The sequence below is a fragment of the Salmo salar genome, chromosome 02 (genome assembly GCF_965601325.2).
Source record: "Salmo salar chromosome 02, fSalSal1, whole genome shotgun sequence".
NCBI lineage: Eukaryota > Metazoa > Chordata > Actinopteri > Salmoniformes > Salmonidae > Salmo > Salmo salar.
This window is the reverse complement of record NC_138292.1, coordinates 49,993,094-50,054,453: the sequence shown is the minus strand read 5'-3', so window position 1 is coordinate 50,054,453 and position 61,360 is coordinate 49,993,094. Positions and strand designations below refer to the sequence as shown.

General features: G+C 42.5%; 1 protein-coding gene across 5 annotated transcripts; it reads left to right on the top strand.

Moving 5' to 3' along the window:
* The first annotated feature begins 14,901 nt into the window (after nucleotides 1-14,901).
* Nucleotides 14,902-55,283, top strand: LOC106584914 (ribosome-binding protein 1). Of its 5 annotated transcripts, XM_082963948.1 has the most exons (19): nucleotides 14,903-15,244; nucleotides 17,930-19,359; nucleotides 19,522-19,657; nucleotides 21,702-21,824; nucleotides 22,375-22,523; nucleotides 22,861-22,979; nucleotides 28,553-28,679; nucleotides 28,879-28,919; nucleotides 29,141-29,228; nucleotides 29,333-29,425; nucleotides 29,760-29,849; nucleotides 30,214-30,312; nucleotides 30,587-30,751; nucleotides 30,991-31,083; nucleotides 31,195-31,266; nucleotides 31,416-31,508; nucleotides 35,821-35,904; nucleotides 53,252-53,748; nucleotides 54,037-55,283. In XM_082963948.1, the coding sequence occupies exons 14-18, from the start codon at nucleotides 30,997-30,999 to the stop codon at nucleotides 53,459-53,461; spliced, it is 546 nt and encodes a 181-aa protein (XP_082820074.1). In that variant the 5' UTR covers nucleotides 14,903-15,244; nucleotides 17,930-19,359; nucleotides 19,522-19,657; nucleotides 21,702-21,824; nucleotides 22,375-22,523; nucleotides 22,861-22,979; nucleotides 28,553-28,679; nucleotides 28,879-28,919; nucleotides 29,141-29,228; nucleotides 29,333-29,425; nucleotides 29,760-29,849; nucleotides 30,214-30,312; nucleotides 30,587-30,751; nucleotides 30,991-30,996; the 3' UTR covers nucleotides 53,462-53,748; nucleotides 54,037-55,283. The 5 variants fall into 5 exon arrangements, with proteins under 5 accessions (XP_082820071.1, XP_082820074.1, XP_082820094.1 ...); XM_082963945.1 differs by having other exon boundaries at nucleotides 14,902-15,244; nucleotides 17,930-19,657; XM_082963946.1 differs by lacking the exon at nucleotides 14,903-15,244 and adding an exon at nucleotides 15,263-16,036 and having other exon boundaries at nucleotides 17,930-19,657.
* The last annotated feature ends 6,077 nt before the right edge of the window (nucleotides 55,284-61,360 follow it).

Sequence of the window (61,360 nt, the reverse complement as noted above, 5' to 3'; positions counted from 1 at the left end):
ACTCCAATTTGCATACCGCCCAAACAGATCCACAGATGATGCAGTCTCTATTACACTCCACACTTCCCTTTCCCACCTGGACAAGAGGAACACTTATGTGAGAATGCTATTCATTGACTATAGCTCAGCGTTCAACACCATAGTACCCTCAAAGCTCCTCACTAAGCTAAGGACCCTGGGACTAAACACCCCCCTCTGCAACTGGATCCTGGTCTTCCTGACAGGCCGCCCCCAGGTGGTGAGGGTAGGTAGCAACACATCCGCCACGCTGATCGTCAACACTGGAGCTCCCCAGGGGTGCGTGCTCAGTCCCCTCCTGTACTCGCTGTTCACCCATGACTGCATGGCCAGGCACGACTCCAACACCATCATTAAGTTTGCAGATTTCAAATGTGATCCACACTGGACACTGATGTATATACAAAATATTTTATTCAAGGAAAATGCTCTCAACCATTTTACTTTGTAGTCTTTGTAGTTGTAAATATTTGATGCAAGGCAAATTGTTAATATTTGTTCATTGTGCTGTTTGACACTTTCAGGGTACAGAAGGTGATAAGGCAGATACCTTTCATCTGTGTTATCGTTCTATCACTTAAAAATAAACTGAGAAACACATCCTGAGATGTAGTTGAAATCTGCTAAAATTATATTGCCTGTTTTGGTTAATTGTTTTTGCTATGATAGTCATGGCATGCAACTGCCAACCCACTCATTTGTCAATGACAAATGGTGGCATCCCGACTGGCGTCACTACAGTCCCTGGTTCGAATCCAGGCTGTATCACACCCTACACCATGATTGGGAGTCCCATAGGGCCGCGCACAATTGCCCTAACGTTAACTGACTTGCCTAGTTAAATGTAAAAAGAAAATCCTGGTCTGTTTGTGATATTGGGATCTCAAACATTTGTTTGCTCATTCATACAACCCAACAACATACAAAGCCAGGGACAGGCAGCATTCAGTAAGTTAAACTCAGTTCAACTTGCAGAATAACTACTGTAAGCAGGTAGTAGAAAGCCTTGTAAAGCTTTGAATAGTCATCCATTGAAACTAAAGACATGTCTTGCTCCTCTGGGACTGCCGTGCAGAGGAAATACCATGCTGCGCAAATACGCAATAGATTGTACTTCACCGAGTTCGCACTATATAGATCAACTAGATTTTCTGTGATAGAATCAACATTATATCAGACCCTTTTCAATGCAACAAACCAAAACAAATCTAACTTTCCATGATTGAGTCTGTGATTTTGATGTAGGCGGAGCCAGAGCGCAAAATAGAAGCATTATATTGGCTGTGTAGCCCACGTCCTTCAATCACCCGGAAGTGAATGCTCTTTTTAGATCAGAGCACACAAGCCGCCTGTGTGCACATTTGTTGATATTCTTTGCTAGTTAGCGAGTTTTATTAGCCCAGTTATAGATACATATTGGTCAGCAATGGGGAGTTACTGCTTCCTACAAGAGCACCAAACTTATAGGCTATATTTCAAGCTGTCTATGAAAAGCCAGTCAGATAATCGTCTTCTTCTGAAGTTTAACGGCAGTTGGCATCCAATTTGTTGCATTACCTCCACCTACTAGAGTGGATTACAACTCCCTTATACTTTGCTTGAAAAATAAAAATGGTATAAATAAATACCTTACCATTTAACACTACACTCACTAATTTCTAAATTATATAAAATAGAATTAACACCACCCTACTCCACTAATTAAATGTATTTATTCCTACCTCATGCAATCATCCTGAAAGGATGGGTCATCACCACTTAACACACCCTGTAACTCTTGATGTCAAGTCTCGAACTCCCAAATAGCTCTCTGCAGCTGCCACCACAACCTAAATTTTTTGCGACTTCCATTCCATCCCTGTAATACAGTTGATAACCATTTCTATAAATCCAATCTTACTGAAACGTATCACTTTTTGGCCTATCCCTCTGTACTGGTATATCTCTACTACTCTCACCACTTCTCCCCCTTAACCCATTTTCCTCTATTTTCTTCACTGCCTCAGCATATGACAACTTCTGCACTACTCTAACCCTGGAAACCTCAACCTGCCTCTCTCACACGGGACATTTCCGATCCCCAGCTTCACAGGCACCCCTACAATTAACACATTCCACTACTTTCCCCAATACTACACATTCCTTTATCTCACGCCCTTCTGCACACCTTGGACCCTCCCTCCTACACATTGCTGCCACATGCCCATAAGCTTGACACCTGTAACATCGTAAAGTATTCAGGACATACATTCCTACAGGATAACTTATATATCGTAACTTCACTTTGTCGGGTAAAGACAACTTCAAAACTCAAAAGAACAGACAATGACTCTTCTGTTTCCCCCCTCTCGCCACCCTGTCTGCGTCGCACCAAACGACGAGCATCACATACACCGGGAATCTTTCCCCTCAGCTGGTCAACTTGTATATTTACTGCTACCTCAGTTATCACTCCTTTCATTGGTGCCCTTTTCTTGCGAGCGAAACAATGAACTTTTCTTGCCCCCATTTATTTTACTCTGAGAATCTTCTCTCTCTGGCCAACAGAAACACAAACAGTTATCACTAGACCACTTTTAATTACCCTCACCGATTCCACATTACCCAACTCTTTTTTTCACCCACCGTGAAACCACAAATGCATCAGCCAAAATAATTCCTTTTTTCCATAAACTTCACTCCTACTGTCACAGACTCATCTTTTTCCTGACCCTTGGTGCACACCTCAGTCTCCGATAACTTCACCCTCATTCACTTCCATTTCTCCTCCTGTCTTCAGATCCCTCTGCTTACACTTTCTACCATTCTTCTTTAACAAATCATCTCCCTTTTTTCCACCATTTTGTATCCGATTCAAGCTCACCCTCTCCTTCCCTCTCTGACCTCCTCTCCTTTTACCTCCATTTTCCAAGTATACAGTCGTGCCCAAAAGTTTTGAGAATGACACAAGTATTAATTTTCACAAAGTCTGCTGCCTCAGTTTGTATGATGGCAATTTGCATATACTCCAGAATGTTATGAAGAGTGATCAGATGAATTGCAATTAATTGCAAAGTCCCCCTTTGCCATGCAAATGAACTGAATCCCCAAAAAACATTTCCACTGCATTCCAGCACTGCCACAAAAGGACCAGCTGACATCATGTCAGTGATTCTCTCGTTAACACAGGTGTAAGTGTTGACAAGGACAAGGCTGGAGATCACTCTGTCATGCTGATTGTGTTCGAATAACAGACTGGAAGCTTCAAAAGGAGGGTGGTGCTTGGAATCATTGTTCTTCCTCTGTCAATCATGGTTACCTGCAAGGATACACGTGCCGTCATCATTGCTTTGCACAAAAAGGGCTTCACAGGCAAGGATATTGCTGCCAGTAAGATTGCACCTAAATCAACCATTTATCGGATCAAGAACTTCAAGGAGAGCGGTTCAATTGTTGTGAAGAAGGCTTCAGGGCACCCAAGAAAGTCCAGCAAGCGCCAGGACCGTCTCCTAAAGTTGATTCAGCTGCGGGATCGGGGCACCAGCAGTACAGAGCTTGCTCAGGAATGGCAGCCGGCAGGGCATCTCCGGCGCGGCTCACTCTTGGTTTGCGTCCTACCTGACAGGTCGCTCCTACCAGGTGGTGTGGCGAGAATCCGTCTCCGCACCACGTGCTCTCACCACTGGTGTCCCCCAAGGCTCAGTTGTAGGCCCTCTCCTATTCTCGCTATGCACCAAGTCACTTGGCTCTGTCATATCCTCACATGGTCTCTCCTATCATTGCTATGCAGACGACACACAATTAATCTTCTCCTTTCCCCCTTCTGATAACCAGGTGGCAAATCGCATCTCTGCATGTCTGGCAGACATATCAGTGTGGATGACGGATCACCACCTCAAGCTGAACCTCGGCAAGACGGAGCTGCTCCTCCTTCCAGGAAAGGACTGCCCATTCCATGATCTCGCCATCACGGTTGACAACTCCATGGTGTCCTCCTCCCAGAGTGCTAAAAGCCTTGGCGTGACCCTGGACAACACCCTGTCGTTCTCCGCTAACATCACGGCGGTGACCCGATCCTGTAGGTTCATGCTCCACAACATTCGCAGAGTATGACCCTGCCTCACACAGGAAGCGGTGCAGGTCCTAATCCAGGCACTTGTCATCTCCCGTCTGGATTACTGCAACTCGCTGTTGCCGGGGCTCCCAACCTGTGCCATTAAACCCCTACAACTCATCCAGAACGCCGCAGCCCGTCTGGTGTTCAACCTTCCCAAGTTCGCTCACGTCATCCCGCTCCTCCGCACACTCCACTGGCTTCCAGTTGAAGCTCGCATCTGCTACAAGACCATGGTGCTTGCCTACGGAGCTGTGAGGGGAACGGCACCTCCGTACCTTCAGGCTCTGATCAGTCCCTACACCCAAAGAAGGGCACTGCGTTCATCCACCTCTGGCCTGCTCGCCTCCCTACCTCTGCGGAAGCACAGTTCCCGCTCAGCCCAGTCAAAACTGTCCTTATGCCTTGCCATAAGGCAAAAGTGATAACTAATTGGCTCGGGGAACAAAGCATCGATATTTTGGTTCCATGGCCAGGAAACTCCCCAGACCTTAATCCCATTGAGAACTTGTGATCAATCCTCAAGAGGTGGGTGGACAAACAAAAACCCACAAATTCTGACAAACTCCAAGCATTGATTATGCAAGAATGGGCTGCCATCAGTCAGGATGTAGCCCAGAAGTTTATTGACAGCATGCCAGGGCGGATTGCAGAGGTCTTGAAAAAGAAGGGTCAACACTGCAAATATTGACTCTTTGCATCAACTTCATGTAATTGTCAATAAAAGCCTTTGACACTTATGAAATGCTTGTAATTATACTTCAGTATTCCATATGACAAAAATATCTAAAGACACTGAAGCAGCAAACTTTGAAAATGTATATTTGTGTCATTCGCTGTACTCTCTGCCACGACTGTACGTCTCCTTATGATAATACTGCACTACTCCTGACAAACATATTGGTCTTGCTTTCTCTAGGGACTCCATTTCCCGTCTCGCCAGTCAGGTAAAAAGCTTATGTCTTAATTAAAGGGGCAGTGTTGTATTTTGAGACAGGCTTGAAAATGCAAATAAGCCAATAGGCAGAGGGGTAGCCTACATTGTCTAATTCTCTGTATGGTAATAATCATTATTTTTTTCTTGTTTGTAAAGTGTTTTTTTACATCATACAATGCAATACAATGTACAGGCACCTATTTGGCCCATGGTGTTACAGACCAAGTAATAAATAATTAATTCATGTCAAGCCCTTCATAATGTAAACTTTTATAAAAGCTATTTCCATGTGAAAATGTTATGGGATTTGCTCCATTGGTTTTGTTGGTAGGCCTACATTATGCTCAAATAACCACAATAGCCTATTGGCTACTGTCTAAAACTGTGAGGGTACAGCCTCAGTGTTCACTGTAAACGAGCGCTGGAAGTTGCACAAAGTTCTCCCAATGTTCCAGTTTCCTCTCACAAGACCTAAAATTAGCTCGGTGCCCCAAATAAATTGAGGGAACATGGCTCTTTTCTATCACTGCCCCTATCCCATGAGCTTCTATTGGTACATGTAACCACAGGAGCTCCCCTTTGTGGACATTAAGTAACATTACATAAAATGCAGCCATGGCAACTCACTTTCAGGGGAAAAGCTGAAGAATGTACAGCACCTCCCGTCTCCTATCTAATAATGTGCATTCATGCACTCAGCCGTCCACAATATCCAACATTGCTCTGACTGAATTTTGAAAGGATAGGTCTGAGGTGCAGTTTTTGTTTACCCCATTTTACCTAGAATTCAGTTTACTGCTTGAATGTGTCTACTCTGTAATGTATCCCACATCCCCCTCCATCCCATCAATGCGTCTTGAGCTAAAAACCTAAGCAGACTTCTCAGCAGAGTACCAGTTCCAAATCACACTACTTAAGGAACTCAGCATTTTCCTGAAAGAGTATACTTTTTGCTTGCAAAGATTGATGTGTTGCAGCATCTAAGAATTATTTATCAGAAATTGATGTTTGATGTTTTTTCGCTTCCGGGTGACTTTCGTAAATATTGTTTTTAGAATTTTGGATGTAGCCCAATTGAAAGATGGAATCACACTTTGAGTGTACTACTTAAGTTCATAACAAATAAGAAAGCTTCTCAGAAATAGGAACTGATCATTGCTAAAGTGCTTCATACAGAAACTAAATTAACCGTTCTCTCTGCCATTGTTGTTGTTGAAATATTTAGTTTGATATGATATTCAAAATGGATCGCAAAGCAGTCACTAAGTTCACACTTTACTAAGATGACACCAGACCTTAAACTTTCTCTTGTCTTGACAAGCCGTTGGCATGTTAGGGCCATTTATGTACCAGAGGTTTGCTCACCTTTGCCTTTGCTTTGTGTGCAGGGGGGTAACTTTTCCCTGGAATTATCCACGCCTGTGACAGCTAAAGCAAACAGTCAGACTGCCACCCCAACAATGCCCCTCTAACTTCCTAAAAGTGCAGTTAACAGATGTCACATTTCCCATGAGCCTCAGGGATTTGTGTCATGTTTATGAGGGCATGTACTGAAATGCTCTTAAAACGTTTTACAACAGAAAATGAGAATGAGCATTTCTTATTGGACAAGGGCAGGTATTCCCTCCTGGTTTGGGTCCATTTTCTTCCATTTGGTGCATAATGAACATGACTCAGGTCTGCATGCCATGTAGTGTACTGTATACAGAGTCAAAATCCTGCCTCATAATTGGGATTTCTGGCAGATGTTTCACCGGTTTATCAGCATGGTCATTGTGTTCTTGGCACACGTTTGCACTGTGCAAACTTCTGCTCTTTTGGCAGGATATCAATTAGGAGTGGGCAAACTTGATTACAAACAAACTTACTAAAAATTTCAACTGTTGCATATCTTTTTTTTAATAATGACACACTACAAAATAGGCCAACTTCTTTTCTCGTGATTCCATTCAATACTAACCCGCAATAGCAATTTCTATGTGTATCTTTGGCATCCATCTGCACCCACCAAAAATTATAGAAACTAGCAAGCGTGCTGAGCAAACATTTAATGTCCCATGGTGTAGCCTCTGGGCAAATAAAAAAAAGTCCTTTGTCCTCCCCAGAACTCCAATAGAAATGATCTTCCCAATGGTCCGTTTTCCCAGGTTCTATCAGAGAAATGTGGAGTGTTGGGTCTATTTCTGAGTATGTGAGGTCTATGTGCCGAATCAGTTCATAATTATTGCATAAACATTTCGATTGACTGTAGACCACACTTGTTCAGGACAGAACTGTTTTCATCAAGTTTTCCCCCTGGATGTTTACTGTAAAACACATATTGAAAACCTTTTGATGACCCACAGTCTCTTATACAGTGTATTTCTCCTTCTGCCTCTCTCCTCTAGGTTCATTTTAACAACAATGAAAATCTACCTCTTTATCAGTGTAAAATATAAAGTGGAATGACAGTCTGAGGTACAAAGGTTTACCAGTTCTGCAGGGAGGAGAAAAGAGAGAGCATGAGAGAGGGAGGCGGGAAAAGGTTCCACAAACATGTTTGATTTTTCACCCCAATGACCATCACATCTACCCCAGTAGGGCACTAGCACGCCATCCACAGTATGGACCCGGGGAGGCCCGGGGAGGGAGCTAGGCTGTGTCAATGTACTCAGCACAAAGGTAGGTCTGTATGCCGGGTCTGCTGCCTGTACACTAAGGGCCTCTTTACACTACACTACTTTGACGACACAAACTAGATCCAGGAGAGACAGATCTAGATTTTGAACAGAAAAGTTGCAAATCTGATGTTGAAGAGAGATAGTCTCTTCATCATCACAGGTGTAAAATTGCCTGTTTTAATTTAGTTTCACCTTCAATTTAACTATTTAAAAATGTTAACTTCTTACACACAACTTTACCTTACATACATATACAACATGACCAAAAGTATGTCGACACCTGCTTGTCGTACATCTCATTCCAAAATCATGGGCGTTAATATGAAGTTGGTCCTCCCTTTGCTGCAATAATAGCCTCCACTCTTCTGGGAAGGCTTTCTACTAAATGTTGGAACATTGCTGCTGGGACTTGCCTCCATTCAGCCACAAGAGCTCTAGTGAGGTCGGGCACTGATGTTGGGCGATTATGCCTGGCTTGCAGTCGGTGTTCTAATTCATCCCAAAGGTGTACGATGGGGTTGAGGTCAGGGCTCTGAGCAGGCCAATCAAGTTTTTCCACACCGATCTCGACAAACCATTTCTGTGTGGACCTCGCTTTGTGGACAGGGGCATTGTCATGCTGAAACAGGAAAGGGCCTTCCCCAAACTGTTGCCACAAAGTTGGAAGCACAGAATTGTCTAGAATGTCATAGTATGCTGTAGCGTCCCTTCATTGGAACTAAGGGCCCTAGCCCGAATCATGAAAAACAGTCCCAGACCATTATTCCTCCTCCACCAAACTTTACAGTTGGCACTATGCACTGGGGCAGCAAGCGTTCTCCTAGCATCCGCCAAGCTCAGATTTGTCCGTCGGACTGCCAGATGGTGAAGCGTGACTCATCACTCCAGAGTACGCATTTCCACTGCTCCAGAGTCCAATGGCGGCGAGCTTTACACCGCTCCAGCCAACGCTTGGCATTGCTCATGGGGATCTTAGGCTTATGTGCGGCTGTTCAGCCATGGAAACCCATTTCACAAAGCTCCCAATGAACAGTTCTTGTGCTGACGTTGCTTCCAGAGGCAGTTTGGCACTCGGTAGTGAGTGTTGCAACAGAGGACAGACAATTATTATGCGCTACGCGCTTCAGCCCTTGGCGATCCCCTTCTGTGAGCTTGTGTTGCCTACCACTTCGAGGCTGATCCGTTGTTGCTCCTAGACGTTTCCACTTCACAATAACAGCACTTACAGTTGTCAGGGCAGCTCTAGCAGGGCAGACATTTTATGAACTGACTTGTTGGAAAGGTGGCATCCTATGACGGTGCCACGTTGAAAGTCACTGAGCTCTTCAAGTAATGCCATTCTACTGCCAGTTTTTGTCTATGGAGATTGCATGGCTGTTTGCTCAATTTTATAAACCTGTCAGCAAAAGGTGTGGCTGAAATAGCCGAATCTACTAATTTGAAGGGGTATCCACATACTTTTGTATATGTAGTGTACAGTGGGGGAAACAAGTATTTGATCCCCTGCTGATTTTGTACGTTTGCCCACTTACAAAGAAATGATCAGTCTATAATTTTAATGGTAGGTTTATATGAACAGTGAGAGACAGAGTAACAACAAAAAAATCCAGAAAAACGCATGTCAAAAATGTTATAAATTGATTTGCATTTTAATGAGGGAAATAAGTATTTGACCCCTCTGCAAAACATGACTTAGTACTTGGTGGCAAAACCCTTGTTGGCAATCACACAGGTCAGATGTTTCTTGTAGCTGGCCACCGGGTTTGCACACATCTCAGGAGGGATTTTGTCCCACTCCTCTTTGCAGATCTTCTCCAAGTCATTAAGGTTGAGGCTGACGTTTGGCAAATCGAACCTTCAGCTCCTTCCACAGATTTTCTATGGGATTAAGGTCTGGAGACTGGCTAGGCCACTCCAGGACCTTAATGTGCTTCTTCTTGAGCCACTCCTTTGTTGCCTTGGCCCTGTGTTTTGGGTCATTGTCATGCTGGAATACCCATCCACGACCCATTTTCAATGCCCTGGCTGAGGGAAGGAGGTTCTCACCCAAGATTTGACAGTACATGGCCCCGTCAAATGATGCGGTGAAGTTGTCCTGTCCCCTTAGCAGAAAAACACCCCCAAAGCATAATGTTTCCACCTCCATGTTTGACGGTGGAGATGGTGTTCTTGGGGTCATAGGCAGCATTCCTCCTCCTCCAAACACAGCGAGTTGAGTTGATGCCAAAGAGCTCCATTTTGGTCTCATCTGACCACAACACTTTCACCAGTTGTCCTCTGAATCATTCAGATGTTCAATGGCAAACTTCAGACGGGCATGTATATGTATTCTTGAGCAGGGGGACCTTGCGGGCGCTGCAGGATTTCAGTCCTTCACGGCGTAGTGTGTTACCAATTGTTTTCTTGGTGACTATGGTCCCAGCTGCCTTGAGATCATTGACAAGATCCTCCCGTGTAGTTCTGGGCTGATTCCTCACCGTTCTCATGATCATTGCAACTCCACGAGGTGAGATCTTGCATTGAGCCCCAGGCCGACGGATATCGACAGTTCTTTTGTGTTTCTTCCATTTGCGAATAATTGCACCAAATGTTGTCACCTTCTCACCAAGCTGCTTGGCGATGGTCTTGTAGCCCATTCCAGCCTTGTGTAGGTCTACAATCTTGTCCCTGACATCCTTGGAGAGCTCTTTGGTCTTGGCCATGGTGGAGAGTTTGGAATCTGATTGACTGATTGCTTCTGTGGACAGGTGTCTTTTATATAGGTAACAAGCTGCGGTTAGGAGCACTCCCTTTAAGAGTGTGCTCCTAACCTCAGCTCGTTACCTGTATAAAATACACCTGGGAGCCAGAAATCTTTCTGATTGAGAGGGGGTCAAATACTTATTTCCCTCATTAAAATGCTAATAAATTCATAACATTTTTGACATGCGTTTTTCTCGATATTTTAGTTGTTAGGCGGAGGATATATGGCTCCCTCGGGAACAGGCCCCAACCCCAGTGATCTGCGTGAAGAGGAGGCGGAGAAAGAGAGGCCGGAGGGCGGGCTGCCTTCTGAGGAGTAGGAGGTGATCGAATAAACCCCCACTCCCCTCAATTCTGCTCGCAAACATGCAATCTTTGGACAAGAAAATGGACGAGTTATTGGGAAAATTAAACTACCAACGGGACATTAAAAACTGTATTATCTTATGCTTCACGAAGTCGTGGCTGAACAACGACAATATCAACATACAGTTGGCTGGTTATACGATGCACCGGTAGGATATAACAGCGGCGTCTGGTAAGACAAGGAGCGGCGTTCTATATATTTTTTGCCTATGTAACAGCTGGTGCACGATATCTAAGGAAGTCTTGAGCTACTGCTCGCCTGAGGTAGAGTTTCTCAAGATAAGCTGCAGACCACATTACCTACCGAGAGAGTTTTCATCTATATTCTTTTTAGCTGCCACATACCACCACAGTCAGAGGCTGGCACTAAGATAGCATTGAATGAGCTGTATTTCGCCATAAGCAAACAAGAGAACACTCACCCAGAGGCGGCGCTCCTAGTAGCCGGGGACTTTAATGCAGGGAAACTTAAATCAGTTTTACCTCATTTCTATCAACATGTTAAATGTGCAACCAGAGGGAAAAGAACTCTGGACCACCTATACTACACACACAGAGATGCATACAAAGCTCTCCCTCACTCTCCATTTGGCAAATCTGACCATAATTCTATCCTCCTGATTCCTGCCTACAAGCAAAAGTTAAAGTAGGAAGCATCAGTGACTAGATCAATAAAAAAATGGTCAGATGAAGCAGATGCTAAGCTACAGGACTGTTTTGCTTGCACAGACTGGAATATGTTCTGGGATTCCTCCAATGGCATTGAGGAGTACACCACATCTGTCATTGGCTTCATCAAAAAGCGCATCGATGACATCGTCCCCACAGTGACCATACGTATATACCCCAACCAGAAACCATGGATTACAGGCAGCATCCGCACTGAGCTAAAGGCTAGAGCTGCTGCATTCAAGGTGCGGGACTCTAACCCGGAAGCTGATAAGAAATCCTGCTATGCCCTCCGACGAACCATCAAACAGGCAAAGCGTCAATACAGGACTATGATTGAGTCGTAATACACCGGCTCTGACACTCGTCAGATGTGGCAAGGCCTGCAAACCATTACAGACAACAAAGGGAAGCACGTCCGAGAGCTGCCCAGTGACACGGGCCTACCGGATGAGCTAAACTACTTCTAGACTCGCTTTGAGGCAAATAACATTGAAACATGCATGAGCACACCAGCTGTACCGGAAGACTGTGATCACGCTCTCCACAGCCGATGTGAGTAAGACCTTTAGACAGGTCAACATTCACAAGGCCGCAGGGCCAGACGGATTACCAGGACGTGTACTGCGAGCATGTGCTGACCAACTAGCAAGTGTCTTCACTGACATTTTCAACCTCTCCCAACAGAAGGTATAGGCAGATGAGAAAGCAGACCTCTGGATAAGAGCGTCTGCTAAATGACTAAAATGTAAAATGTAGAAAGCATACAGACAACAAGCACAATGCAGCTATTAGTATTCTGAAAGCTTGTAGGCCAACTTGGTCTCAGAGCATTTTGTATTATTCTGTACGTAAACCGAGACACTTTTTATTTGTATTTATTTATTAAACCTTTATTTAACTAGGCAAGTCAGTTAAGAACAAATTATTATGTACAGTGATGGCCTACCAGAAGGCAAAAGGCCTCCTGCGGGGACTGGGATAAAAAAAAAAAATATATATATATATATATAGAGAGAGAGAGAGAGAGAACAAAACACATCACGACAAGAGAGACACCATAACACTACATAAAGACTAAGACAACAACATAGCATGGCAGCAACACATGAAAACACAGCATGGTAGCAACACAACATGGCAGCAACACAACAAAATAGCAGCACAAAACATGGTACAAACATTATTGGGCACAGACAGCAGCACAAATGGCAAAACGGTAGAGACAACAATACATCACATGAAGCAGCCACAACTGTCAGTAAGAGTGTCCATGATTGAGTCTTTGAATGAAGAGATGGAGATAAAACGGTCCAATTTGAGTGTTTTTTGCAGCTCGTTCCAGTCGCTAGCTGCAGCAAACTGAAAAGAGGAGCGACCCAGGGATGTGTGTGCCTTGGGACCTTTAACAGAATGTGACTGGCAAAACGGGTGTTGTATGTGGAGGATGAGGGCTGCAGTTGGTATCTCAGATAGGGGGGAGTGAGGTCTAAGAGGGTTTTATAAACAAGCATCAAACAGTGGGTCTTGCAATGTGTATACAGAGATGACCAGTTTACAGAGGAGTATAGAGTGCAGTGATGTGTCCTATAAGGAGCATTGGTGGCCAATCTGATGGCCGAATGGTAAAGAACATCTAGCCGCTCGAGAGCACTCTTACCTGCCGATCTATAAATGACGTCTCCGTAATCTAGCATGGGTAGGATGGTCATCTGAATCAGAGTGAGTTTGGCTGCTGTGGTGAAAGAGGAGCAATTACGATAGAGGAAACCAAGTCTAGAATTAAGCTTAGCCTGCAGCTTTGATATGTGCTGAGAGAAGGACAGTGCACCGTCCAGCCATACTCCCAAGTACTTTAGTGTGATATGTTACATTTCTTATGGTATGTATTCCTTTGTGGATGTCCATCACCCATTTCGTATGTTATGTTACGAATTCTTATTATATGTTACAAATTAAAAAAATGTACTATATGTTACGATTCAGCAAAACGTACAATATGTTACGAATTCTAGCTAGGTGGCTAACATTAGCTAGGCTAAACAGTTAAGGTTAGGGCTAGGGAAAGGGTTAGCTAAAAGGGCTACGATTAGGGGAAGGGTTAGCTAACACACTAAGTAGTTGCAAAGTATCTAAAAAGTAGTAGAAGTTGAAAGTTGCTAGTAGCTAAAATGATAAAGTTGTCCATGATGAGATTCGAACTTGCAACTTTTAGGTTCGCTAGACATTAGCATTATACGCCTACCCATCCACCCCTACCAACCACCATACTTTTATTTTTGCCTTAAGTAATTAAGTCTTATGTAACCATACTAAATGAAGTATCCGGATTTAGCTCCATTATGTTACGTTTAGTCTATGAGACCAGGCTGTGTAAGCACAGGACAATGTCTTTAAATCCAGTTTAATCAATCCCAGACTTCAGACTGGACTGCTATTAAAGAACTACAATATTTGAGCAACTGTAGCAACACAACCATATCCAGTTCTCGGATGTAATTGTACTGGATTTCAAAGTTAATTTGGTCCCACTTCCTTTGGATAGTGCTCCACAAATGATTTGTGAATGCCCAAAACTGACTATCAACAGACTTGCAGATTTACTGTATGTGGTGATAACCGATGGCTTAAGGTGCAATGGGCCAAAATTGGTAAAGTAAATGCTAACTGCAAGTCTGATGACATGCAGGTATTTATGTCACAGACATCTAGGAGATATTTTACCACTCAAAAAAGTAGTTGTTGTGTTGTCTTTTGTTGGGTTATGTTGTTGTTTTGTGTTTGTTTAGTAGGCCTACAGTACTCTCTCTCGCCTGACTAAGGTAGAATGCGACATTGAGTATGGCTTGCATGATAACATGTTTAGCTGACTCTGAATCTGTGGATATAGTATTATGTCTGTAGATAGTCTATTCAAGTAAAGTGTTGCCTTATTTCTTTCTTAATACAACTCTACTTTCTTCCCTGCAAGAAAGGTCCAATGCCAGTACTCCTTGTTGTGTTTGGAAAGTGATGATAATGATTAATGGGCCAAGAACCAACGGTTCTACCTGGCCTGCTTGCCTAACTGTGTTTGCCTTACAATTGGGAACAAACACATGTCAAGGATGTGTGCTGTGCTTTGAAGGTGTGTGTCTGCAATTGGGTGTGGGTGAGGTGTGTCTGTTTGTATGAGTGTGTATTGCAATGTGTATATTGTTACAGGCGTCTTTGCATGTGTGCTATGTGGATATGCATAGTACTTGGGAATTCAGGTTCACTTAAATGGGAGGGAATAAAGTGAAGTGTGTGGGGGAGGGAGAGATAAATAGATACTGCTGGAACAGTCCAACAGAAATAGATATGGAGACCTAGATATGAGACTACAAATCCCAAAAGTCGGGCTTTATTGGACAGTCACACCTCTGTCTCGTGCAGCCTAAAACTGTGTCTTCATTACTTACCACAGCCACAAAGTCGTAAACCCTTTACCACTACCATTTATCTTTTTAAAATCAGATTTTAAACCTAACCCTAACCTAATGTTTTCATATATATATATTTTAACGATATATTGACTTTGTGGCTGTGGTAACTAGTTGAAACCTTAAAAATGACGTGGTTAGTTTAAATGCCTTTGACTGATCTCCCTCTACTCAATGAAATCGCTCTTTGAATTTAGTTTTTTGGGCAACGGGATGGCTTTTCGCCAGCTCAGAGAAAGTGCCACGACTCCACACTCAGCGGCTATTCAGAAAGAGTGAATATTGGTGGTCGGGGGTAAGAGTTTCTTTGTAAAACAATTTATGAGTCATTAAAAAAGGAATAGGAAATTGTCTTAACTGAGCGTAGTGTAAGGAAGTTGTAACTCAGCCTCGTACAAATAGACATGCATGTCGGGAAATGAACTGATTATTTTTCACGTTGAGAAAAATAGATATTCTTAACTTTGGTTTCGGAACTGTCAATGATACAATGTTGCTTGATCTTTTTATTTATATATACCAAGTGACGATAAATTGATGGTATCGGGAAAGCCTTATTTCCTCGCTCATATACTTGAGTTAATTAAAGGACTCAACAACAAACAAATTGAGATGCTGCGGTCAATGCGTGATCAATCAACGGGCTCTAATGATTGGAGGACGCGTACCTAAGGGTACTGTACACTGGAGTTAAGTTTTCTTAGCTAGAGGCAACGAAAACAAATTTCCCAGTTAAATGTATTTCGTGTGGAGGAGATGCCAGATGTTTTAAAATGTAAAACTTTACAGAATGAGACTAAGGACCAGTAACGTTATATAAAGTAGGCCTGCCTGTGGTGAAACACCACATAAACCTATTCTCAATAATATTCTCTAAAACGCTTCTAAATGTATTAATTGTCTAACTGTAATGGGTAGCATATTTGAGCTACTGTAAGTTGTAAAGTTGTTGTATGATGCCAATAAACTTTGTGAAACTGGCAAGTGGTCAAGTAGGCTATGTGTAGAAACGTGAAGGAAACTACTCTGTCTGTAGACACGTAGCCCCTTCAACACACTCTGGAATTCAGCATTATCTACAGTTAAGGTGAGTGTCTGTAACGTTAGTGTATTTTGATACATTAGGCATTTTTACATTTAGAGATGTTAGCTACAGATTGTTACACCAGAATGTGATTTATCCAACAATAATGTTGGTATCGATTACTGGGAGTTCCAGGTTAGGTACTGTTTGGTGTAGTACAGATCATTTTCGACCATTGATTGAAACAGGTGGGTCCACTCCCTAAGTGTCATGAGACTCAATTGTCTTGATCTAAGGGAAGAATTGAAGTAGAAAATATGGCGGCGTACGTATTGTTGGATTACTTCATGGAGTCACATTTTTATTTTAGTAACGGAGCATTGTTCTAAATTAAACCCGACCATATGCAACTGGACACGGACATTTTAGAAGATGCATGTTTGGCCGTATCGAGAACGAAAATAAGTATCGGCAAGTTAAGGTTGGTCGAAAATTCTCTGTTTTACACCAAACAGTACCTAAGCTGTAGCTCCCAGTAATGGATACCAATAATATTTGGTTAAATCGCATTATCTGGTGTAACAATCTGTAGCTAGAGAACGATGTGAAAGCTATGGATACTTTTATTTAGTTTTTTAGTTTTCATTTTATCTCATCAATATGGGCTGCTACTGCATAATCACTGCACACCCACGTTTTTGTTTTGTTTTAAAGCATCATTGGAAGAGTAGTTGTTGCCCATTGCAAAACCTGATTGTTCGGTGACCATATTTATCTATAAAGTTACATGCTGAACTCTCGGTCCTCTGTGAGAAGAGCTTTTCTCAGACATCTGTTTTTCTTTAATTAACCCTACTAGAAGTTCAGGAGCTGGTAGTATGGCAATGGAGAGATTGTTGTTTTTACGGAATGTGTGAGACGCATAGGCCCTATCCCTATTTTTGCCCATAAACATTATTCCCCCAAAAATGTTTCCCTTTCCTCAGACTCCGACCGAAGCTGGGCCACTAAAACAAGAAAGCCTAACCCTAAACTATAAGAATCTTGTTATTGTTAGAAAATCCCAATAAATTAATCTTTTTTAAAACATTTTTAGCAGACACTCTTATCCAGAGCGACTTACAGTAGTGAATGCATACATGTCATAATTTTTTTCCCGTACTGGTCCCCTGTGGGAATCGAACCCACAACCCTGGTGTTGCAAACACCATGCTCTACCAACTGAGCCACACGGGACCAGTAATCAGTACAGTAATCAATGGATAGATGACCATTAGTTTAGGTTGATAATCAATTACTTAATTTTCAATAGTACGCAAAGGGTTACAGATTCAGTAAAATGTATGAATGTTGTGATTAGTGCCTTTCGTGTGTCAGTCTTCTCCTGTACCGCAGGGGACGAATAGCCTACTGGTATGAACTTCTCAAGACCTGCGAGACACTCATCGTGCCATCTCTACCCCTGCTTGTAATTTTCCTATTTGACTGATCATTGTAATATATTACATCAGTGAGCCAGCCAACACATTTTTCTAAATAAAGGCTTTTAAACATTATTACACATGAGTGAGCACATTTTTGGAAGTTTTGCTACCAGCATCAACTTAATTTTGCTTGTCACTTTTCTAAATATTCTGAAACCACAAATGTTTTCTTAATTTATATCTCCAAGAAAAACTGTAAACTGTAATGGCATAGATCAGCATTCTTGATAAAACCAGAAATATAGGAATTATATTTTAGAGGTTACCAAAGTTAGCTGGCTAACTACTTGATCCTCCTTTGTGAAATGTCACCCTGGTGATTGATAAATATATTGAGAGGGGGGAAAAACTCAACTGTGATGGCGCCTGTATTGAACCCATTTACTAAAACATTATGTTGTGACTTTTTTGATGATTATGGCTCGCATCCTTTGACACCTAGCTAATCGTGACCTCTGCTTTTTTGTGCTAGGCTTTGCGAAGGGACAAGATTGAAAAAGAGACATGGAGGTTTACGACTCCCAAACCCTCGGTTTCATGGTCTTTGGTGGATTCATGGCAGTCTCCGCCATCGGCATTGCTCTGGTCTCCACACTCTCCATGAAAGAGACATTGTACGAGGAGGCCCTGGCTAAGCACCGCCGCTTCTCAATGAAGAAGAAGCAGAAGGCGTTGGAGAACAAGAGCAAAGGCAAGAAGAAAGAAGAGCGGCCCAACGGGAATTTCCCAGAACCGGTTGCAGAGTCTGCTAGCGAGCCCGAACCTGAGCCTCTCGCCGCCCCCGAGCTTGAACCAGAGTCCGTCATTGCTGCCCCAGCGCCTGTCATGGTCGCTTGTGCTGCTCGTGGCCGTGGAGGCCGTTGCCCCCTCCCCGAAGAAGAAGGCGGCCTATGTGGCGCCTGCCGTAGTCAGGAAGTTCATTGAATATAACATTTAGGAATTAAAAACTTAACATAAATAACTTCTCCTTTTATGTTTACCAAGAAATCATTGAAAATAAATGAAATGTTAAATTTACCCCAACCCTGCTAACAACCGCTGCATTCCTAGAGGAAGTTGTTCGCTCGGCTTCTCTCTAGTGAAGTGTTGGTATTATGATGAAAGGCCAATTGAAGCAATGGGTTCTGGTTGTGGATTAGACCCTATATCTATGCTGAACAAAAAATATAAACGCAACATGTAAAGTGTCAGCCCGATGTTTCATGAGCTGAAAGAAAAGGTCCCAGAAATGTTCCATATGCACAAAAAGCTTTTTTCTTTCAAATCTTGTGCACAAATTTGTTGACAACACTGATAGTGAAGAATATTTCCTTTGCCAAGGTAATCCATATCAAGAAGCTGATTTAAACAGCCTTATCGTTACACAGGTGCACCTTGTGCTGTGGACAGAAAGGCCACTCTAAAATGTGCAGTTTTGTCACACAACACAATGCTACAGATGTCTCAAGTTTTGAGGGAGCGTGCAATTGGCATGCTGACTGCGGGAATGTCCACCAGAGCTGTTGCCAGAGAATTGAATGTTCATTTCTCTACCATAAGCCGCCTACTAACGCCATTTTAGAGAATTTGGCATTACGTACAACCGGCCTCACAACTGCAGACCACCTGTAACCACACCAGCCCAGGACCTCCACATCTGGCTTCTTCACCTGTGGAATCGTTATAGGGGGCACCCATGGGGCAGGGGCGCACCCATGGCTGAACCCCTGCCCAGTCATGTGAAATACGTAGATTAGGGCCTAATGCATTTATTTAAATTGACTGATTTCTTTATATGAACTGTAACATGTTGCATTTATATTTTTGTTCAGTATAGAATTAAGGATCACATGGCCCTTCATTCTCCCAAGACCACCTCCTCTAACCATCCCCAACTTATTTTTTGTTTCCTACTAGTCAACAGTAAGTCATACAATTAAGTAATTAATCGAAGTTATAGTGAAGTATGTTTACTATTCAATTTATAAACTAGTAAGTCATCCAAAGGATACTCGAGTAGTACATCCTGTAACCCCTGACATAGATAAGTCTGCCAGGGAGTTCACTAACTCGCTCTCCTTGTAGTGGTTGCTGCCGTTGACTGACTGCTCCCCTCCTCCTACCATACAAGACTCTACTGTCTACTGTGAGCAGCAAGGGAGAGACCCAAAGGCTCATCGAAGTGCTCAGTGACAAGGCTGGCCTCGACTCCTGGCAACTGGTACAGTATTTCCCTCCAGAATGACACACGCAAGCATTACAAACAGTGGCCTGTGGCCGAGTCACCTCCGCATTCCCTTTCGAAGAAATGCAGTCATACAGTGCATTCGGAAAGTATTCAGACCCCTTGACTTTTTCCACATTTTGTTATTTCTAAAATGTATTACATTTGTTTTTCTCTCATTAATCTACACACAGTACCCCATAATGACAGTGAAAATAGGTGTGTAGAATTTTTTGCAAATAAACATACCTTATTTACAGAAGTATTCAGACCATTTGCTATTATTCTTGAAATTGAGCTCAGGTACACCCTGTTTCCACAACTTGATTGGAGTCCACCTGTGGTAAATTCAATTGATTGGACATGATTTGGAAAGGCACACACCTGTCTATATAAGATCCCACAGTTGACAGTGCATGTCAGAGCAAAAACCAAGCCTTGAGGTCGAAGGAATTGTCCGTAGAGCTCCGAGACAGGATTGTCGAGGCACAGACCTGGGGAAGGGTGACAAAATTCTGCAGCATTGAAGGTCCCCAAGCACACAGTGGCCTCCATTCTTAAATGGAAGCAGTTTGGAACCACCAAGACTCTTCCTAGAGCTGGCCACCTGGCCAAACTGAGCAATCAGGGGAGAAGAGTCTTGGTCAGGGAGGTGACTGAGAACCCGATGTTCATTCTGACAGAGTTCCTCTGTGGAGATTGAAGTACCTTCCAAAAGGACAATCATCTCTGCAGCCCTCCACCAATCAGGCCTTTATGGTAGTGGCCAGACAGAAGCCACTCCTCAGTAAAAGGCACATGACGCTTGGATTTTGCCAAAATCACCTAAAGGACTCAGACCATGAGGAACAATATTCTCTGGTCTGATGAAACCAAGATTGAACTCTTTGGCCTGAATGCTAAGCGTCACAGCTGGAGGAAACCTGGTGGTGGCAGCATCATGCTGTGGGGATGTTTTTCAGTGGCAGGGAGTGCATGACTAGTCAGGATCGAGGGAAAGATGAACGAAGCATAGTACAGAGAGAACCTTGATGAAAACCTGCTCAGGACCTCAGACTGGGGCGACGGTTCAGCTTCCAACAGGACAACAACCATAAGCACACAGCCAAGTCAATGCCGGAGTGGCTTCGGACAAGTTTCTAAATGTCCTTGAGTGGCCCAGACTTGAACCTAATAAAAGATCTTTGGAGAGACCTGAAAATATCTGTGCAGCAACGCTCCCCATCCACCCTGACAGAGCTTGAGAGGATCTGCAGAGAAGAATAGGAAAAACTCCCCAAATACAGGTGTGCCAAGCTTGTGGCGTCATACCAAAGAAGACTCGAGGCTGTAATCGCTACCAGGTGCTTCAACAAAGTACTGAGTAAAGGGTTTGAATACTTATGTAAGTAATATTATAGCTTTTTGTTTTTGCATATAGATAAGGGGGGGAATGTAATACATTTTAAATAAGGCTGTAACGTAACACAATGTGGAAAAAGTCAAGGGGTCTGAATACTTCCCCAATTCACTGTATACATGCATAAATAAAAAGGAGCAGGCGTTTTCTGAGACAAGATTGAGAAACCTTGGTTACCGTTAAAATGACTCGGACATGATTGTGCCTGATGGAGTATTTTTTTATTTTTTTTTGTCTGAGTCAAACAGTCATTATACGCACACTTCTAAACTGTAGAAACCTTAGAATTATTGAAGCATAGCAACATTTCAAGTAATGAAGAACACTAGCATTTCACACTTGTTAACAAATTAATTTAATATTGTAATTTTTACACCCTTAAGTTTGAATCATCCTAGTCGTTTTGGAAGCGCCTTTGTTCTGATATTTTCCAACTGAGAGGTTATATTGACCGTGTCCCAAATGGCACCCAATTCCCTATATAGTGCCCTACTTTTGACCAGAGCCCTATGGACCCTGGTCAAAAGTAGTGCACTAGATGGCAAATAGGGTGCTTTTTGGGATGTAGTCATTCTCTGGCTTATCTTAACATCAACTGTAGCCAATCAGTGGTGGTCAACTTGTCTCGTATCTGATGCTTAGGCCTCTCAGAAGGGGGATCCCATGGCTGCCCTGAAGAAACAGCTAGAGGAGAAGGTGACGCAGCTGTCTACCGAGCAGGAGGGCGTCGCCATCGCCAAGAATCGACTGAGGGAGCTCACCAAGGTAAAAGACCATGGCTCCATCCCAATAATATCTTATTTTTCCTGAAGTGTACACAAATCTAAAAAGCATTGGATTGTTGGAGGGATGGACTACTCGGTATTTCCACCTTATTTCTTAAACCAGTAATGTCCTTTCAAATCAGTGAAGGGAAATAAACAAGTGCGCACTTTGGGAGGAAGGAGAGATAATTGGGTAAACCAACATCCTACTGACTTCCAGGCACAGGGTACAAACAATGCAATAATACACCTTGTTCGACTAATGAAATGCATGATGATAGGTTGATGAATTTAATTGTTGGGCAAGGTAGCATCTTAAACAGGTCTTGGCCTCAGTGCAGTAGGCCAGGATTTGGTAGCTGGTGCTTACAGTAAGTATCTCCCTGCGGTATTTATGCCACTGGCTCACACTGCCTGTTGGAACACTCAGGAGAAACAGATTAATAAACCAAAAAAAAGGGTAGAACAAAATGTGCACCCCAGGATTGGGGGAACACCAACTTTAACCCAATGTTTTTCACTGTCACTAACAATCCCCGATGCCCACACAGGAGCTGAGCGCAGAGAAATCGAAGATGGCGACGGTCGAGACCCATCTGAGCTCAGAGTTGAGTGCTCACACTCAGGAGATGCCCTCCAGGCTCGCATGCAGGCCTCCTACCAGGACCACGTGGCTGAGACCCAGCAGCTCAATCTCAAGGTCAGAGTTCACTAACCCATAAAAGTCAGGGTTGTGTTCAGGAGGGGTGATTTAATGTACTGAACAGTCCAGACAGAAATGCAATGAATAGAGCTGACTTGAGTCCTGACTCCGCATCAGAGGTATGTGTTTCCATCTGAACGTTCCACAATGTTCTCGTGCCTGACTGAATGTGGAGCTGCTGCTTCCACTACTTCCTTTTTGTGATATTGACAGCAGCCTCTAAATTTGACAGTAATAAGATATTGTGACCCCTAGGTAAAAATGTGTTGGACTTGTTTATAAAAGTACAAGGCAGACAAGACGATAAAAATCAACTGTTAACACCCCCATACAGATAGCGAGCCTGCAGGAACAGCTGGACAATGGCCCAGTCGCTCAGATGGCCTGCTTGCAGCAGGAGAACTCCATCCTGAGAGACGCCCTCAACCAGGCCACCAGCCAGTCCGAGAGCAGGTAGATGGGGCAACAATACAACTTCTATTCTCTATTCTATGTGTAAATCTGAGTCTTGTTCAGGCACCCAATGTAAAAAAATAAAATAATTGTAAAATGGAGTGGAACTACCTGGACTTTTCCCAATAAGAAATATTCCTTTTCTTTTGTTGAAACATTCTGCTATGGTTTGCCCTAATGAACACAACCCAGTTGAGGTCTACTCTTAAAATGCCCTTTTCTCAATTCGTCGTAACTTGATTCCTTACCTCTCTCCCTGCCACCATCTTCTTAGTGTTGAGGAGGCGGAAAGGAGACAGGACTTGAGGAATCAAGGAAATCTGAATTGAGAGAGTATAAAATGTCTGTCTTTGGATGCTGTAGCCTCCGTAGTAATCCAACTTGAATAAGACATTCAAGACGTCCAGCACTCACAAGTAGACTGTTAGACTGCTTTCATTACAAAGAATTAGTGCGCTAGTTTTCCCGCAAAGTTTGGGATTTATCCTTGAAATTTGGTGTGTGCATTTCCATGCAAATCTCAGACCATGAGTATTCACAACTTCTGGTGGTTGATCAAATATTGTTATTTTTGGGGTAATGGCGGTGTTTGATGCACAGGAATTAGAGTAATGTTAGGCCTAATGATAAAACAGATCGCATAGCAGCATGTCGCCTAATTAGGGCTATCCCGACAATCTTGGTCAACCGAGAGTCTGTTCTTTCGACCAAGCAATTGGTAGAAATTTTAAAACGTGAATTTTTCATATAAACACACCCTATGTTTGAATAAAATCAACTATATGTAGCCTACTGAGCTTGTCTGATGCTAAGCACTGCGATTTAAAAATTAATACACAATTTACTAAAGGAGCTAAAGGATCAATATAACCTAACCAGAAATTTCTGCTGTTATGCTCCTGAAGTTGGCTACACCAACTGTCGGCAACCTTTTCTATTTGGAGTGCCAAGTTATCGTACCATTTCTACTGGTCTGCATGCCAGTTATGATTTTCATATGCACGTTTTTGTGGAACAGTCATTTAATTTATAATAGTCTTCATATCTCAGTCAATATCATATGGTTAAAATTATATCTAAATGATAATTATACAAATCTAAGTTATTTCTTGCCATTGCCAATATGTAAAAATAGCCTATATAAAGTCAACAAATAAAAACATTGCATCCCGCAGGTAGAAAATATCCTGATTAAAAATCCTATAAATCACATTGGCTACGCATAGCCTGTCTGCAAGTAACTCAAGCTAGAAAACATTGTATAAAATATTACGGGCCCTCAATTTCCTGTGTGCTCCAGACAAACACCGCTGTAGGCTACAGTATTTGCGCAAGGCAAGTATCAGGTAGGCCTATTTTATGATGTTTCCACCGGGTCAGAGCATGACTCCCCCCCCCCCCCCCCCCCCCCATTTCATGCTGAGTGGTTATCAAAGGGAGAGTGCTGGAAATATTTCTCAAATATTCTATGTTGAACTATTGTCCTCCTCAACGGATGTAAAAACAGACTTTGTTTACTTGCTGTTTGAGGTGAAAAATGTACTTTGTCTTAACTCAATCAGAAATATTATCAGATCCCCAAAAGGGCAAATTTTATAGGCCTACATCTATGCATAATCAGGTGCGTGTCCTTACTCAAGATTGACAGGAGCGCTCCAAAGAAAAGACAATGAATAAATTGACAACTCATACATAGAATAACCCCCCCCCACAAAAAAAAAATCTCACAAGTGTAGCCTAGGTTGTGCGCTCTGCAAACGTGTCCACTACTACAATGACAACGGTAAGACTGTAATAATAGATTGAATGCATTAACAGATGCCATCAATTGTTTGTATATATTTTCCACTGCTTGACAAAAAAATCTTGGTCGACCAAACAATCGACCAGTCTACTTAATGGGGTCAGCCCTACACCTAATGTATTTATTTTACTCTTATATAGGCCTGATTCGTAATCATATTGCAGGGTATGTCTTTTCTCGTTTGAATTGACTGGTTTATTCCCACTACATAGCTTAATATTTGTTATCATTTATCCATCGTTCATTCAATAGCCAACCATGCTCGAAAATAAATAGACCGGTAGTAGCCTATGACAGTGTAGGTAGGCTACAGTATTGCTGTGCGATAAGACTGTGGCACATAATAGCATATTTAATATAAGAGCCTATACCAAGGCAGGAGATGGACACAACTATAGGCAGCATGTTGTTTGTCTTTGAAAAAGTCACTGCAAAGGATTAAAAGATTATGCCCACACCTCAACAGAAATTGTATCATATTTGCTGTTCCACCAAGCTCCAAAATTTCCAAATCATAGAGCAAATGAGGGTGTTCTTGTTACCATAAAAAGTGAATGGAGGGTGTTTTCCAGATGGGGTTGCAGCTCTGACTATATCAATGAAAACATGCGTGTGACAGTTTGGGATTTATCAATCATTTTTGGCTTACGCAAATCCTAGAATCTTGACGTATGCCAGAATTTAGTAAGCCATTTAAAGTCATGATTTTCCTAAGTAAGTCTAACACACTGTCGTTGTTAGAATCTTAATATCACAAACAGAACTTGAGTTATAACCAGTTTTAGGAGGGCATGTCATTTTGTATTTCTCCCATTGCCCCTCGTGACTGTAGGGCTGCTCCCCTCCTCTAGCCAGTTGCCGAGCCCAGTTGATAATCACCCCGATAATTGCCTTTTTCTGAACCTAAACTCAGTGGAGGCTGCTGAGGGGAGGACAGCTCATAATAATGGCTGCAATGGAGTGGTTTCAACCACATGGAAACCACGTCTTTGTGTTTGATACCATTCCATTGACTCCATTCCAGCCATTATTATGAGCTGTCCTCCCCTCAGCAGCCTCCACTGCCTAAACTATACCGAAACTAATTTCACACATGTAACAGACTAAATAAATGAAGTAAAGTATGATATGGGTGAGTTGAGTGAGGGGAAGTAAACGATGCACCAATTGTGAATGAAGAACAGGGCGGGCCATTGTATTGATCTATTTGAATTATAATCTTATCAGTCTTCTTGGAGTACACAATAAGTGCGTGCGTAGTTTTTACAATGGCAAGAAGACCAAGAAATGCTGCACATGCTGCGTTAGCATTGCTATAGAATCTGAACGAAAAATACACTGCTCAAAAAAAGAAAGGGAACACTAAAATAACACATCCTAGATCTGAATGAATGAGAATCTTATTAAATACTTTTTCTTTATATAGTTGAATGTGCTGACAACAAAATCACACAACAATAACCAATGGAAATCCAATTTATCAACCCATGGAGGTCTGGATTTGGAGTCACACTCAAAATTAAAGTGGAAAACCACACTACAGGCTGCATGAGGCATGCCGATTAATCGTTTTTTAAAATTTATTTCTTTTTTGTTAATTTAAAAAAATGTATATATTTTTATTTATTTTTTTACATTTATTTGTAATAATGACAATTACAATACTGAATGAACACTTATTTTAACTTTATATAATACATCAATAAAATCAATTTAGCCTCAAATAAATAATGAAACGTTCAATTTGGTTTAAATAATGCAAAAACAAAGTGTTGAAGGTAAAAGTGCAATATGTGCCATGTAAAAAAGCTAACGTTTAAGTTCCTTGCTCAGAACATGAGAACATATGAAAGCTGGTGGTTCCTTTTAACATGAGTCTTCAATATTCCCAGGTAAGAAGTTTTAGGTTGTAGTTATTATAGGACTATTTCTCTCTATACCATTTGTATTTCATATACCTTTGACTATTGGATGTTCTTATAGGCACTTTAGTATTGCCAGTGTAACAGTATAGCTTCCGTCCCTCTCCTCGCTCCTACCTGGGCTCGAACCAGGAACACATTGACAACAGCCACCCTCGAAGCAGTGTTACCCATGTAGAGGAAGGGAAACAGACTTGGAGTAGTTCAGAGCGAGTGACGTTTGAAACGCTATTAGCGCGCACCCGGCTAACTAGCTAGCCATTTCACATCGGTTACACCAGCCTAATCTTGGGAGTTGACAGGCTTGAAGTCATAAACAGCTCAATGCATTGCGAAGGCCTGCTAGCAAACGCACAAAAGTGCGGTTTGAATGAACGCTTACGAGCCTGCTGCTGCCTACCACCGCTCAGTCAGACTGCTATATCAAATCATAGACTTAATTATAACATAATAACACACAAATACGAGCCTTAGGTCATTAATATGGTCGAATCCGGAAACTATCATCTCGGGGGAAAAAAAACGTTATTCCTGTCAGTGCAATACGGAACCGTTCCGTATTTTATCTAACGGGTGGCATCCCTAAGTCTAAATATTCCTGTTACATTGCACAACCTTCAATGTTATGTCATAATTACGTAAAATTCAGGCAAATTAGTTCGCAACAAGCCAGGCGGCCCAAACTGTTGCATATAACCTGACTGCGTGCAATGAATGCAAAATGACACAATTTCACCTGGTTAATATTGCCTGCTTACCTGGATTTCTTTTAGCTAAATATGCAGGTTTAAAAATATATACTTCTGTGTATTGATTTTAAGAAAGGCATTGATGTTTATGGTTAGGTACAGTTGTGCAACGGTTGTCCTTTTTTCGCAAATGCGCTTTTGTTAAATCATCCCCGTTTGGCGAAGTCGGCTGTCTTTGTTAGGAAGAAATAGTATTCACACAGTTCGCAACGAGCCAGGTGGCCCAAACTGTTGCATATACCCTGACTTTGTTTGCAAGAGAAGTGACACATTTTCCCTAGTTAAAAGAAATTCATGTTAGCAGGCAATATTAACTAAATATGCAGGTTTAAAAATATATACTTGTGTATTGATTTTAAGAAAGGCATTGATGTTTATGGTTGGAGCAATGTGTACCTAATCGATTATATGCAACGCAGGACAGGCTAGATAAACTAGTAATATCATCAATCATGTGTAGTTAACTAGTGATTATGATTGATTGATTTTTTTTTATAAGATAAGTTTAACGCTAGCTAGCAACTTACCTTGGCTTCTTACTGCATTCGCGTAACAGGCAGGCTCCTCGTGGAGTGCAATGTAAAGCAGGTGGTTAGAGTGTTGGACTAGTTAACCGTAAGGTTGCAAGATTGAATCCCCGAGCTGACAAGGTAAAAATCTGTCGTTCTGCCCCTGAACAAGGCAGTTAACCCACCGTTCCTAGGCCGTCATTGAAAATAAGAATGTGTTCTTAACTAACTTGCCTAGTTAAATAAAGGTCTAAAAAGATTTTAAAAAAATTAAAATCGGCGTCCAAAAATACCGATTTCCGATTGTTATGAAAACTTGAAATCGGCCCCGATTTTTAATCGGTTGACCTCTAATCGTGACGTCCCTCGAAGAGCAACCGCAGACGTTGCGAGCCAAGATGGAGGTGAAGATCACTGATGCTGTAAGTTGGCAAACCTATTGGCAACTTAGTTGAAATTCAACATTGCTCTCTTACAATCCTGTATTTGTGTATGTACTATATGTTCCATTCCACAACAGAAGTTCCCTCATGGGACAAATGTATTAATAATTTCAAGTCATTTGAATTGTATTGAATCTGTTGTGCAGGTGGAGAGCTCAGCAGACACAGAGCAGCTTCAGAGCAGTCTGAAGGAGAGGGAGAGCCAGGTGGCCTCATTAGAGGAAGATCTCAAACAGCTTAGAGGAGATGGCGCAAGGGAAGAGTGCAAACGCTGTAAGGCTTCTATTCTCCTCTGTGTGCGCACAAGTGTGCGTGGTGTTAAGCCTTACTGATTAAGGTTGTCTTACTCTGTAAGGCCTAGATTTAGTCTTTTTGTGTAAAATTTAAGTTTTATATACGTGCTTTTGTCAGATGAAAAGCATGACCATTGGCATCTTGAACATTGCATATTCTTTCAATTTCCCCAACACAGGAGTCAGGAAGTGAGACAGAAGCTGAACAGCCATTTGAAAGGTATGTGTCCATTCCTAAGCTGAGGTGTGTTCTCTGACCCCCCCCCCCCCAAAGTGCATGCATTGTCATATGAGCAGGGTTGGGGGTCAATTCCAGTTAAATTCCTGTCCTTTGATTTGGACATGGTAGTTCCCCATTGGAATGAATTTAAATTCCTGAACTAATACTGGAATTGATCTGGAATTTTCCCCCAGCCCTGCTAATGAGTGTTATATTTTCAGCCTTGAGAAAGATTCCCAGATGTTATGTCTGGAAGAGGAGCTACAAAGGCTAAAGGAGGAAATGGAACAAGTTAGGATCAAAAGCAATGTAAGTTAGTTTAATGGTGGTTTGATGATTTTGCGTTGCCCAAAGAGAGGTATGCTTGTTGCCCCATGATTGTTGGCTTAGCTCAATTCTGCTCTACCCTACAGGATCTTCACAAAAACAACTGGGTGGCAATGGAAGCCTTGACCGCTGCTGAGAAGTTGAATAAGGAAAGACTGGCTGTGGCGAAGGGTGCACAGGTCAGTGGCATGCAACACCCAGAGTCGTATATATGCACTCCACTTCGTGCTGACTCTTTCCTTTCATGGCAGCCATGGTGCCTCCTGATCAATATTGGCAAATAGGAGGTCAGGGATCTTCTGAATTTCCAACAACGTTATCTGAATGGCTAAAATTGGAACTTGAATTCAAACGCACATCATGAATGAAATGCTTAAAGACAGCAACATGTCTGGCACTGAAGTTGGTTGAACTCTCGCTAAATACTCTGGCTACACTCCCATTGACAAACACAGTTGTGAATACGGTGTGTGATGGATGGCATTCATGCTTTGACTTTGCGTCTATTTGTAGAGCGTAGCCGAGGAAGCACTAAGCTCGTTCCAGACAGAAGCTTAAAAGGCTCTTCAGATCTGCCCTGACGTCTCTTTAGAAGCTTAGCAGGTAAGTTAGTTGTGTTTGCAATTGCCGACAGACTTGGTGTTGGAAAGTGTTATTTTCTTTCTTCAAATTATTATTCTCCGACACAAAGTTGTTGTTCTGTGTGGATACTCTTTGCTTGTCTGAATTGGAGTTCATTCCTTACATACCCACACATTACCAACAGGGTGGTCAGTAATATATTATGTCAACAGGAATGGATTTGGAAAATAAAATCACTCTGGAAACTTGCCAATCCTTGCAGATGTAAAAATGGAATTCACCTTAAACATGATTACACCAGCAGACAATTTTTTTTCCCCCAGCTCTGTAGTTAAAATGCCTCAATTACTAATTGTAACCATAAGATATGTGTTATTCTTTACAGAATAACTGGTTGAAGCTACTCATCCAGAAAGCACAGGCTACTGAAATTCCACAGAGCCAAGAAGTCCAGCGAGAGAATTTGCAAACCACAGACTCTGGGGTTAGGACCCTGTGTTTTTACTCTGATATATTGTATGCATTGCATTTTGAAGCGACCAACATTATTGTAATGTTGGACTGCTTCAAGATACCACTTATTACCAATAGAGGTTCCTCTACACCTGTTGCTGTAAGAATACATTTAGTTGCCTACTGCTGACCATTAATTACATGTTTGTCTCAAACAGACAACAAAAGTGCATCTTGGCTTTTCCTGCCCTGGTGTTTCATATGAGCCCTAGACAGTCATGACTGTGTGCTTGTTTTCTCTTAAGGAGCTTTTGTCAAAACTCAGAGAAGCTGAGGAGTCTCAGACACAGGCGGAGTGTGAGCAGTACAGTGTGAGCAGTACAAGTCCAAGTCCAACCATGGTCCTGTGTGTGAACGCCTAACTTTCCATCCAACTTCAGTCCGTTTGAGGGGGACACAGCTTGACTTTGGTGTGTGTGTGATAAAACCCTGGTGTCTCCCAAATAGCACCCTATATCCTACATAATGCACTGTATATGGAAATGATTGAGTAATACAGAAGGTGAGGGACATGAATAATGTGTAAGCTTTAACGGAAACAGGGAAGAATCACTAGCTGCACTAACATACTTGTACTCTTGCTTTACACCTAGAAGTAGGTATTATGATGTAAGATGACTGCATTCCCACATTATCCTACTTCCTTTAGGAGGGCATGCTGAAAGACCTTCAGAAGAGTGTGGAGGAAGAGGAGCACGTGTGGAAGCTGAAAATCGCAGAGGCTGAGGAGCAACGGCAAGCAGTGAGTTAATTTTCTTATATTCTCTCTCTGGTCTTACTGAATAGCAGCAGACGAGATGGTTTCCTATAAGATGACTTGATACGGAGTTAAAAGCAATTTTTTGTCTTGCAGGCTTTGGATCAGGTGACAGTGTTGGAGCAAGCTGCAGAGGATATGAAGATGGACAATGAAAGCACAGACCAGGTAGAGCTTCAGCAACGGTTTAGTGATGGGTGTATACAAAGCTCAATCTAAACCCTAATATTTGTTGGACTCAAGTAAACCAATGAGAGCTTTTTGATTGGTTTTAGTATGATATTAAAAAGTGATGTATTATCCTGTGTTTTGTGCAGCTGAAAGAGCAGGTGTTGCTTCTGGAGGCCCAGTTGGAGAAACAGCTGGAGTCCATCAGCTTTAGTCAGACCTACGCCGAGGTGGTCGCCCAGGTAGGCAAACCATGCCATTACACATGAGTCATTATGTTTTCAGGTTGAAAATGTTTTCACTTTGTCATTGTCACGTTGTAGTCTGTGCCTAATGGGCACAACCTACGTTAAGCTTTTTTCATAGGTTTTATTTTTGATTAGGATCTCTCTTAGCCCACCATGGGCTAGTCTTCCAAATAGTAGTTTAAACAGATTTTACATTGTTAACTTTGACCGATGCCTCCCGGACATGGCTAGAATCCACTATTCCACCGGATACTTGCCATAAGCTCTGGAGCTTTGAAGTGGATCATCGCTGCTAGCTAGCTGCTACCGAGTGGCTATAGTGGCTAAGGCCCCTGCCCCGAAGCTAGCACCAGTTAGCCGCGAGCCAGGCGCATCTCCCGGTTAGCAAATGAAATTACTACAACACCTCTTTCGCCATCTGGCCCGGACCCTTTGTCGACACGGCGCCCTGCCGTTCCACCACGACTGGTCTGCAGACGTAATTCCGTCCGCTGTGCCCTCAAACGGCCGTTGCCGGACGTTGGAGCAGATGCTTCTACTTACCCCGGCCTGCTAACTTTAAACGCCGTGTGTCCCGTGTGCTAGCGAAGTAACGACTACCCCGCGGCTTCCCTGTTCCCTCTATTGCTGTTCACTAGACCCTATGATCACTTGGCTACATAGCTGATGCCTGCTGGACTGTTCATTTATCACGGTACTCCATTTTGTTTATTTTATTTTATCTGTCGGCCCTAGCCCCAAACTCAGACCCTGTGTGTAGTTAACTGACCCTCTGTCCGTTCATCACCATTTTACCTGTTGTTGTCTTACCCGTTGTTGTCTTAGCTAGCTCTCCCAATCAACACCTGTGATTGCTTTATGCCTTGCTTTGAGCCTCGCTTTGTTTCTCTCAAATGTCAATATGCCTTGTATACTGTTGTTTAGGATAGTTATCATTGTTTTAGTTTACAGTGGAGCCCCTAGTCCCACTCTACATGCCTCATATTCCTCCTTTGCTCGACCCCTCACACATGCGGTGACCTCACCCAGTATAACCAGCACGTCCAGAGATGCAAACTCTATCATCACTCAGTGCCTGGGCTTACCTCCACTGTACCCGCACCCCACCATACCCCTGTCTGCACATTATGCCCTGAATCTATTCTACCACGCCCAGAAATCTGCTCCTTTTATTTTCTGTCCCCGACGCACTAGATGACCAGTTTTGATAGCCTTTAGCCATACCCTCATCCTACTCGTCCTCTGTTCCTCGGGTGATGTGGAGGTTAACCCAGGCCCTGCGTGTCCCCAGACACTCTCATTTGTTGACTTCTGTAATCGAAAAAAAGCCTTTGTTTCATGCATGTAAACATCAGAAGCCTCCTTCCTAAGTTTGTTTTACTCACTGCTTTAGCACACTCTGCCAACCCTGATGTCCTTGCTGTGTCTGAATCCTGGCTTAGGAAGGCCACCAAAAATTCTGATTTCCATACCCAACTACAACATTTTCTGTCAAGATAGAACTGCCAAAGGGGAGGAGTTGCAATCTACTGCAGAGATAGCTTGCAGAGTTCTGTCATACTTTCCAGGTCTATGCCTAAACAGTTTGAGCTTCTAATTTAAATATTAATCTCTCCAGAAATAAGTCTCATTGTTGCCACCTGTTATAGACCCCCCTCAGCACCCAGTTGTGCCCTGGACACCATATGTGAATTGATTGCCCCTCATCTATCTTCAGAGTTCGTTCTGTTAAGCATATCCCAGTTTAGGTCACCTAACACCCCGGCAGTCCTACAATCTAAGATGGATGCCTTCAATCTCACACAAATCATCAAGGAACCCACCAGGTACAACCCTAAATCTGTAAACATAGGCACCCTCATAGATATTATCCTGACCAACTTGCCCTCCAAATACACCTCTGCTGTTTTTAACCAGGATCTCAGTGATCACTGCCTCATTGCCTGCATCCGCTATGGGTCCGCGGTCAAACGACCACCCCTCATCACTGTCAAACGCTCCCTAAAACACTTCTGCGAGCAGGCCTTTCTAATCGAACTGGCCCGGGTATCCTGGAAGGATATTGATCTCGTCGAGGATGCCTGGTTGTTCTTTAAAAGTGATTTCCTCACCATTTTAAATAAGCATGCCCCTTTCAAAAAATGTAGAACTAAGAACAGATATAGCCCTTGATTCACTCAGGACCTGACTGCCCTTGACCAGCACAAAAACATCCTGTGGCGGACTGCAATAGCATCGAATAGCCCCCGCGACATGCAACTGTTCAGGGAAGTCAGGAACCAATACACGCAGGCAGTCAGGAAAGCAAAGGCTAGCTTTTTCAAACAGAAATTTGCAGCCTGTAGCTCTAACGCCAAAGAGTTTTGGGACACTAGTCCATGGAGAACAAGAACACCTCCTCCCAGCTGCCCACTGCACTGAGGCTAGGTAACACGGTCACCACCGATAAATCCATGATAATCAAACATTTCAATAAGCATTACTCTACGGCTGGCCATGCCTGGCTACCCCAACCTTGCCACGGTCATCCCCCTCAAAGGGGGTGACACTCTCGACCCAAACTTTTATAGACCTATATCCATCCTGCCCTGCCTCCATCCTGCCTTGCCTTTCTAAAGTCTTCGAAAGCCAAGTTAATAAACAGATCACTGACCATTTCGAATCCCACCGTACCTTCTCCGCTGTGCAATCAGGTTTCCGAGCTGGTCACGGGTGCACCTCAGCCAAGCTCAAGGTCCTAAACGATATCATAACCGCTGTAGATAAAAGACAGTACTGTGCAGCCGTCTTCATCGACCTGGCAAAAGGCTTTCGACTCTGTCAATCACCGTATTCTTATCGGCAGACTCAATAGCCTTGGTTTCTCAAATGACTGCCTCACCTGGTTCACCAACTACTTCGCAGAGTTCAGTGTATCAAATCGGAGGGCCTGTTGTCCAGACCTCTGGCAGTCTCTATGGGGATACCACAGGGTTCAATTCTCAGGCCGACTCTATTCTCTGTGTATATCAATGATGTCGTTCTTGCTGCGGGTGATTCCCTGATCCACCTCTATGCAGACGACACCATTCTGTATACATCTGGCCCTTCTTTGGACACTGTTAACTAACCTCCAGACGAGCTTCAACACCATACAACACTCCTTCCGTGGCCTCCAACTGCTCTTAAATGCTAGTAAAACCAAATGCATGCTTTTGAACCGTTCGCGCCCGACTAGCATCACTACCCTGGACGGTTCTGACCGAGAATCTGTGGACGACTACAAATACCTAGGTGTCTGGCTAGACTGTAAACTCTCCTTCCAGACTCATATTAAACATCTCCAATCCAAAATCAAATCTAGAATCGGCTTTCTATTTTGCAACAAAGCCTTCTTCACTCACGCCGCCGAACTTACACTAGTAAAACTGACTATCCTACCGATCCTCGATTTCGGCGATGTCATCTACAAAATAGCTTCCAATACTCTACTCAGCAAACTGGATGCAGTTTATCACAGTGACATCCGTTTTGTTACCAAAGCCCTTTACACCACCCACCACTGCGACCTGTATGCCCTAGTCGGCTGGCCCTCGCTACATATTCGTCGCCAGACCCACTGGCTCCAGGTCATCTATAAGTCTATGCTAGGTAAAGCTCCGCCTTATCTCAGCTCACTGGTCACGATAACTCCCACCTGTAGCATGCGCTCCAGCAGGTATATCTCACTGGTCATCCTCAAAGCCAACACCTCCTTTGGCTGCCTTTCCTTACAGTTCTCTGCTGCCAGTGACTGGAACGAATTGCAAAAATTGCTGAAGCTGGAGACTTAAATTTTCCTCACAAACTTTAAACATCAGCTCTCTGAGCAGCTAACCTATCGCTGCAGCTGTACATAGCCCATCTGTAAATGTCCCACCCAGTCTACCTACCTCATCCCCATATTGTTTTTATTTACTTTTCTGCTCTTTTGCACACCAGTATCGCTACTTGCACATCATCTGCTCATCTATCACTCCAGTGTTATTCTGCTAAATTGTAATTACTTCGCTACTATGGCCTATTTATTGCCTTTACCTCCTCACGCCATTTGCACACACTGTATATAGACTTTTCTATTGTGTTATTGACTACGCTTGTTTATTCCATGTGTAACTCGTTGTTTGTGTCGCACTGCTTTGCTTTATCTTGGCCAGGTCTCAGTTGTAAATGAGAACTTGTTCTCAACTAGTTTACCTGGTGAAATAAAATAAATATGTATTTTTTGCTACTTGGGTTGTCCATTGATTGCTTGTAGCTACAGTCTACATCTTGTTTGCCTTTGCAGCTAAAGGCCTTGTTAACGAAGACCCAGAGTCAGCTGGAGACGGCCCAATTGGAAGAACAGAAGCAGGCCGAGGAACTCTCTGTGGTAGGTTTGACGTACCAGTCGCTATTTTAGTGCCATAGAATGATGTCATATCTACTCCAGCAGTGATGGACTTGGCTGTTTGGGGGCTTAAATGACCAATCTACTATTGACCTCCTGCTTGAAGTAGAAGTTTCCCTCAACCACATCTCTAGGATCAGATTACACTAACCTTTTTCAATAGGCCAAATTAACAGATTACCGACCATTTCGAATCCCACCGTACCTTCTCCACTATGCAATCTGGTTTCAGAGCTGGTCATGGGTGCACCTCAGCCACGCTCAAGGTCCTAAATGATATCATAACCGCTATTGGTAAGAGACATTACTGTGCAGCTGTATTCATCGACCTGGCCAAGGCTTTCGACTCTGTCAATCACCACATTCTTATTGGCAGACTCAACAGCCTTGGTTTCTCAAATGATTGCCTGGTTTACCAACTATTTCTCTGATAGAGTTCAGTGTGTCAAATAGGAGGGCCTGTTGTCCAGACCTCTGGCAGTCTCTCTGGGGGTGCCACAGGGTTCAATTCTCGGGCCGACTCTCTTCTCTGTATACATCAATGATGTCGCTCTTGCTGCTGGTGATTTTCTGATCCACCTCTACGCAGACAACACCCTTCTGTATACTTCTGGCCCTTCGTTGGACACTGTTAACCTTTTACGGCCAGCATCACTACTCTGGACGGCTCTAACTACAAATACCTAGGTGTCTGGTTAGACTGTAACTCTCCTTCCAGACTCATATTAAACATCTCCAATCCAAAATCAAATCTAGAATCGGCTTCCTACTTCGCAACAAAGCATCCTTCACTCATGCAGCCAAACATACCCTCGTAAAACTGACCATCCTACCGATCCTCGACTTTGGCGATGTCATTTACAAAATAGCCTCCAACACTCTACTCAACAAATTGGATGCAGTATATCACAGTGCTATCAGTTTTGTCACCAAAGCCCCATATACTACTCACCACTGCGACCTGTACGCTGTTGTTGGCTGGCCCTCGCTTCACTCTCGTCGCCAAACCCACTGGCTCCAGGTCATCTACAAGTCTCTGCTAGGTAAAGCCCTGCCTTCTCAGCTCACTGGTCACCATAGCAGCACCCACTCGTAGCACGCGCTCCAGCAGGTATATCTCACTGGTCACCCCCAAAGCCTGCCAAGCCCAGGATCATAGCCACCATCATCTCCCTCAGCAAATCTGTGAGAAAAAAAAAAATGTTCCTTCCAGTTCTCTGCTGCCAATGACTGGAACGAACTGCAAAAATCACTGAAGCTGGAGACTCATATCTCTCTCACTAGCTTTAAGCACCAGCTGTCAGAGCAGCTCACAGATCACTGCACCTGTACATAGCCAATCTGTAAACAGTCCATCCAACTACCTCATCCCCATACTGTATTTATTTATCTTGCTCATTCATTCATTCATCTTCTGCACATCTACCATTCCAGTGTTTAATTGTTATATTGCAATTACTTTGCCACCATGGCCTACTTATTGACTTAACTCCCTTATCTTACCTCATTTGCACTCACTGTATATAGACTTTTTGTTTTCTTTTTTTTCTACTCTATTATTGACTAGCACCATGTAATATTCTGATTTGTGATGCTCATCTTAATTTGATTGTAATATCCCTTTAAGCACTAGGCTAGGGCACCTTACCAATTTTAGTGTTCACTCGCAAACAGTTCACTCACATATTAGAGACCAATCTGTATATAAATAATAATGTGCGGCATGATGGCACGCTGATTATGCCCTTATACAATTAAATAATATTTCATATTTTCAGTTATTAGCTATTATGACAAATATTTGACTTCAGCAGAATCCAGTGTAAAAACTATTTCACACCACACCTGATCTATTCAGTCTGCTACTTCTCAAAGGCAGCAGCTTTTGCTATACGCTAACCACACTTTAGTAATAATTGAGAATTAAATACGTAGAATTAAGTTAAGTGTTTTCTAAGTGATTACCTGGTAATTAGTGGGGCGATACCAAATAAATGTTGTACTAAAAGTGTGTTACTAGTAGATTATTTTTTTACACTGTAGTGTGACATTAAAGCTACTGGACTCACAATGGCAACCGTGAATTTGGGATTTGGCATAAAGCCAGCAATTTCCCACCACCCAGAGGGGAACGTCAAGGCCTTCAGAAAAGGCCTAGGGATTTATAAAAATAATTATTTTTCATCTTTACAATAATTGATAATCTGACTTGATCGCTTCAGTTTGTGATGGAAAGAGAACGCTAAATCACTGAATAGAAAGAAAAAAATGGTGGTTCTCAGCCAGTCATTGATTAGGCCTTCAGAAGCTGGACAGAAGGCCTTTGCCAATCAATTGTATTAGGGCAGAATTTTTGTGACAGAAATGGTTTGTCGATTGGTGTGGAAGAACTTGACTGGCCTGCACAGAGCCCTGACCCCAACTCCTTTTGAGATTAATTGGAACGCCGACTGCGAGCCAGGCCTAATTGCTTAATCAGTTCCCGACCTTACTAATGCTCTTGTGGCTGAATGTAGCAAGTCGCCGCAGCAATGTCCCAACATCTAATCAAATTGTATTAGTCACATGCGCCGAATACAACCTTACAGTGAAATGCTTACTTACGAACACCTAGTCAACAACGCAGTGAAAAAATACACTTCAAAAAATTATAACACAAGTAACAAGTAATTAAAGAGCAGCAGTAAAATAACAAATGTGAGACTATATACAGGAGGGTACAGAGTCAAGGTGCGGGGGGCACTGTTTAGTTGAGGTAATATGTACATGTGGGTAGAGTTATTAAAGTGACTACTGTATGCATAGATGATAAGAGAGTAGCAGCGGTGTAAAGGGTGGGGGGGGGGGAGGGGAATGCAAATAGTCTTGGTAGCCATTTGATTAGATGTTCAGGAGTAGAAGCTCTTAAGAATCCTCTTGGACCTAGACTTGGCGCTCCAGTACAGCTTGCCGTGCAGTAGGTGAGAGAACAGTCTGACTAGGGTGGCTGGAGTCTTTGACAATTTTTAGGGCCTTCCTCTGACACCGCCTGGTGGAAATCCTTCCCAGAAGAGTAAAGGCTGTTATCGCAGCAAGGGGGGGGGGACAAACTCCATATTAATGCCCATGATTTTGGTATGTGATGTTCGAGCAGGTGTCCACATACTGTTCATGTAGTGTACCTTTTTTAAGGTGCATAACGGGCTTTGCACACGGGGTTTGCGCACGCTGAATAAATGTAATTCAACCGCTGAAAACCCTCTCACTTGCTCAGCAAACAGATTTTCTCAGTACATTTATCTTAAGCCATTCCTTTAAATACGGTGTACCTTTTTTAGTTTGAATTTGAGAGAAAGGGTTCAGAATATTTGGGTTCAATGAAAGAAAGACATCTAAAGATATGCATTTTCATTTCTGTTTCAGCACCAATTGGTGATTAAATAATACTCTGATCTTGCGGATTATTTAGGCTTACGGAAGTATTTATGAATCATAAATGTGTTTGGAGACCCTTTATGCAAGAAAGAAATACTGGTTTGATTCATTCTAAAAATGTTCAGTTCTTTAACCCATGGGTATGTTTGAAGATTAGTGTACATAGAATTATAATAAGGAGAATAGAGTACAATAGTAGGCTATACCCTTATCTATTGCCTGCACTAACCATGGAATTATGTGATAACACAGCCAAGTATTGCGCCATGCGTCAGTTTCAAACTGTTGGTCTGCGCTTCTCCATAACGATTGAATTAGATCATATATAAAAATAAAGGTTAACTATTACTCATGATCCTCAGCAACAACCACATGGCCATGATGCCATTTACAGAGGAAGCAAATGAAGTTAAACAAAACAATGGAATTAAAGGTAGTTCCCGAAGAAATAAAAGGTAGTTCCCTAAGACCTTATACATGTTTCCTTGGCGTAAAGGTGGTTAAGTTAAGGTCAGAATATGGTGTATCTGTAGACACACCTCTGCCACACCACCATTTATTCGATCTCCACGCAAAAGGAATAGCAGGTGAATAGCATGCTATTCTCATGTATTCTGACCTTGAACTTAATTATAAGTGCCAAAAAAGGGAAATGCATTCCATTTACGCACACTTAACTCTGATCGAAATTGGGCCCTAGGTGATTAAGAAGGGCTAAAGTAGCACTTGAATAGATTGAGACACGTTATCGGCTGTTTCCCGGACCCAGAACAAGCCCCAGTCCTGGACTAAAAGGCACTTTCAATGGAGATTCTCAATTGGGAATATTCTTTGGACCCAGGACTAGGCATAATCTGTTTCTGGCAAACTGACCTCAAGGGTTGGATAATTTCAACATAAAACAACTTTTTTTGCTGCACATTTCAATTTTGATATCATACCAAGTATTTATCAGGCCATTGCCGATATCGATACCATTGGTTTAAAAAAGGGAGGATTAAAAATGCATGAATACTGAAGAAACACACCTGCAAATACACCAATGCTTAAATCAAGAGAAGGTGAGCAGAGTATCGATACCAGAACATCAGTTTGATTTGGCAGTATTGATATTTTGGTATACTGTACATATGCCCATCCCTAGTTGTCGGAATCCAGGCAGTGGTTTAGACTTATTAGGGTCCTCTTTAATATTTATCAGATGGTCTTCATATGTTTCTGGACAGTGATTATTCAAAGTGCTATTTGTTTTTGGTACTTTCTCTCCACCAGGAGGAGCCCGAGCAACCAAAGGAAGGGACATCCGTCTAAGACCGAATGAATATCCCACAACTTGCCAAAATGCCTTAATTTTTTTACTTATTCCTTTTTTCCACTCTTTTCTCTTGTACTGTAGTTTGTAGTCAAATTTATAATTTTGTTAATGGATGTGGATTTCAGAAGCGTTTAATATTGTTTACCTTTTTGTTATGTTGGAACCAACAATCTCTGGCTGTGTCAAACTTCTGTTTTATTTGTCCTGACATTCCTAGAACAGCCAGTGGTTCAGTGTTATTGAAAAGGGGAATTGTCTGTGCGTTAAATGTGCAGCAACTAGTGCAATCACTTTCTTGTTGTCCTTTGTAGGACGTTGAAAAGGGAGGTGATTTCATGGAACGCAGATGCAATACAATGTAATGCCTTATACTTTACACCTGGCACACTGGTCAATCAGACAGTTGTCTAGACTCCACATGGGATTGTTAACTATGATTTGAACAATGTTTTAAACCAGTGGTGATTTTTAGCATGTAAATCTTGGTGGGTCAAAAACATAACTGTTGGATGTATGTCAGCAAAGCCACTAAACAATACATTAATTGCACTATACCACTGCTACACCTGTCTATCAGCGAAGTCTTGTCTGGCAGCAAAACAGTTGATTCAGCCTCTTTAACTACTTTGTAAAAAGAACAGCTGATATGGCTGACTTGCCTAAACAAATGTGGTTTCTACTGACAATTGATGTACAAACTTGCTATGTATAATAAGGGGACGACAAGCGGATAAGAGGCAATCCGTAATTTCGACTAAGACATTGAGCGAGCCAGGACGGATATAGTCAATATAACTATTTGTACAGTGACAGAATTCATAACATGGGCCGATCTTAGTTTTTTTCCCTGTACAACAAATCAAATTTCATTGGTCACATACACATGGTTAGCAGTTAATGCGAGTGTAGTGAAATGCTGGTGCTTCTAGTTCTGACAGTGCAGTAATATCTAACAAATTCACAACCTTATACACAAATGTAAAGGGATGAATATGTACATATAAATATATGGAAGTGCGACGGCCGTATGGCGTAGAATACAGTTGAAGTCGGAAGTTTACATACACTTAGGTTGGAATCATTAAAACTCGTTTATCAACCACTCCCCAAATTCTTTGTTAACAAACTATAGTTTTGGCAAGTCTGTTAGGACATCTACTTTTTGGATGACAAAAGTAATCTTTCCAACAATTGTTTACAGACAGATTATTTCACTTAACTCACTATCACAATTCCAGTGGGTCAGAAGTTTACATTAAGTTGACACTGCCTTTTAAACAGCTTTGAAAATTCCAGAAAATGATGTCATGGCTTTAGAAGGCTAATGGACATCATTTGAGTCAATTGGAGGTGTAACTTCCAGCTCAGTGCCTCTTTGCTTAACATCATGGGAAAATCAAAAGAAATCAGCCAAGACCTCAGAAAATAAATTGTAGACCACAAGTCTGGTTCATCCTTGGGAGCAATTTCCAAATGCCTGATGGTACCACGTTCATCTGTACAAACAATAGTATGCAAGTATAAACACCATGGGACCACGCAGCCGTCATACCGGTCAGGAAGGAGACGCGTTTTGTCTCCTAGAGATGAACGTACTTTGGTGCGAAAAGTGCAAATCAATCCCAGAACAACAACAAAGGACCTTGAACGGTGGAGGAAATAGATGCTGGAGGAAATAGGTACAAAAGTATCTATATCCACAGTAAAACAAATCCTATATCGACATAACCTGAAAGGCCGCTCAGCAAGGAAGAAGCCACTGCTCCAAAACTGCCATTAAAAAAGCCAGACTACGTTTTGCAACTGCACATGGGGGACAAAAATGTTACTTTTTGGAGAAATTTCCTCTGGTCTGATGAAACAAAAATAGAACTTTGGCCTTAATGACCATCGTTATGTTTGGAGGAAAAAGGGGGAGGCTTGCAAACCGAAGAACACCATTCCAACTGTGAAGCACAGGGGTGGCAACATCATGTTGTGGGGGTGCTTTGCTGCAGGAGGGACTGGTGCACTTCACAAAATAATGGCGTCATGAGGGAGGAAATTTGTGGCTATATTAAAGCAACATCTCAAAATGGCTTAAGGACAACAAAGTCAAGGTATTGGAGATGCCATCACAAAGCCCTGACCTCAATCCTATAGAAAATTTGTGGGCAGAACTGAAAAAGCGTGTGCGAGAAAGGAGGCCTACAAACCTGACTCGGTTACACCAGCTCTGTCAGGAAGAATGGGCCAACATTCACCCAACTTATTGTGGGAAGCTTGTGGAAGGCTACCCAAAACGTTTGACTCAAGTTCAACAATTGAAAGGCAATGCTACCAAATACGAATTGAGTGTATGTAAACTTCTGATCCACTGGGAATGTGATGAAAGAAGTAAAAGCTGAAATAAATAATTTTGTACTATTATTCTGACATTTCACATTCTTAAAATAAAGTGGTGATCCTAACAGACCTAAGACAGGGAATTTTTACTAGGATTAAATGTCAGGAATTGTGAAACTGAGTTTAAATGTTTTTGGCTAAGGTGTATGTAAACTTCTGACTTCAACTGTATATACATATATTAGGCTTGCTAAATGTCTGACATTTTTGTTTCCCAACTGGTCTGCTGTAATAAATGAGGACAACAATGGAAATGAATCAAAATTGTATATATTCAATGACATATTGATGATGTCATGATATATTAAAAGTAAACCTCCCTACGGATGAGGAACTCACCTTCAGGGTTGGAACGTGGATAGCCTGAACCTCTCCTCCATACTACATCATGGGATAGTAGTTCCTGCTTCACATGCGCTGGGTCAACTTGATGCTCATCACACGTGTTCACTGCCACAATGATTGGCACTGCAGAAAACCATTCAGTATCTTGCCTCATGCAGCACGACATCTCCTTCGCATAGAGTTGATCAGGCTGTTGATTGTGGCATGTGGAATATTGTCCCACTCCTCTTCAATGGCTGTGTGAAGTTTCTGGATATTGGCGGGAACTGAAACAAGCTCTATTACACGTCGATCAAGAGCATCCCAAATATGTTCAATGGGTGACATCTGGTGAGTATGCAGGCCACGGAAGAACTGGACCATTTTCAGCTTCCAGGAATTGTGTAGAGATCCTTGCGACATGGGGCTGTGCATTATCACACTTAAACATGAGGTAATGGTGGTGGATGAATGGGACGACAATGGGCCTCAGGACATCGTCACGGTATCTCTGTGCATTCAAATTTCCATCGATAAAATGCAATTGTGTTCAAATGCTTGCCCATACCATAACCCCACTATGGGGCGCTCTGTTCACAACGTTGACGTCAGCAAATGGATGGATTATCTTGGCAAAGGAGAAATGCTCACTAACAGGGATGTAAACAAATTTGAGCACAAAATTTGAAATAAATATGTTTTTTGTGCGTATGGAACATTTCTGGGATATTTATTTCAGCTCATGAAACATGGGACAAACTTTACACTCTGCGGTAATATTTTTGTTCAGTGTATATAGATTTAAAGTGAACAGCAGCTAAAGGTGTTGTACATGATGCTATCGCCAGCTGCAGTTTGGATTGAATGCCATCAAGTTACAGTACGGGGAAAAAAATATATGAAATGTATGCATTCACTACTGTAAGTCACTGGATAAGAGCGTCTGCTAAATGACTAAAATGTAAAAAAAAATATGTAATCTATAACAAATATTATGTCCCTCAATGATATCTTCCAAAATGTGTTATAGTCGCAGAGAAATTCCAACATGAAATATGACAGTACCTTGGGCTTTTTTGGCATGTAGGATGGATTCAATAGTCTGCTTCATGACCCCGTCATCTGCAGCAACCACCAGGATGACAATGTCTGTGGCCAAAGCTCCACGGGCCCTCATGGCGTAGAAGCCAGCATGCCCTGGGGTGTCCAAGAATGTGATCTTTTCCCCCGAAGGGGGAATGATTGAACCTTTTGAAATCTATGAAGCTAAATCGAACCTCACCGAGAAATTTGGTATATTCAAAATATGTATTGCTATGAGGCATCATGGCACCAGGTTGAGAAACAACTTTTACAGTTTAGCCTTTAATGATCTGCATCTGACAGGTGGTCTCAAGAAAAGAGCAGATATGGGGACAGGTCTGAGGAGAGCTGCCGGTGTTAACATTTTCATACAATATTAATACGATTCTCTTGATTCATTCAGCTAGATTCTGTAAGATTCACTACTGCTAGCAGCAAGTTTTACAATCACTAAACATTTCACAAAAATGTGCAGTTTCATAAAACATTTAGTCAAATCTCAAGCAAATTTGCGTGGATGACAAAACAACACTTCTTGTGGAGTCTTGGTGTTTCTCTACCCAGGAAGGCCCCAATGTGCTGGGTGAAGCCAACTGGCTCTTCCTAAGGCTGTCCGGCAGAGTGGTCTTCCCGTGATCTACGTGGCCCATAATGGTTACAACAGGAGGACGAGACACCAGGACGGCCGGATCTGGTGGAGCTCTAGAATAAACATTGATTTACATTCAGATTCAACTTCTGTTTCTACTTTGTATGTTCATTCATGTGAAAAGAAAAAATATATAAATATGTTTTTAAAAAGTTCATATTCAGGTGCTATGGTTTTATGCTGGTTTGAGCTTGAATGGGAACGTCACTGCGATGCAGTGCCTTAGACCACTGCACCACTCGGGAGGCCTATTAACCACCCTTCTAACAATCAGCTGACAAGACAAGTGAAAAGGTCCTCTACCTTCTCTGAGTGTCTTTGTTCTCACGCTCTTTGGACTCCACCAGCTTGGCTCACTTGTACTTCTTCCCAGACCGCTTCACAACCTTGATTCACTGCTCCTCCAGAACAGTGGGGCTCAAGGGAATCCAGGTCCACTGAGGTGTTGAGCAGAGCCTCAAAGACATGATCTATGGAATAAATGGTATGCTGTTCAAATTAGTACTACACATCAGACCTGGGTTGTACTCATTAGTGCACACCGTAGGAAAACGTTTTGGAATGGAAAACGAAAACAAGCGTTTCTTATTGGAAAAGGTTAATAATCTTGGAACACAGTGTGGCGTACAGCAGGTCTGCCACCAGGGGGAGACTCGTCGAGTCCTGGTGACAGACGTGTATACATCACTAGGCGATGGCTCCATCTGCTGGACGTGCCAGGTCTCGATGGGTTCTCCGGCCAGGACCAATTCGGGCTGATTGGGAGTTGGTGAGTAATCAAGGGCTGATTGCTCACCAGCTGTGCAAGGTCCATAAAGCTGCCAGAAGGGCAGCACGTCGGGGAAGAAAGGACTCCTGTGTAGTTGGCGATGGTTACAGCGGTAACAGGAGTGAGTGCAGTTTTGATCCCGACAGGATACAGCAAGACCCGGAGCCTAGAAGACGGTATCCCGGAGAGGGTCTCATGGGGGAGACCTATATTTTTTATTTATTATTTAAATAAACACCCTTGAAACCGAGCTAATCCTACTCTGTCTGTGTCTGATCTGTGTAAACGTCTTGACCAAACCCCATGGTCTGCCACAACACTCAATACTTCATACCATAATTCAGGAAAATAAATAATGACTATTGAATAATTCTACATTCAATTAATCAGCCTTACCAAAGTCTTTGTTCATAGCTTGAGCCAGTGCAGACACCGTCATCCTCTGCTATATTTCTACTTCCTGTTTGTCCTGCTTCGGTTTGACTTTCTGAACTTTACCAGGGCATTTTCCCTAGAATAAAAGACACGATTTCAAAGACTTTTATGGATCTAAAAGCATAAGGAAAGATCACTAAACCGCCACAGGCCACATGATCTCTGTTTTCAATTAAGGTCAAGGCCTATTACATGTCTTAACATTTGCATTTACAGTGCATTCGGAACGTATTCAGACCCCTCGATTTTTTCCCCCCACATTTTGTTACGTTACAGCTTTAGTCCAAAATGGATTAAATCGTTTTTTCCCCTCATCAATCTACACACAATAACCCATAATGACAAAGCAAAAACAGGTTTAAAAAAAACAACTGAAATATAATTTACATAAGTATTCAGACCCTTTACTCAGTACTTTGTTGAAGACCCTTTGGCAGAAATTACAGCCTCGAGTCTTCTTGGGTATGACACTACAAGCTTGGCACACCTGTATTTATGGAGTTTCTCCCATTCTTCTCTGCAGATCCTCTCAAGCTCTGTCAGGTTGGATGGGGAGCGTCGCTGCTCAGCTATTTTCAGGTCTCTCCAGAGATGTTCAAGTTCTGGCTGGGCCACTCAATGACATTCAGAGACTTGTCAAGAAGCCACTCCTGCATTGTCTTGGCTGTGTGCTTAGGGTCGTTGTCCTGCCGTCTCTAGGAGGGGTGCGTCACTTGAGTGGGTTGAGTTGCTGATGTGGTCTTCCTATCTGGGTTGGTGCCCCCCCCTTGGGTTGTGCCGTGGTGGAGATCTTTGTGGGCTATACTTGGCCTTGTCTCAGGATGGTAAGTTGGTGGATGAAGATATCCCTCTAGTGGTGTGGGGGCTGTGCTTTGGCAAAGTGGGTGGGGTTATATCCTACCTGTTTGGCCCTGTCCTGGGGTATCATCGGATGGGGCCACAGTGTCTCCTGACCCCTCCTGTCTCAGCCTCCAGTATTTATGCTGCAGTAGTTTATGTGTCGGGGGGCTAGGATCAGTCTGTTATATCTGGAGTATTTCTCCTGTATTATCCGGTGTCCTGTGTGAACTTAAGTATGCTCTCTCTAATTCTCTCTTCCTCTCTTTCCTTCTCTCTCTCGGAGGACCTGAGCCCTAGGAACATGCCTCAGGACTACCTGGCATGATGACTCCTTGCTGTCCCCAGTCCACCTGGCCGTGCTGCTGCTCCAGTTTCAACTGTTCTGCCTGCGGCTATGGAACCCTGACCTGTTCACCAGACATGCTACCTGTCCCAGACCTGCTGTTTTCAACTCTCTAGAGACAGCAGGAGCGGTAGAGATACTCTCAATGATCGGCTATGAAAAGCCAACTGACATTTACTCCTGAGGTGCTGACCTGTTGCACCCTCGACAACTACTGTGATTATTATTATTTGACCATGCTGGTCATTTATGAACATTTGAACATCTTGGCCAAGTTCTGTTATAATCTCCACCCGGCACTGCCAGAAGAGGACTGGCCACCCCTCATAGCCTGGTTCCACTCTAGGTTTCTTCCTAGGTTTTGGCCTTTCTAGGGAGTTTTTCATAGCCACCGTGCTTCTACACCTGCATTGCTTGCTGTTTGGGGTTTTAGGCAGGGTTTCTGTACAGCACTTTGATATATCAGCTGATGTAAGAAGGGCTATAAAAATAAAAATAAATTTGATTTGATTTGAACCTTTGCCTCAGTCTGAGGTCCTGAGCAGGTTTTCATCAAGGATCCCTCTGTACTTTGCTCCGTTCATCTTTCCATCAATCCTGACTAGTCTCCCAGTCCCTGCCGCTGAAAAACATCCCCACAGCACGATGCTGCCACCACCATGCTTCACCATAGGGATTCCTCCAGAAGTGATGCTTGGCATTCAGGCCAAAGAGTTCAATCTTGGTTTCATTAGACCAGAGAATATTGTTTCTCATGGTCTGAGTCCTTTATGTGCCTTTTGGCAAACTCCAAGCGGGCTGTCATGTACCTTTAACTGATGAGTGGCTTCCGTCTGGCCACTCTACCAAAGGCCTGATTGGTGGAGTGCTGCAGAGATGGTTGTCCTTCTGGAAGGGTTTCCCATCTCCACAGAGGAGCTCTGTCAGAATGACCATTGGGTTCTTGGTCACCTCCCTGACCAAGACCCTTCTCCCCCGATTACTCAGTTTGGCTGGGCGACCAGCTCTAGGAAGAGTCTTGGTGGTTCCAAACTTCTTCCATTTAAGAATGATGGAGGCCACGGTGTTCTTGGGGACCATGAATGCTGCAGATGTTTTTTGGTACCCTTCCCCGGATCTGTACCTCGATACAATCCTGTCTCGGAGCTCTACGGCAATTCCTTTGACCTCATGGCTTGTTTTTGCTCTGACATGCACTGTGTCAACTGTGGGACCTTATATAGACAGGTGTGTAATCAATTGAATTTATCACAGGTGGACTCCAATCAAGTTGTAGAAACATCAAGGATGATCTATGGAAACAGGATGCACCTGAGCTCAATTTAGAGTGTCATAGCAAAGGGTCTGAATACTTATCTAAGTTATTTCTGTTTTTTAAACATTTCTAAAACCTGTTTTCGCTTTGTCATTATGGGGTATTGTGTGTAGATTGATAAGGGGAAAAAATCTAAATGTGGAAAAAGTCAATGGGTCTGAATACGTTTTTCCTAAACTCAAAGCATGCCCCTATTTCTTACCTGCTTAGTAGCAAGGAATCTGGCATGGTGGCAGGTCAGTGGAGGTGCAGGGGTCCAAGCTGGAGCAAAGATAGGGAAAGGAGGTAGTTTGCAACCAGTGTAGGGTCGGTATGGGTTATCAGTCTCACCCTGCTTATCACTGAGGTCACCCAATTAATTTCAGTGCTAAAAAAACAGAACTGTTATTTTCATTTCACATTGGCATCTGCAGTCGTGCTGTACAGTAGATTGACTACGGGGATCTGCAACCACAGTTTGCTAGCAACTTCATGAAAAGGGGCCTGAGGGTCCCCACATTTCCCACATCGAATAAATTGAAGCCACCGGGCTCTTCTCGCAGCCTCCATTTCCCTACGTGGGAGCATTACAAAAAACACATTCGTTTTTTGGCATGTTTTGTTATTTCTGTATAACATAAAAATCAACACGAAGTTGGCTCTTTTACAATGTGGGTCATTTGGAAATAATGTTTGTTTCCCCCCAATTCGTGGGTGTGGTCAAAGGGAATTCCTTATTACATGAAGATCAACTTTGCATACTGGCTGACACTGCCATTCCAATGCCATGGCTTTCAATGCCATAAGCATTACACGTTCAGCGATAACAAACATCCATTTCAATCCTTCACAAGCCGCGGCCATGACAGGTATCCCAGCAAGCATTTCAACAGTGTATTGACCATAGAGATAGAGGATACATCGTTATAGCTGTGCTATTATAACGTCTTTGACAACATGGGCAGCGCCATTGAGCCTACAACTCATAGGAATTCCCACCCAGTTGACTACTTTTTTACTACTTTAAAGTGGTGGAAGCAAGGTGGATGCCCATGTTAAAACGGCCTTGAAGACACTAGAGGCCTCTATCATTCTCTATGGTATCGAAGAGCAGAAAGGGAGAAGCGTTAGGACGGGCATGTTCACTACCATGTGGTAAATTGCCGCATGCCACTTAGGCCGCCCATTGTGACTCGCTTGTGGGCGGGCTGGCAGCATATAGCAGCACGTTCAATTGTGAGTCAGTAATTCAGCATAGCAAATGTGTATGAAGGTCTGGTTATTAAATGGGTACGTTAGTTCAATAGTAATATGCTCTAAAACGCTCTGGTAACAAACACACGTGGCTGCCCTGTTTCCAATTGTCCACATGGCTGGGAGAATCTATTCAAGTAAGTAAATACATTTTGAAAATGTAAAAAAAAAAAATACATTATTAGCTGACTAGCTACAGTGCAGGCTAACTCAAATGAGCTCCTAATTGTCATTTACATTTTTTTTAATTTAACCTTTATTTAAGGGAGAGTGTTTTGAATACTGATAACTTTTCTGGTTATAAACTTTTTCGGCAAGACAGATCTTTCAAAGGTGGGGGAGTGGCAATCTTTACCAAGGATCACATTCAGTGCTCGGTTGTCTCCATCAAGTCTGTCCCCAAACAATTTTATTTGCTGGTTTTAAGCACTAAACTTTCAAATAGCTCTTTGTTAGCTGTTGCTGGGTGCTATCATCCTCCATCAGCACCGGCCTGTACTCTACCTGCCTTAAGCTCTCTCCTGGCCCCTTACACTAAGTCTGAATTTGTCCTGCTAGGTGACCTAAGCTGGGACATGCTTAAACCACCTGACCAAGTCCTAAAGCAATGGGACACCCTAAATCTTTCTCAGATTATGACCATTCCCACAAGGTATGACTCCAAACACCCAGAAAAGGCTATTCTCCTCGATGTTATCCTCACAAATAATCCTAATAGGTATCAGTCTGGTGTTTTCTGTAATGACCTTAGTGGTCACTGTTTTACAGCCTGTGTTCGTAATGGCTGCTCAGTGAAACGACCTGTCCTGATTTGTCATAGACGCTTGCTACAAAACTTTACTACAGAGCTGGCCTCTGTAAAATAGTATAGAATCGGCTTGATCCACTCTGTCAAAGACGTTTGGACCTTCTTTTTTGATATTTTCAGTGGGATTGTTACAAACACGCCCCATAAAGTAAATGAGAATTAAAAACAGGTTCAGCCCCTGGTTGAACCGTGATCTTGCAGAGTTACTCCACCTCAAGAATTGCATTTGGCCAAAGGCTCGGCACTCGCATACTCATGCTAACTGGCTCTCGTTCAGGCAAATGAGAAATAAGTGCACTCAGGCTATCCGGAAGGCCAAAGTTAATTACTTTAAGGAGCAGTTCTCTCTCTCTGGGTCTAACCCCAAGAAGTTCTGGAAAACGGTTAAAGACCTGGAGAATAAACCCTCCTCACAGCTGCCCATGTCCCTTAATGTTGATGATGTGGTTGTTACTGACAAGAAGCACATGGCCGAGCTCTTTAATTACCACTTCATTAAGTCATGATTCCTATTTGACTCAGCCATGCCTCCTCCTTGGCTGTCCAACATTTCCTCATCTCCCACCTCTTCTAATGTGACTATCCCCGATGCTTCTTCTTCTTTTTCCCCTGCCCCGCTACAAAGTTTCTCCTTGCAGGCAATCACTGAGTCTGAGGTGCTAAAGGAGTTCTTGAAACTTCACCCCAAAAAAACATCTGGGTCAGATGGTTTAGACCCTTTCTTCTTTAACCTTTTCATCCGTGAGTTCCAAATATCTCTAACGGCCGCCCCAGGGTGAGTTTTTTTATGCATGTGATGATTGAATGTTCTCTCAATTCCAGAATGTGATTGTTACGCAACAGTACATTTAATCCGTGCTGCCCTCAAACCAAGGCACGCAGCCTGTTTCTATTTATAGGCTGTTTTCAACTTGTCAATTTCAAAGGTTTTTATTTTCTAAGAACAGTTTGAATTGAGGTGTGTTCCGCCTCCTCATTCATTCACATAAAAGTAGTCCTTTTTACTTTTGCGGACAATACAAAATTCCCAAAGCATTTCCCAATTGTTTGTGCAGTTCAAGTCTGCAGACATTTGCACATCTCCCGTCAGAACAGGTCCTGCACACACGTGTTCACATTCTCCATCTGTTGCCCGCATCGCAGTCATTGTTGTTTTCATTGCCAATAATAACTTTGGAAATGTGTGCATTTCTATCAAAGTAAGTGCCTTAACACGACATACAGAAACTATTATATGTCATTTCTACTGTAGGTCACTATGTATGGAGCATAATATATTTGTGTATATTCCTTATAACCGCGGACACGTGAGGTGTAACGTGTGTCGTGTGTGGAGGACCAAGACGCAACAGGGAAGTGTATACTCATCTTCTTTTTTTTAATATCGAAGAAGGAGAAACAAATGAAACACGTATACAATTAACGGCACCGACACTAACAGTTCTGTCAGGTGATAAGCACAAAACAGAATAGAACAGAACCCACAATCCACAATACAAACAAACCCCTAATTATAGGACCTTCAATCAGAAACAACGAGGAGCCGCTGCTTCCAATTGAAGGTCAAGAACAAAACTGCACATAGAAACAGAGTGACTAGAATAAACATAGAAAATTCCCTAACATAGAACATATACCAAAACTCTAGACCACTCTAATCAAACACCCCTACAGGTCTATAGACATAGACTAACAATCCCCGAAACATATAAACAAAATACCCCCTGCCACGTCCTGACCATACTAAACACTAACAAATAACACCTTTACAGGTCAGAACGTGACACGAGGTAACATTACTCATTTCGTAACCTTTATGGTGTTATATTCAATTGTGCTTATGTAGCTAGCTACATTCTTCTATTAGCTCTGTAAAACAATGCTAATTACGTCAGAGAAGTATTAGCTTGTGTTGTATTTTGAAGCTACCCTGGCCTTATGACTCCAATGTGGCGCAGCTGTCTAAGGCACAGTGTCGCAGTGCTAGAGGAGTCACTAAATCAAATCAAATCAAATGTATTTATATAGCCCTTCTTACATCAGCTGATATCTCAAAGTGCTGTACAGAAACCCAGCCTAAAACCCCTACAGACACCCTGGTTCAAATCCAGGCTGCGTTTCTATCAAAGTGCCTTATTATGCTATAATAGTTTCTGTATGTGATTTGTATGTGAACTGTACGTTCAATTACAAAAAATACCTTGTTCAGTAATCATCTTACCTGTTAGATGGCGGTGAACTATGTGGCCATTGAGGGCAGCAGTGTCGATCAGATGGAAAAATATCTTCTTATACCACTTGGTCGTTTAACGAGGGCATTCCACAAAGCTGTTTATCATGCTGCCTTATCCACTGCCCCCATTTTGGGGTTATAGTCAAGCACACAGTCTGGTTTGATTTTTCTCTCTCCCGTCAGGTGGTCCACCTTCCCTGTGGCCAACATGGTTGCTGTATGGACAGTGGAGAGGACATGCCACTTTATTGCCAACTGTTGACCGTTCTCCTTGTACTCCACCTCCCCTCTCTGCATCTTCCTGCCGGCATCCCCTTCCTGTTCGACCTGACTGTGCCACAGGCCCCTGTGCTGTTGGAGAGCAGACTCTGGAAGAGTGTGGGACTGCTGTAACAATTGTCCACATACAAAGTGTCTCCCTTGCTGAGATGAGCCAGTATGGTCATTACCACGGACCCGGACACCCCAAGCCCCTGATAATGTTGGACCCTGTGTAAACTATAATGTCCTGAACAAATCCTGTCTTCACGTCACACATGATAAAGAATTTGACCCCAAACCTGTGCCTTTTGGAGGGAATATATTGATGGAACGCCAGCCTACCTTTCCATAACATCAGGGACTCATCAATGCATAGGTCCTTGTACGGCACAAAGACCCGACCAAATGCTGTCAGGCTGGTAAGAACATTTCTTATTTTGTATAATGGGTCATTTAGGATGGCAGTAACATGCACAACACGAAATGCAGGCATTGCAGCAGAACTGGGAAGCAGTCTTGGGAAAAGAGGGTGGCAAAGAATGGAGTTGCAAACATAGGATCTGTGCTCCAGTATTCTCTTAGTATTCTCTCTTCTTTACTATCCCCATGAGAAGGACTGTCACCAGAAAGGTATACATTTCACTAATTTTAGTTGTCAACCATTTAGCGAGTTTCCCCCTCACTCCTGGCTCTCTCTTCTCCTGTAGCTCCAAGGCATAGCAATTGGTCTCCTCTACTACATCTCCCACCAGCTCCTCTGTCAGAAACAACTTGAAGCACTCTGCCTCTGATGGATATGGCAAGGGGTGTTGCACTCCAGACTGGGACTCATCAAAGCAAACAGCAGGGCCAGGAGGGGTGAAATAGCTGGCAGCCATCCAGCTACCACAGAACTCCTGTACTTGTACTGCATCCACTGTCGGTCTGCCTCCATCACCACCAGCATCTTCAACGGACCTGGGACTTCGTCAGTGGACAAGGAGTCCTCAGATTCAGGGTTCTCAATGGCTACAAGGTTTGGGGGCAGCTCCTCACTGTTAGAATCTGATTCCTGACTTTCATACTCAGACTCATTGTCAGAATTTTAAAAATCTACAGAATTTCTACATTTGTGAGTTGTCTCATTTGCTAATGCTACAGCTCATTGCTAATGCTACAGCTTATCTCACTAGCTACATATATGAACATACATAAACAACAATACTGAATGGCTCAGAGTTGGAGTGAGAGGTTACGTGATTGAAAGTGTTTTGTGTGGTAATTAATTATATATTTACTGTTTTATTCACATTTTCGAGTACTACTGACAAATCATGCATTCCGATTCTTGCATAGATTGTAATGGGCACATATGTGTGTAAAATACTTTTTGAAGGTTGTACTGATTATGATGAGCTAAGCTAATTCCAGCTATGTGTGGAGCCATGTTTGTTAACATACAATGCATTCTGGGTGTCACGTAATCGTCTGTCGGACCAAAGATGTTATAACAAAATAAGGTGAGTAAGGGTTCACAATTTTTTTGAACTTCCATATGTGAATGGTGGGATGTGAACGATGGTAGACGACACACCCCCTTCAACATATGCATACTATAAACAGACCAAACTCATCTTGCCTTCTCTTTATTATTTTTGGTTTCTGTGAGAAAAAAATGGCGGCGCACAGAAACTACCCATCATCGGATTACTTTCGATTTCTAGACAGTGTTTTACTCAATTATTTAAATCAATGGTGAGCTCACCCATGATGTGATTAATTATAATAGTAATTGCTATTAGCTAATTCATATTGTAGTTTGTCAGCTGAGAGTTATAAAAATATGACCGCTTGTGTTACGTCAATCTTTCCTCAGTTAGCTCTAGGACAAATGTAGCCTACATTTTTTCAGTTTGCTTGATTGTGTTATGCTGTAGATAATTCTGTGAATGTCTGAACATTGCATCCAAAAATAAACTGCTCACATTCTGAACATAACTTTGTAAGGACTGTGTTTGTGCAAAATGTTTGTGAAAAACAGTGTGGCCAGCTCAAATGCTGATTGTTGCATCAGTCGAAATTGGCAGTTCTAAATAGGCGTTCTAAATAAGCGTTCTAATCATACCGGTTTGATCATACACTACAGGGACCACTGTAGAATGATCACACCCGTGTGTTGGTACCTGTGAAAAGGTTTAAGGTTGCTGCCCCTATCATCGCCAAGCCTATCTCCGACCTGTTTAACCTGCCTCTCCTTTCTGGGTAGGTTCCCATTGCTTGGAAGGCAGCCACGGTCCGTCCTTTATTTAAAGGGGAGATCAAGTTGATCCTAACTGTTATAGGCCTATTTCTATTGTGCCCTGTTTATCAAAAGTGTTGGAAAAACTTGTCAATAATCATCTGACTGGCTTTCTTGATGTCTATAGTATTCTCTCTGGTATGCAATCTAGTTTCCGCTCAGGTTATGGATGTGTCACTGCAACCTTAAAGGATCTCAATGATGTCACCATTGCCCTTGATTCTAAGCAATGTTGTGCTGCTATTTTTATTGACTTGGCCAAAGCTTTTGATATGGTAGACCATTCCATTCTTGTGGGCCAGTGTCTCTGAGGGGTCTTTTGACCGGTTTGCTAACTATCTCTCAAAGATTGCAGTGTATAAAGTCAGAAAATCTGCTGTCTCAGCCACTGCCTGTCACCAAGGGAGTACCCCAAGGCTCGATCCTAGGCCCCATGCTCTTCTCAATTTACATCAACAACATAGCTCAGGCAGTAGGAAGCTCTCTCATCCATTTATATGCAGATGATAGTCTTATACTCATTTGGCCCCTCCCCGGATTTTGTTAAATTCTCTAAAACAAAGCTTTCTTAGTGTCCAACAAGTTTTCTCTACCCTTAACCTGTTGAGGTGTAGGGGGCAGTATTTTCACGGCCGGATGAAAAACATGCCCAAATTAAACTGGTTACTACTCTGGCCCAGAAACTAGAATATGCATATTATTAGTAGATTTGGATAGAAAACACTCTGAAGTTTCTAAAACTGTTTGAATGGTGTCTGTGAGTATAACAGAACTCATATGCCAGGCAAAAATCGGAGAAAAATTCAACCAGGAAGTGGAAGATCTGAGAATTGTAGTTCTTCTTTTGAATGCCTATCGAAACTACAGTGTCTGTGGGGTCACGTTGCACTTCCTAAGGCTTCCATTGGCTGCCAACAGCCTTCAGAAAGTTCTTTCAGCATTCTCCTGTCACTGGGCAGAGAATAGTAGCTCAGCCAATCAGTGGACTGCCTGGGGACAAAGGGATTGGATATGTGCGATCCCGCGAGCACGCTGTTTTTTCTCCTTGAATGAATACGCTATTGTCTGGTTGGAATATTATCGCACGTTAAAAATACCATAAAGATTGATTTTAAACAACGTTTGACATGCTACTAAGAACGGTAATGGAACATTTTGACTTTTCGTCTCTGGTACCGCGCTCGCGCGTTATGCCTTTGGATAGTGCTCTGTACGCACAAACAAAACAGAGGTATTTGGACATAAATATGGATTATTTCAAACAAAAACAACATTTCTTGTGGAAGTAGCAGTCCTGGGAGTGCATTCTGATGAAGATCAGCAAAGGTAAGAGAATATTTATAATACTAATTCTGAGTTTAGGTGACCCCAGAACTTGGCGGGTGTCTGTATAGCTTGCTTTGATGGCGAGCTATGTACTCAGAATATAAAAAATGTGCTTTCCCCGAAAAGCTATTTTAAAATCTGACACAGCGGTTGCATAAAGGAGTACTGTATCTATAATTCTTAAAATAATTGTTATGTATTTTGTCAACGTTTATGATGAGTATTTTAGTAAATTGATGTGCACATTCACCGGAGGTTTTGGTGGGAATACATTTTCTGAACATAACGCGCCAATGTAAAATGCTGTTTTTGGAAAATGGCTGTGTGGTTATTTTTGTCTATGTACTCTCCTAACATAATCTAATGTTTTGCTTTCGCTGTAAAGCCTTTTTGAAATTGGACAAAGTGGTTACATTAAGGAGAAGTGTATCTTTAAAATGGTGTAAAATAGTTGTATGTTTGAGAAATTTGAATTATGACATTTTGTTGTTTTGAATTTGCCGCCCTGATATTTCACTGGCTGTGTCCCGCAGGTGCTAGGTGTCCCGCAGATGCTAGCGTCCCACGTAGCCCATAGAAGTTAACCTTGTTCTGAACACCTCCAAAACAAAGGTCATGTGGTTTGGTAAGAAGAAGCCCCTCTCCCCACAGGTGTGATTACTACCTCTGAGGGTTTAGAGCTTGAGGTAGTCACCTCATACAAGTACTTGGGAGTGTGGCTAGATGGTACACTGTCCTTCTCTCAGCACATATCAAAACTGCAGGCTAAAGTTAAATCTACACTTGGTTTCCTCTATCGTAATCACTCCTCTTTCACCACAAGCTGCCAAACTAACCCTGATTAACCTGTTGGGGCTAGGGGGCAGTATTTTCACGGCCGGATAAAAAACATACCCGATTTAAACTGGTTACTACTCTTGCCCAGAAACGAGAATATGCATATAATTAGTAGATGTGGATAGAAAACACTCTAAAGTTTCTAAAACTGTTTGAATGGTGTCTGTGAGTATAACAGAACTCATATGGCAGGCCAAAACCTGAGAAGATTCCATGCAGGAAGTGCCCTGTCTGACAATTTGTTGTCCTTCTGTTGCATCTCTATCAAAAATACAGCATCTGTGCTGTTACGTGACACTTTCTAAGGCTTCCATTCGCTCTCTAAAGTGTTCAGAAAGCGGAATGACGTGTCTCCTGTCTCTGGGCAAAGTACAGCAGCAGAGTTTGTAAGTGGCCTGCCTGGGGACAGTGATACTGAGATGCGCGTTCACGAGACTTCTCCATTTTTTTCTTTCAGTCTTTGAATGAATACAACGTTGTCCGGTTGGAATATTATTGCTATTTTACGAGAAAAATAGCATAAAAATGTATTTTAAACAGCGTTTGACATGCTTCTAAGTACGGTAATGGAATATTTCGATTTTTTTTGTCACGAAATGCGCTAGCGCATTACCCTTCGGATAGTGACCTGAACGCACGAACAAAATGGAGGTATTTGGCTATAACTATGGATTATTTGGAACCAAAACAACATTTGTTGTTGAAGTAGAAGTCCTGGGAGTGCATTCTGATGAAGAACAGCAAAGGTAATCCAATTTAGGTTGCCCCAAACTTGGTGGGTGTCAAATTAGCTAGCCTGTGATGGCCGAGCTATGTACTCAGAATATTGCAAAATGTGCTTTCGCCGAAAAGCTATTTTAAAATCTGACATAGCGTTTGCATAAAGGAGTTCTGTATCTATAATTCTTAAAATAATTGTTATGTATTTTGTCAACGTTTATCATGAGTAATTTAGTAAATTCACTGGAAGTTCATCATCTCAAAGACAATCATACCTGAACTGCACCTTTATTTGCCAAGGTAGAGTACATTGTTATGACTGGCCTGTTCGGGTCAGGTTACAGTGGATCACAGTCCTACAGAGACATCTCTCACTGCCACGGGGGGGTTTATGACACCTCACGCCCTTGTAAATCTTAAGGCAGCAGACGAATCCTTTGTCCTCTCACTATGGAGAACCTACCTCAGGACGGTAACATGCAATAAATGTACTTTGGGACAATATATTTAATCAGACAAAATCAACCAACGATAGATGGAATATGAAAATGAATGTTGTTTTTGTCATGTTATTAAAAGTTAAATGAAAACATTGTAACTTGAAGAGTTTTCATAATAGGTACCTGAAGTTTGCATACTGTGCATTGTGTGGAAAGTGTCCAGATCAAATAGAATGTTTTTGTAAAGATGAAATGTGAAGTTAGTTGTCTAAACTGGATCTGAGTAAAATCTATACCTTGCCGCGTAACTAGATACGCCCCAGAGAACTTGCCATAAAGACGGAAACGCACCCTTTGTGACCCGGGGGTATAAAACATGTGAGTTAAGAATTTACATGGATGCCTACCGCTGCAGCCAAGGTCTATGATTAGTCACAACTCCAAAATGCAACACGAGGTTGAAGAAGACAAAGGAACCTCTTAACCTGTCTGGGCTAGGGGGCAGTATTTTCACGGCCGGATAAAAAACGTACCCGATTTAAACTGGTTACTACTCTTGCCCAGAAACGAGAATATGCATATTATTAGTAGATTTGGATAGAGAACACTCAGAAGTTTCTAAAACTGTTTGAATGGTGTCTGTGAGTATAACAGAAGTCATATGGCAGGCAAAAACCTGAGAGAATTCCAAGCAGGAAGTGGCCTGTCTGAGAATTTGTAGTTCTTCTTTTGATTCTCTATCGAAACTACAGTATCTCCGGGGTTACGTAACACTTTCTAAGGCTTCCATTGGCTCTCTAAAGCTTTCAGAAAGCGGATTGAGGCGTCTCCTGTCTCTGGGCAGAGTACAGTAGCTCAGTTTCTCAGTGGTCTGCCTGGTGACTAAGAGATTGGATATGCGCATTCACGAGACCACGCTGTTTTTTATTTTCCTCTTTGAATGAATACACTATTGTCCTGTTGGAATATTATCGCTATTTTACGAGAAAAATACCATAAAAATTGATTTTAAACAGCGTTTGACATGCTTCTAAGTACGGTAATGTAACATTTAGAATTTTTTGGTCTCGAAATGCGCTCGCGCGTTACCCTTTGGATACTGACCTGAACGCATGAACAAAACGGAGGTATTTGGACATAACTATGGATTATTTGGAACAAAAACAACATTTCTTGTGGAAGTAGCAGTCCTGGGAGTGTATCAGCAAAGGTAATACCATTTTTCTAATACTAATTCTGAGTTTAGTGTGCTCCGAAGTTGGCGGGTGTCAAAATAGCTAGCCGTGATGACTGCTATGGTGTGTGGTCATCCACACCCCCTCCCAAACTGGCTGCTGTGCCATTTCTTCCCCTTGCATTACTTGACATAGATCCAGAAAAACTAGCTATGTACTCAGAATATTGCAAAATGTGCTTTCGCCAAAAAGCTATTTTAAAATCTGACATAGCGATTGCATAAAGGAGTTCTGTATCTATAATTCTTTAAATAATTGTTATGTATTTTGTCAACGTTTATGATGAGTAATTTAGTAAATTCACCGGAAGTTTTCGGTGGGGATACATTTTCTGAACATCACACACCAATGTAAAAAGCTGTTTTTAGATATAAATATGAACTTGATTGAACAAAACATGCATGTATTGTATAACATAATGTCCTAGGAGTGTCATCTGATGAAGATCATCAAAGGTTAGTGCTGCATTTAGCTGTGTTTTGGTTTTCTGTGACATATACGCTTACTTGGAAAATGGCTGTGTGATTATTTTGGGCTATGTACTCTCCTAACATAATCTAATGTTTTGCTTTCTCTGTAAAGCCTTTTTGAAATCGGACAATGTGGTTAGATTAACGAGAGTCTTATCTTTAAAATGGTGTAAAATAGTCGTATGTTTGAAAAATTGAAATTATTGCATTTTTGAGGTATTTGTATTTCGCGCCAAGCTGTTCCACTGGCTGTTGAATAGAGTGGGACGGTGACGTCCCACTAGCCCAGAGAGGAATCAATGCTACGGTTGAGTATCTGTATCTAAGATGAATTCAACCCGGACTACCCGGTTATTCTCTCCAAGGAATCGTGTGTATACACTGCTTTCATTCCCATGCTGGAACATCTACATAACTGATTAGCCTTCCTCAGAAGACCCCTCTTACAGAATGAGGGCGAGGAAACAGACCACTAAGAGAAAGGACACTGACATTGTGTGGAAAAATCAGAGACTTTACAACCGGTGATGAAAGAGGTGCCGCCATCAGAGGAGAAGGCGGAACTCGGTCCATGAAGAGATACCCCAACGGAAACCTTCAAGTAATTACATTATATTCTGACCCATAAGAGCGGCAGTTCAGGGCAAGGTGTTAGGGCTAAACTAAGCATAGTTTACAAATGTATCCAAGTGTGCTTTTCTCTCGTGCACAGTCCTCATGTCTCC

What these genes read in the sequence shown, in the direction of transcription:
- LOC106584914 (XM_082963945.1), top strand. Translation starts at nt 30,997, where the DNA reads ATGCTGAAAGACCTTCAGAAGAGTGTGGAGGAAGAGGAGCACGTGTGG. An exon ending in ACGCCGAGGTGGTCGCCCAG is followed by an intron (nt 31,509 to 35,820) that starts GTAGGCAAACCA and finishes TTGCCTTTGCAG; the next exon opens with CTAAAGGCCTTGTTAACGAA. An exon ending in AGGCCGAGGAACTCTCTGTG is followed by an intron (nt 35,905 to 53,251) that starts GTAGGTTTGACG and finishes CTCTCCCGTCAG; the next exon opens with GTGGTCCACCTTCCCTGTGG.